The 72,089-nt window shown below is 38.9% G+C and overlaps 1 pseudogene; it reads left to right on the forward strand.

Annotated features, from left to right (window-relative positions):
• The first annotated feature begins 25,956 nt into the window (after positions 1-25,956).
• Positions 25,957-30,907, forward strand: LOC127218584 (F-box only protein 33-like; annotated as a pseudogene).
• Positions 30,908-72,089: the final 41,182 nt, after the last annotated feature.

Consider the following 72,089-nt stretch of genomic DNA (forward strand, 5'->3'; position numbering starts at 1 on the left):
ACCAAACACTGAGCCGAACTGGAATCTGGATGCAGATATGGAGGAAAAGACCAGGTTACAGAAACACGCAGAGATAACTGACCTGAACAGAGAGCAGCTAATTGGCTCCGAGACTGGTAGCTAGGAATCCTGCTTTGGACTGACTCAGACCCCCTGAACATGGGCCTCAGTTAGAAGGCCTGGGCAATCTAAGGGACTTCTGACTAACAACCAGGGCTTTTCCCTGGTGCACAAAAGACTTTGGGGGCACATCCCCCATGGAGGGATACTCCATTAACCTAGATGCAGGAGGGAAGGTCTAGTCCCTATTCCTAATTACTTGACAGATTGAGATGACGCTTCCTGGAAGGAATAGCCCTACTTGTGGAAGGGGATGGATGGGAAGGGAGAGAGGTCAGGGCACATGGGAGGGTAGTAGAGAGGGAAAAGGGATGGAGGAATGGAGGGAGGGAGGAAGGGAGAGGGAACTGAGATCGATATGTAAACTAAAAATTTTAAAAATGAATTAACAATGGCTGTGTTTGCCCTGTCGCCCATCTCTTCTCAAAGTCAATGAGTTTTAAGGGCTACTAGGGCTGGTAGGGAAATCTGAGGGAAGAGACCGCAGGTTGCCAGTGCCTCTTCTTTCTCGGTGACTCTACACCCCTGTATGAGAGCTGAGGCTACTGTAGTGGTTTGTGACTGGCCTAGCATACCAGAGCAACTGGGCCCATGTGGAATGGTGGAGCAGGTTGTGTACCAGGAGTTGTTTGGAAACTTGCTGCTACCTGGCGGTGGCCAGAGGGTTCAGGAAGGCAGGTACGGCTTGGGCAGCGCGCAGAAGATGAACAATTCAGAGAAGGAGGAGAGATTTTTGCTAAGAAGGGCTGGCTGGTGCAGCCATGACAGGGATCCGGGCCTGGAGGAGTAGGGTGCTCACTCGGCCAGCCAGCCTAGGCTGCATTTGGGTCCCTTGCCAGGCTCTGGTGCATCTGCTCCACCTGCCTCTAGACCACTGAGTTTGGGGAAAAGGGGGGGGGGGTTTAGAAAGGTTCAAGTGGCCCAGTGAGTTTCCACCTGTCCGCTGGGGACCATCAGTATCTGAGAAGCCAAGTTCACTGAGGCATCCAACACCTGCCTGCAGTGGTCTCTGACAGCAGTGACTGTGTTTTTAAAGAAAATGCTGAAGAGTCCCTGTTGAAACTTTGGAAAAGGGGATTTATATCCTGTCATAGCTGTTCTCCAAATTGGTCCCAATCTCCAAGACTGGGATATGCTTGAAGGTTTATCTGCTAGTCTCGAAGTTGGAGCGAAAACACGGTATGAATAAATTGTGAGATGTTCAAATGGAATGTATTCATATATATGTGTGTATATATACACTTATATTCACATACATATATGGATATACACACGTACGTGAGTGAGTGAAAAATGATCAAGTTGAGAGATTAGGTGATTTCTCACTGGATTTGAGATAAGCATTTTATTTTTAAGGCCACAATGTGGGCAAGGAGTTGAGCGTAGATAATGTAGTAAAAATAACATATGGTGAGCCCTCACAAAGTGACCGCTCTTAGAAAAAGTCAGGCAGGCAGAGACAAGAAGCCCTGACTAAAGTGATGAAGTATCATTCATCAGCCAAATTTTGTTAATGAGTTTATACAACAGGGGTCCATTGTGCGATTCTCAGCAGAAGTATGTCTCAATTCACAATCTCAAGTTTTAAATTGGTTTGGGCACCCGAAATTGGGCGAATTATATAAAAATTTTTCCAACATTATTTTATATGTTAAACTTCTGCTGTAAGAGAATTCAAACTACTTCTCTGATTTTTTTCTCTGTAGTTGGGTGTTTTTATATGAAAAGTGCATGATTTTCTTCTGGGGGGGGCTTGTAGTATGAAAAGACTATGTGTTGTAGTTGGTTCCTGTTGGTACTGTGATCCAAAATCTCAACCTTCATAGAGATTGGACACAGGCTCAGCTGTGTTTTCTAAGTCTTTTCTGATGCCTCTGAGGAATCATTAATAGAAATGTGTGCAATTTTGAAATTTACCTGCAACATTTGACTTGGAGAGAAGAATGAAAAAACTGCCACAAAATTATTGTAAATATATTGTTACTTCTAGCAATTTTTGATGGAATCTAGTTTTAATAGATTTTCAACGACACCGAGTAAGGAATAATTTTATTCCTGCTTTCCTTAATATGGAATTTGTGCTATTTTAGAAAAATTTACATGCAAGTTTGATCACTGTCAAAATTTATGTCATCTTGATAAGACTATATTTAGCATCAGCCAAGGAATGCATTCTCTAAGTTTTGTACAGTACTTTTGCCCTGGAATTTCATTTGAAGCACTTCGGTCAGGGCTTCATTCGTGAACAACATAGAAACTATGAATGTACATTTGGGAGAGGTTAAATGGAGTTTTAGTTCCCTCAGAACTAAGGGCCTGAGGTGACAGAGTCCATTTGTGTAGAGAAAGCTCTGTTATCCTTTAACCCTCCCCAAAAAAGAAGCCCATAAATGCCATAAGAGTTATGGATGCCTACCAGAATGAAGGTAGCATGACTGGAAAACAAGGAACACGTGGCATACATTTACCTGTGTTCATGTAAGTCTCTGGGTGTCTTTTAATTATGTAGCCATACACAAATCATCATGGTTCCCTTTGCAATTCATAGGAGAATGACTTGCAACCCACCAACAAGTGCATGTTTCCATTCTTATTTGACCACTCTGGTTCTTATCACTTGTGTAGTTTCTTTCATGGCCTTTCTACTGGTTTCATTATTTACACATTGCATACATTTGAAATTGCTACTTTTTAACTTTGAATGTTCACTGTGTGGTGTTGCTTATTTTATGGTGGTGTACTTCTGTTTCCATGTATGCATGTGCACTGTGTGCATGCAGTGCCCAGTAAGGCCAGGAGAGGGCACAGAAACTCCTGGAACTGATCATTTGCAAGAGCCATCCTAGCTCTGACTGGTAGTGTACACTCTAGTAATGACCACGCCTTGCACATGCCTGGACTGTACCTGGGGCAGTGTGCTTTCCACACTCCACAACAGGTGGATTTAAAGTAAAAAAATTACGTTAATAATACATCATTTTTTTTGGATCAAGAACTAGTAGCTACACACACACACACACAAACGCACACACACACACACACACACACACACAGGGCATGGTGTTGTACACCTTCAGTCAGAGCACTCAAGAGGCAGAAGCAAGTGGATCTCTTTATTTGATGCCAGCCTGCTCTATATGTTTAAGTTCTAGGATAAAGAGACATTGTCTCAATAATAATAATAATAATAATAATAATAATAATAATAATAATAAAATCCTTCTTATGTGATGTTAGGGAATGGAGAGAGGGAGAGGGAGTTAACTCTGGTGGGCTGACTGCCAGTTTGTCTCCCAGAGCAGAGGATGACCATGAATTGATGACTAAACCAAATCAAATGATTCTGACGAGAATTTAGAATGCATGAGGAGAGGTTTCATTAAGCAAGTCCTTCCTAGGACCTCCAGGACTTGTTCCATTTATTTTGAGGAAGGTTTTTTTCTTCTTGTTTTTCTTTTGGTTTGGATTGGTTTTTTTGTGGCCTCTAGAGTTTACTCATTGTCTCACCTTTGATAACTCGACACAGCCTGGAGTCAGTCATCTGAGAGGAAAGCCTAGATTAGATTGGCCTGTGGATAATTATCTTGACTATTGATGCAAGAAGGCACATCCATTAGGCAGCACCATCCATAGACATGTTGTCCTGGCCTTAAAGAAGCTAGTGGAGCATAAACCCTCTGTTGCCCCTATTCTGAGTTCCTCAGTGAAGTTTTGTGACATGGACAGGTAGGCATGTCAACCCTTTCTTTGCCAAGTTGTTTTCATCAGAATATTACTCATAGTAACAGAATGAAAAAGAATAACCTAGGTGTTTCCCCTGCTGCCCCACTGACTTGTCAGCGAGAATTCCAGATCCTCCCACCCAAACTGTGGTCTTCAGTGAGACTGGATTCCATTTTAGATGGAAGCCCAGACCTCTCCATTGTCTCTACTACCCCTGGGATCCCTGAAGGTGACCTCCTGTTCCAATGTCTGATTGTGATGTTCTGTTGAGTGTAGGCCTACCCCACTTTCTGTTCTGTTATATCAGGGGGCAGTTATCTCAAGACACCTTGGCAGGATTACTCATGTCTTGTGTAGGCTGATTGTGGATCCCATAGTTGTGTTGTTACCTCTGTCCACTTGTCCACTTGCTCAAGTATGACTTGAGTTTGTCCTGTGTCCTGCATAGGGTAGAAAGCACTAAGAGCATGGAGGAGCAGGATATGTTTCCTTGCTAGGGCTCCAGTGTGGTAAATACATTTTGAAATGTATGACAACCACATAAAGGCAGAATGTTATAGATAGTTACTACAGAAGAATGCCAACATAGGCTGCAAATCAGTTTTGGGATTTTTTTTGGAAATAGCAGAATTTGCAATATGCCCTCAGTCACATTAGCTGTAAGCTTGACAGCCTGGAGTGTCCTGGGAAGAGTTTCTGTATAATTTTCATCAATTGTGCTGTGGCTATGTCTGTGTGAGAATCTTTTCATAAACATAGGACAACCCAGGTTGTCCTGGGCTGTATAAAGAAGCTACTATGAGCAAATGATAGAGCCAGAGATGAGGGGCAGCTGTATTGTTCCAAGGTTTCTACCTCCTGTCCTGCTTGAGTCTCTGCTCTAATTCTCATTGGGGTTAGTGTCTTCCATTGCAAGATAAGTAAAGACTTTTCCAGCCTGCATTGTTTTTGGTCAGTGCTTTATCACAGCAACAGAAGGACGCCAGAATTGTAAGATCTGATTTCCCTCTTTTGAGCTGTTTTTAAGTAAATGTAGGTTTTATAATCCATTTTCAACTTACTTATTCTTTTAACAAGGTAGGGTCTTAGCTATATAGTCCTCTCTAGCCTCAAACTTGTGACTCTTGGCTCAGGCTTCTGAATGTTGAGCAAAGCATTCACAGTCCCACTGGTTTGTAATTTTCACTAATTGAATATGATACGGTTATATTTCAGTTCCTCTTTCTCTTTTTATTTATTTTGTGGTAGGGTCTTGCTGTTTAGCCAAGGCTAGCTTAGATCTCATAGCAGTCATGTGTCTCGAATTGCAAGCGCTGAAATGATAGACTTGCACTATGCATAGCTAGCTATGAGGGTTTTTTTTTTTTTTTTTTTTTTTTTTTTGTACAAGTACAAAATGATAAATGTTTAGGATTAAATTTTGTAAAATTAAAACCATTTTGTTATTTCTTTCAGAGTTAGTTTTAAACATTTATTTGTACATAGTTAAGGTTTTCATTTAAAACTTCCTTAAAAAGTTGAGACAAACCCAGGCATGGGGATGGTGAAGGAGGAATTCACTTAGAGACTAGGCACTAAGGAATCGATCTATATGTATATAAAAATATCATTAGGAATCTTTTCTCAATATTGCTTTTTTACTTTTAGACCAGTGTTATTTAGTTTTTCAATAGGATTCTATGCTTTTGATTGGAGGAGCAGAAGAGTGTGATCCAAATATGTGTAAGAAAAAGAAGTGTAGTCTCCCTGCACCCTCTTCTGGTCTGTCCTGGGGAAATGAGGATGTGCATAAGAGGTGTAGAGGGCCACCTTGTGGCACAAGAATTTAGTGCAGTGTCTTCCACCATTGTCTTGGTCTTTATGTTTTCTCCTTCAAAAAGAAAACCAACTTTCGTCATAAGGGAAAGGCATACTTGTTCCCCATTGAGATTATTGCTCAACCCTCTAGTTGAAAAGTCTGAATTTCTTTCAGAGCAATGATAATGCTAGGGAACACAGGTCACTGGAAATCTTTGGACAACTTAGACTATCTAGTTCAAAGGGACATTGTTCTATAAATACCCAGCAAAAAATTACTACTTAATGAACTATGGCAGACATCATGGTAGAAGTTTAGTCATTATCCTGAATCCCACAAATGATTGGTATATTTCATGATGAGCTAATAAGAATGTGATTGTTTGTGGTTGTACGACACCAAGAACAAGCAGCCTGCCATGGTGATGCCCACAAGTAGTTGCAGAACTCAAGGAGGAGGAGCACAGAGGCAGGCAGATATCACAAAGTAGAACACACTGGCTAAATACAAACGAAGCAAACCTGTTCCAAAATAGGATTTTTAGGAACTGGCAACCAAGATGAAAATACCATTGCAAATATTATACAGCACCTCCCTTCTGAATGCAGAGAGTAAGACCAAACTTTGTCATTGTAAGAGAACATTCATGACAAACTCAGGAACCTGAGGAACCAGCCTTATATGAACAGAAATGAGAAAAATATTATAATAAAAATGTAACCACCTGGAGAGGTGGCTCAGTGCTAAAGAAAAAACTGGCTGCACTTCTGGAGGACCTGGGTCCAATTCCACCACCCACATGGCTTGTCACAACTGTCTTTAATTCCAGTCCAAGGGGGTCTTACACCTTCATAGTAAGACATTTAAAATAAATTTAACTTATTTTTTAATGTAACCAGGTGATGTTGGTACATTATTTTAAACTTCAACAGGCAGATCTCTGAATTCCCCCCAAACTAGTCTACAGAGGGAAGCCAAGGACATGCACACAAACACTGTCTCAGAAAAACCAAAAGGATTGGTGGCTTGCTAAAAAAATAGGTTATAAACATGATATTTTGGAAACGAAATTGGCTGATCTTTTCCTATTATTAAAAGTAATAGCTTGTTTGAGATAGAACATGCCTTTAATCCCAGCTCTCAGAGAGGCAAAGCGATGTGAACCTCTGTGAGTTTGAGGCCAGCCTTGTTTACTAAATGAGTTCAGCCAAAGCTACTCAGGGAAGCCATGCCTTGAAAAACAATAACAAACAAACAAACAAACAAACCAATAAATAAATAAATATTTCCCAGCTACCACAGATCTGGTGCCATCCTCTCATCTTTAGGGACAGAAGCAATTAGAAAACTACACATGAAAATAAAATTGTCAAAAATACAACTGATAACTTAAAATAACTTCTTATTTACAACAGGATAACACCTGTATAACTTTATAAGACCAACTTTGGTAATCCGATCCTTCAAATGAAGCACAGATATATACCTGCATATATCACTGCCATTTAAACCCTGGAAAAATGATACAAAAAGAACAAGATTGTTTTGAATGTGCTGTTCTCTGAATATCCATGTGGAAAGAGTTCTCTTTTCATAGCAGTAAGCAACTTTGCCTCGTATTTTCCATCAAAAAATTATTTCCATGAAAATACCATCATTTCTATGGTACCTGGTTGCAGATAATTCTGATTGGCTGCATGATTCTTCATGAGGTCTTTCATCCACTTGGACTTGAGTTTTGTGCAGGGTGACATGTATGTATCTATTTGCATTCTTCTACATGACAACATCCAGTTACACTAGGAATATGTGTTGAAAGTGCTTTCTTTTCCAGGATTGTATAATTTTCCTTTCTTTGTCAAAAATCAGGTGTTCGTATGTGTGGATTAATGAATGTCTGGGTTTTGATTGCATTTCATTGATCCAAGTGTTTGTTTATATGCAAATACCAAGCTGTTTTTGGGACTATAGCTCTATAGTAGAGCTTGCAATCAGGGATGGTGATGCCTCTGGAAGTTCCTGTATTGTACAGTGTTGTTTTAGCTGTCCTTGTTTTACTGTTTTTCCATAAGAAGATGACTATTGTTTTTTTGTAGGTCTGTGAAGACTTGTATTGGGATTTTGATGGGGATTGCACTGAATCTGTAGATTGCTTTTCAAGAGATTACCATTGATACAAGGGTGATCCAACTTACCCATGAACAAGGCAAAATTTTCCACTTTCCTATATCTTCTACAGTTTCTTTCTCTAGGGACTTTTTTTATACCAAAAGTTAACGTGGTTCTTAATTACAGAATGGAGTTAGACAGACAAATGAACATAAAAAAAATCTTAGATTCAATTTAAAGATACCATTCATTCTACTGTATTACAGTAATAGTTTTAGTTTTTTTTAATTTAATTCATTATTTTACATGTCCATCCCAGTTCCCCCTCCCTCTCTCCTTCCCTCCCTCCCTTTTACACTCTCTGCCCTCTCACATGCACAAAACCACCCTCCCCTCCCATCCCCCAACCCCAATTCCATATGTAGGGGAATGCCATCCAGTTGGGGTCATGTACATCTGACAGGTCATGTGAAGTATGGACTAGGGCTTCTCTCCTGTCTCTAGGTTAAGGCACTTATCCCTTCATGGGTGATGTGTTCGCAAGGTCCTTTTGTGCACCAAGGATACATCCTGGCTCCACTGTCTGAGGTCCCTTAGACTGCTCAGTCCTTCTGGCTGAGACCCATATTCAGGGGGGCTGAGTCAGTCCCATGCTGGCTTCCCAGCTATCAGTCTGAGGGCTCATTAGCTCCTACTTGTTCAGGTAAGCTGTCTCTATGTGTTTCTGCAGCCTGGTCTTGTCCTCTCCATCTGCATCTGGGTTCTAGTTCGACTCAGTGTTTATGTATGGGTGTTTGCTCCTGTTTCCAACAGGTATTAGATGAGGACTCCATGGATAAGTTAGTTGTTGATCTCACTAACCCGGAAGGTCATTAATGGTAGCCTTTCCACGGAAGCTCAAATTGTTAGTTGGCAGCAGTCTTGTAGTTCTCTAGACCTTTCTTTGTGTTCAATTTTCTCTTCAAACCTATATTGGCTCCCTCTTTTATGTTCTCTCTCTCTCTCTCTCTCTCTCTCTCTCTCTCTCTCATCTTCTATTCCTAATAGGGCTCAATCTTCCTAGTGGTATGTGTTTTCCTTTCCTCCCCCTCTCTTTCTCCTACTTCTCTCTCCATTAGCTGGACTCCCAACTTCCCCTGTGCTCTGGGGGACTTGTCGGTTCTCAATTCTGTGAGGGACTTTATATTGAATCACTTAGAATATGCCTTGTACCCTAGTTCCTCTGGTGGTGTGAATTATAGGCTGGTGATCCTTTGATCTAGGTCTAAAATCCATATTTGAGCAAGTACATATCATGTACCTCTTTTTTGGTACCTCTTTCAGGATGGTTTCTTCAAGTGCCATCCACTTGCCTTTTTGTATTTTTTCAGGTGCAATTTGTAATCCCCAGCGAGGTAAAACTTAACTGGAACATCAGATAGAAAGACTAGATGACAGAATCTCTTCCATGTCTGAGGATAATGGCAAGCTAGCAGATAGAACATTGTTTCTGGAAGGCAGTTTACACGCCATTCAGATAATATCTAAGGATGATAAGATTAAAAACATGGAATCATTTGTAGATGGAGAAAGTAAGAAACTGACTGATGCAATGAAGTCTCTAGAAAGTTATTTGATTCAAGAAGTTCAGACACTCAAAGAAGCAATGGTGAATAGATTTCATTCTTTAGAACACCTTCAGTCTGATACATCAGAAGAAGAACTACAAGTAACAGGGCATGAAAAAGATTTAAAATTTTCCACACCATTTAGGGTCAGGGGAGCTTTCCCTGTATCTATTCATGAAAAGCCAGCAACGAAGATACATCCAAAAGGTGTCGTTGCATATCAGTGGGAACCAATAGGTATGAAAGATTTAAAAGGTATAAAGGAAGCAGTAGTCTCTTATGGCATGCACTCACCTTATGTGAAGCAATTAGAATCATGGGCATGGAATAACAAGGTAACCCCTAAGGATTGGGATCAATTAATATCAGCTGTCCTTGAAAGCGCCTCTCAAATAGAATGGAGGGCTTTATGGAGAGAGGAAGCAAAAGCTCTTGAACTTCAGGGCTTAAAGAAAGGTTATAAAGCTCCCCAAGATAAAATTCTTGGTGAGGGTCTCTATGCTGACCCAGAAACCCAAGCTGCCTATGATGAACACATCTTGTCTCTATGCAGTACAGCAGCTTTGAATGCTTGGGATAAGGTTCATGAATTAGGAGAGAGGATAGAACCCTATACCAAGATAAAGCAAGGACCTAGAGAACGTTTTAGTATCTTTCTAGAAAGATTATCTAGGGCAGTACAATTAGAGATAGCAGACATAGATGCTAGGCGAATACTCATAGAATCTTTAGCTTATACGAATGCGAATCCTCAATGCAAACAGGTGCTTTGGCCTTTAAAAATGCGGTCAGCACCCTTGGATGAATGGGTCCTATATACAGGCAACATTGAGTATAATGACAATAAGACTGAAGCATGGATAGGAGAAGCCATATCTAAAGGTCAGAGAAGATATCAAGATAACAGAGTTCCTTACTATGGTGACTTAGAAGCTTGGGTAGGAAAAGCCATCCCCAAAGGTTTGAAAAGATATAATGTCAGATGTTATAACTGTGGTAAGATAGGACATCTAAAAAGAAATTGTAGGCAAAGCTTCCCTAGAAATAACACCCCCAGGAATGAATCAAACAGAAGGCCTCAGCCTCCTGGGTTATGTAGAAGGTGTGGCAAAGGCAGACACTGGACAAATGAGTGTAGATCGACCAGAGACAAGCAAGGAAACCCTTTTCTATCGGGAAACTCCTTGGGGGGCCTCTCGAAGGCCCCCACGTCACAGGTGGTTCGAACATTCCCAGGCACAGTGGAAGACAATCTCCCACAGGACAATTAGAAAATTCTGTGCCTATTACAAAAACTCATACTGCTCTGGATGACGAACTAGTGACGGAAGTTGAATCAAACATGACAGAAGGAAATGAAAAACGTATATTTTGGCAAACTGCTATAAATAGTCATAGGCCTAGATTGATAGTTAAGATGAATAATAGACTGTTTGAGGGTTTGCTGGACACAGGAGCTGATGTAACTATCATATCTAATAAATCTTGTCCTCAAATGGCCCCTGCATGAGGTAAATGTTCAATTCTTAGGGATTGGAACCCTGGCTCAGGTAAAATAAAGCACGAGATGGATTGACTGTATAGGACCAGAAGGACAGAGAGGGAGGTTGAGACCATATGTGGCTGATGTAGTGATAAATTTATGGGGTCGTGATCTATTACAGCAATGGAATACACCGATTAACATTCCTCCTGTATTAGATAGGAACCATATACGACCTCATGATTGTGGAAAGAATACTGTTAAGTACTATACAAGACAGAGACCAAATATCCAGGCAGTACAAAAACAAAATACAAATGCTGAACAAACAGAGGAACCAAAAGCCCTACCTTTAAAATGGCTAACAGAGGAACCTGTCTGGGTAGGACAATGGCCTATGACCTCTCAGAAGTTAGAAGCTTTAGAAAGCCTGGTTCAGGAACAGCTAAATGATGGACATATTGAGGAATCAACCAGCCCTTGGAATTCTCCTGTATTTGTGATCAAAAAGAAATCTGGTAAATGGAGAATGCTTACAGACCTGAGAGCCATCAATAAAGTTATCCAGCCAATGGGCTCTCTACAGCCTGGAATGCCCTTGCCTTCTTTGATACCCAAAGAATGGCCTATTATAGTTATTGATTTAAAGGATTGCTTCTTCACTATACTTTTACAAGAACAAGACAAAGAGAAATTTGCCTTCACGGTACCTAATTATAACAATTCTCAACCGGTGAAGAGATATCAATGGAAGGTTTTGCCACAGGGAATGCTAAATAGCCCCACCCTGTGCCAATATTTCTTACAAAAACCGTTAGAAATAATTCGTAAACAGTTTCCACAATCCATAATCTATCATTACATGGATGATATATTGTTAGCTGACTCTAAAGGAGAAATATTAGAAAAAATGTTTAAGAAAGTAAAGGAAGTTTTACCTCGCTGGGGATTACAAATTGCACCTGAAAAAATACAAAAAGGAGAGTCTATCAACTACTTAGGATATAAAATAGGTCTACAGAAAATTAGACCACAAAAAGTACAGATCAGAAGTGATCGCTACCAGACTCTTAATGATCTTCAAAAATTACTAGGAGAGATTTCTCAACTGCAAACCATAATTGGAGTAGAAGGGCATGATTTGAAAAACTTGAAAATGGCCCTTAAAGGAGATAAGGACTTGAATAGTCCATGAATACTATCAGCTGAAGCTGAGAAGGAATTAGAATGGGTAGAAAGAGGATAATAGAAGCACATGTGGACCGCGTGGATCCAAACCTAGACTGTATTCTGGTTATATTACCATCTAGAGAATATCCTTCAGGGATTTTGATGCAGAGAGAATATATCATATTAGAATGGATATTCCTACCACATAAACAGAATAAAAAACTAAAAACATATATAGAAAAGATCTCTGACTTGATTATAAAAGGTAAATTAAGACTTCGTCACCTAATAGGAAGGGACCCAGCAGAAATTATAGTACCTTTAACTAATGAGGAAATTTCTTCCTTATGGAAAGATAATGAATATTGGCAGAGAGCTTGCAGTAACTTTTTGGGAACAATTAGCAACAACTATCCCAAAACTGAGAGAATCAAATTCATAAAGAAAACGATTTGGATTCTTCCACGCATTGTAAGAAAAATACCTATTTCTGGAGTTCATACATTCTACACTGATGCAAATAAATCAGGTAAGGCAGGATATAAATCAGGAAATATTACCAAAGTGGTTCAAAGCCCTTACAATTCTGTACAAAAGGCAGAATTGTATGCCATTCTCATGGTACTTATGGATTTTAAAGAACGCCTCACTATAGTTACTGACTCTCAATACGCAGAGAGAGTCGTTTTACACATTGAGACTGCAGAATTTATTCCTGACAATACAGAATTAACTTCATTGTTTATACAGTTACAAGATACTATCAGAAAGAGGACTCATCCTATATATATAACACACATCAGATCCCATACGGGTCTGCCAGGTCCTCTAGCACAAGGCAATGATGAAATTGATCGTTTATTGATAGGAAGTGTGCTAGAAGCCTCAGAGTTTCATAAGAAACACCACGTGAACAGTAAAGGTTTAAAAAAGGATTCTTCTATCACTTGGGAACAAGCCAAGGAAATAGTAAGGAAATGTCCTACTTGCTCATTCTATAACCAAACTCCTTTACCACCAGGCAGTAACCGTAAAGGTATAAATAGGAATGAAATATGGCAAATGGATGTGTTTCATTTTGCAGAATTTGGAAAATTAAAATATGTAATCACACTATAGATACATTTTCAGGGTTTCAGTGAGCTACTGCTCTGAGCTCTGAAAAGGCTGATTCTGTTATAACGCACATTTTAGAGGTAATGGCCATTATGGGCATAACTGCACAAATAAAAACTTTCTTAATACTGATGAAAAAGGAAAAACAGCTGCAGAAAGACACTGGACAATAGAAAAAACTTCTGAACTAAATCAGCCAGTGTATTTCAAGGATGTACTGACCTCAGAATGGAAAGCAGGATATGTGTTACGTTGGGGTAGGGGTTTTGCATTTGTATCTACAGGAGAAGAAAAACTATGGATACCATCTAAGTTAATCAAGATCCGAGTTGAACAAGAGAAACATCTTAATGAAGAGAAATGACAAGTCATCCAACAAAGTAGGTCCTATGAGGTGTGCGGAGGCCTCTCAAAGGTAGGGGAAGTGTTCTGTTCTTGTTTTTACAGGAAAACAGAGAAAACCTATCATCAAACAGCCAAAAGACACTGAACATGTAGGTGCCTACAGAAGAGAAGACAGCTCTTCAGAAACAATCACTTAAGGAAGCAGAATCTGATATATGGTAAATATATATATATATATATATATATATATATATATTTAATTGTAGTAAACTATTTCTACATATAAATCTATTTCTCTCTACTATCTAGTATTCCTGAAGTCCCAAATTTTGTAAACCAATGCTGGCTTTGGAGTTGGATTTGGCTTTCCTTCTCTAAATTCAAGCATGTTGTTAAGATTAAATTCATGGTTTCTGCCTTAAATCAAGAAGCCAATTGGTGTAAGGCAGAAGAAAACAAAATCTGGGGACTCATATCTTATGCAATTTTCTCTCTGAAATCCTAATTTTCTCACATACTTTTAATGCTTATTGTTGTCTTTCCCTAATGCATACCTTAAAACTTGAAAATTTTACTTTAATATTGATGTGTAACTTTTCCACAAGGAATAATAATGATTCCTAACAGCAGTCTTTGAACTTTCCGGAAAGAAGATGGGGCCCCACAACATCATTTCCACTTGACTCAACCTGATGCATCGAAACTACAAACATCACTCTAAAACCGGTTTGAGACTGTTTTGCTCAAGACAACTCATGACTAGCTAGCTGTAATGGTGCACCTTTTTATTACACCCTGGCCAGAGTTTCAAATAGAACTACAGTCAAGAATTTTCTGCCACACAGTGACTAACTACATATGTCAGAGCCAGTTCTGTTGAGAAATTTGGTTGCTAAAAATTTTCTTCCTACAGGATCCATTGGAGCAATCATCGTCCCATTTCAGCAGGAAGTAATCTTAATATGACTACGCCCCCTTTCCCTACCCTTGGAATTTTGGGATAATAGTCATCGTCTTTGGGTTGGTTTTAGTTATTTGGGATTGGGTGATGCTTACACTCGGGTTTATCTTTTAGACAGGAATAGGGAATGGTGGGTAAAGGTATGGTTTAGATGGGATATAAGTAGATTAGCCTATTTCCTTGAGAATTTGAGTATGAATGAGATAGTATTTTACAGCTTACATTGTTATGTATTCCTATGTGGTAAGCTATGTAAAATTAAGTTTATATTTTGTTATATTGTGTTAAATGTTTCCACTTATAATATTTATGCACATTATTTTTACCATATTCTATGTATGTATACTTTTCCTGTATTCAAGACATTTTGTATATTGATACAATTTGGGATATTTATCTTGCTGCCCTTTATAGTTCTACCTCTTGTCTTGACACTTATACTCTACCTCTATTTTAGGGATTTACATGTAGGTATATGTAAATAGTTATATTGTTTAAGTATTTGTTCCTGCTTTACTCAGGAAAGTTTTAATCAGTCTTTTAGCTAAGTTCCCGAGTATTACAGATTATCTTCACTCACATTTCCTGTACCTATGAGATTAGTCAGATATAGATGCTTAATCTTCAATCACTTCATAGACATGCAGAACATGGCATTTAAATGTTTTAATATTAGTACTCCATTGACATGAGACACTGTTGCTCCTGACAGCACCGTGTACTTTCCCGAAAATATGTTGGACACTGATGTTGCTCCTGCTGGAGGTCAATCTCGCCTCAGCTAATGGCCTGTTGGGCATAGAATTGCCCCCACCTTGACCACTGATTTGGACATGCAGTCCTATGTGCTTGCAGGAGACAAATATAGAAGACTGCTTGACCTTGCCAAGTCAGGGTAAGACAGCCATTCTATTTCCCTGCTGTTGTTGTGGTCTGTCAAGTTCTCTTGGCCTTAGCCAAATCTGGGTGTACCAACGTCGCTGTGAGACCTAGGGTGACTGTTCAGGTGGATTGCTGTTTCTGTCCTTGCTGCACCTTTTGGAAGTTGTCCATCCGCATTTCCTGTCTACTCTAGTATTGTTATTTTCCTTCTCAGGTCTTGATGAGGTTGAAGATTAAACTATCACAACTATTATTCTCTTTTCCTAGTTAGATATGTTAGGTACTAGACTTACGTTTTCCAGCTTAGGACAACTCTATTGTAAACTCCATTATGCCCTCACCCTAGGACTAGATATGTAGGTCATTTTGTTCTCGATTTTCCTTTTCTTAGAGCACACTTGTTATTCACTGTTTTGTATATAGTTTTGTATTAAGCCTAAATCTTTTCTTTAGACTAAAAGGGGAATTGTAGTGAGGTAGTCCTTCAGTAGCACTGACCACGCCCATTGTGGGGTGGAGCGATGGGCGGAGGTGACCTGAGGAAGGAGGTCGGAGGGGGCCAGGAAGGCGCTCTCTCTTACTGGCCTGACTCGGACAGGAGAGGATCGAGTTGAATTTCCTGGTGTTCATCTGTCTAGGTTGTAAGTTATTTCTCCCTGATTAAATATCTATTCAGCCTATTTGTTTATCCTGATCCTTATTTACCGCAATATCTTATTATCTAACAAACTGGATTACAAATTGAAATTAATTAAAGATATGAAGAAGGTCATTTCCTATTCATCACAGGAGAAATCCATTAAGATGTCTCAGTTCTAGACATTTTTACCCTAAGTACCAGGGCACCCACAATCATAAAAGGAGCATTACTAAAACTCAAATCATACATCACACCCCATACACCTATGGTGGGAGACTTCAACAGCCCATTCCTACCTCTGGACAGGGATAACCGACAGAAACTTAGCGAAGAAACAAAGGAACTAACAGAAGCTTTGACACAATAAGGCTTACTAGACATCTGTAGAACATTCCATCAAACAAAAAGAATATAACTTCTCAGCACCACATGGGATGTTCTTTAAAATCAACCACATACATGGTAATAAAGCAAACCTTAGCAGACACAAAATATTGGAATAACCCCGGTATCTTACCAGAACACATGCCTTAAAATTCTAACTCAGCAGCAACTCAAGTTGCAGAAACCATGAAAACTAATGGAAATTGAACAATGCTCAACTGTACCACTCCTCGATAAAGGAAGAAATACAGAAAGAATTAAAATACTTCCTAGAATTCAAGGAAAATGAAGGCACAACATATACAAACCTATGGGATACTCTAAAGCAGTGCTAAGAGGAATGTTCATAGTACTAAGTGCTGATATGAGGAAACTAGAGAATAGCCACTAGAGAATTACCAGGACTCCTGAAAGATCTAGAATAAAAAGAATAAAACTCACCCAGGATTAGTAGATGACAGGAAATAATCAAACTGAGTACTGAAATCAATAAAGTAGAAACAAAGGAAACAAAGAGTTGGTACTATGAGAAAATCAACAAGATGTACAAACCTATAGCCATCCTAATCAAAAGGCAGAGAGAGAACATGCAAACTAACAATATCAGAAATGAAAAAGGGGTTATAGCAACAGACATTGAGGAAATTCAGGGAATCATCAAGTCATAATTTAAAACCTCTACTCTGCAGCATTGGAAAAATTAAAGGAAATGGACAGTTTTATGGATACCAAAATTAAATCAATAACAAAAGAGCCAATTAAATAGAACTAGATCCACTAATGTAATAGAGTCATTCACCAAGATTACCCAACAAAAACAAGCCCAAGGCCGTTTCAGTGCAGAATTCTAATAGAAATTCAAAGAATAGCAAATACTAATACTTCTCAAATTGTACACAGTAGAAGCAGAAGGGTCATTACCAAACTCTTCTTATGGGGCAACAATTATCTTGATACCCAATCCACACAGAACTAAGAGAGAGAATTACACAACAGTCTGCCTCATGAACATTGATGCAAAAATACTCAATAAAATACTGTCAAATCAAATCCAAGAACACATGAGAGAAGTGATCAAGCATGATCAGGTAAGCATCTTCCCAGAGATGCAAGGATGGATGAACCTATGAAAATCCAACAATAAAATCAACCACATGAACTGAAAAGGAAATCCACATGATCATCCCACTTGATGCTAAAAATGCCTTCAACAAAATCCAACACCGAATTCATGAGGAAGGTCTTAGAGAAACCAGGGATAACAGGAACATTCCAAAAAAATAATAAAGGCAATATACAGTAAACTAAATTGAGAGAAACTCAATGGGATTTCTCTAAAATCCGGAACAAGACAAGGTTGTCAACTCTCTCCATATCTCTTCAATATTGTAATTGAAATTCTTGCTATGGCAATAAGACAAGAAGAGGAGATGAAGCAGATACAAATTGGGAAGGAAGGAGTAAACTTATGCAATTTTAAATGATTTGATAATTTCCATAAGTGATCCAAAGACTTCTATCAGGGAACTCCTTCCATCTGATAAACATTTTCAGCAAAGTGGCTGTATAGAAGACTAACTTTAAAAAAAATTAGGAGCCCTACTATAAATAGACAACAAAGTGGATGAAAAGAAATTAGAGAAACAACACCCTTTACAAAAGACACAAAGACCAAGAAATATCTTGGGGCGTATCTAACCAAACAGGTGAAACACACATATGACAAGAATTTTGAGTCATTGAAGAAAGAAATTAGAGAAGATACCAGAAAATGGAAAGATCTCTCATGCTCTTGGATAAGTAGGAACAACCTATTAAAAATGGCAATCTTGCCAAAAGCACTCTACAGATTCAATGCAATCACAATCAAAATACCAGCACAAACCTTGAAAGGACAATACTCAACTTTATAGGGAAAACCAAAATCAAAAATAACCAAACAAACAAAACACAGGATACCCAAAACAGCCCTTTAAAATAAAGGAACTTCTGAAGGAATCACCATTTCTGACAGTTTCCTGTTTCCTGTCAGGTTTTTAAAGGCAAAATTAACAGGAATACATCACTAGGTATGGATTGGTTTCTGACTGATTGACATTTGGGAAACAATCAGGGGAATTTTCAAAGTCATATTATTGAAATGAAATACCTTTGTAGCATTTACTATCATTAGTTAATGCTGAGAGGGAATATTCTCTGGTTTCTATACCTTTGTGTTGTTACTTGCAGGTGACCTATTGTTCATAGATACAAATAGTGTTTCCAAATGTATCCTGGATACCACATGGGAGGTTTTGGTCTACACCAGATTTTCTTTTATGGCCAGTTTCCAGAACCAAGTATTTAGGAGGCTAAAGGTGATGTCTGGAGTTTCTTTGTGTCCAGGTTTGGCTGTAGGCTCTGGGAGGCCAGGAGATAAAAAGATTCTTTGTTACATGTGCTCCATATCTTTTCTGCAGCCTGTCAAGGCTGATAATGCAGGGGTCCAAGTGAAGGTCTGGTCCCTTTTTTAGTTTAACCCTTTCAGAATTAGTATTCAGTGGTATTTGAATCAGGAAATGATGAGTATTTAAATTTAGGGGTTTAAAGAGAATTATGTGTTATTTCCTGTAATTTTCTTGTAGTATTTTCCTGGTTGAATCTTCTTTTTCCTTTGTCTTAAAGTTTTGCTGGCTTACTGACTAAACTGTTTGATTCTTCATCATCATATACTCTGTTACAATTTTTTGTCTTTTGTTTGTTTTTGTTTTGATTTTTGAGGCAGGGTTTCTCTGTGTGGCTGTCAGAAGTCCTGGAAATAACTCTGTAGATTAGGCTGGCCTCAGAGTCAGGAGTATTTGCTTGCTTCTTTCTCTCAAATGTGGGGATTAAAAGTGTGTGCCACCAATGCCAGGCTTTACAATCATTTATTCTTTCTTTTTTAATTTTTTAAAATTTATTTTATATAACAAAGCCAATTTAAATAAAAACAAACATTTATAGACAATATTTGGGAATTTGGACGTTATTCTTTCCAAACTACTTCCTGCTGGTAAGTGGCGCTGTCACCAGGGATTGGAAGAAGATTCAGAAATCCTGGCTTAAGTCTGTAAGGCTGCTTTGTCCAGCTGTATTGAACGTAGGATCACCTTGTACTCTGTTTCAGGCGGTCTGGATTGAGCAAATCACACTATTCTGGAAGGAATCCACGTCTTTTCATTTTCTGTGGAAACAAAAATAGAAGTCCTACTCCCCAGTAACTTGTCCTTGAACTTAAATTTTGGAGTCAAAGCTTTTTTTTTATTTAATTTATTATTTTAAATGTCGATTCCAGTTCCCTCTCCCTCCTTCCCTCCCTCCCTCCCTACATCCATCCATCCATCCCTTCCTCCCTCCTTCCCTCCCTTTTACCCTCTCTGCCCTCTCACATGCACTCTAACCACCCTCCCCTCCCATCCCCCCCACCCCAATTTCATATGTAGGGGAATGCCATCCAGTTGGGGTCATGTGGATCTGACAGGTTATGTGAAGCAGGGACTACGGATTTTCTCCTTTCTCTAGATTAAGGCAGTTATCCCTCCATGGGGAATGTGTTTGCAAAGTCCTTATGTGCACCAGGGATACATCCTGGATCCACTGTCTGAGGTCCCTTAGACTGCTCAGTCCTTCTAGCTGAGGCCCATAATCAGGGGGGCCTGAGACAGTCCCATGCTGGCTACCCAGCTATCAGTCTAGTGGCCGTTATCTCCTCCTTGTTTAGGTAATCTGTCTGTATGTGTTTCAGCCGCTTGGTCTTCTCCTCACCATCTGCATCTGGGTTCTAGTTCTACTCAGTGTTTATGTATGGATGTTTGATAATGTTTCCAACAGACATTAGTTGAGGGCTCCATGAAGAAGTTAGTTGTTGATCTCACTCTCTGGGTAGGGCATTTATGATAGCCTTTCCATGGAAGCTAAAATTTTTAGTTGGGAGCAGACTTGTAGTTCTCTAGACCATTCTGTGTGTTCAATTTTATCTTCAAACCAATATTGGCTCCCTCTTTTATGTTCTCTCTCTCTCTCTCTCTGTCTTTCACTCTCTTTCTTGTCATCTATTCCTAACCAGGGGCCTGGGACTCTAGCAGAGGACTGGAGGTGGGGTTAGGGACCAATCAGGTGGAAATTACGGGGGGTCCCTCGTGGATAATCAGGTCTCCGTTGTTCAGAGTTGCTCCGAGAAGTCTCCTAAGCAGGGTGGACTATTGGCTCCACCCTCTGTTCCTGTGCTCAAACAGAGTGTCAGGACCATGGGTAGTGTAGGGGGGTAGGCTTGAGGTGGGGATGGGTGGGGGTGTATCAGAGCTCCAAGGTTGTTCTCGATGGGGACAGGAGACAGGAGCAGCAGGATCAGGGGCCAACCCATGGAGTTCAGGCAGGGGGGCAGAGGTTGTAGGGGACATGCAGCCCTGATTGGGCCCAGACTCACCTCTGGCCAATAGCTGGCAGAAGAGGACAAGGGCTGAGCTGGAACTTGGGAAAGTTTTGCAGGATAGTTGGATCTAACTGGAAACTGGAACTCTCCAGCTGAGGCCTCTTTCTTTAGCAGAGGTCCGGATTTGGGGGTCAAGGATCTTGCCTACAGGAACTCAGAGTGGACCCACAGAAATAGGTGGATCTCTGGGAGAGGCCTGGGAATCCAGCAGATTACTGGAGGCGTGTCCAGAGATCAAGCAGGTGGAAATTATGGGTGCTCATGTGTGGATAGTCAGGTCTCCTTTGTTCAGTGTTGACATTCATTTATTCTTATGACGTTTATTCTTGTCTTTTATTATCATGACAACCTTTCTCATCTGTACATAGTATTCTTTTTTAGTATTTTTTTGTGTGGTACTGACTTAAGAGATCAGTAATTGCTTAGTTTGTGATTCTCCTGGAGTCTGTTTAGACCATCCATTTAAGGGATAAGTAACATTACTAGATATAGAAAACTTGGCTTGCAGTTATTTACTCTTGAGACCAGAAGCATATGATCCTGTACTTTCTTGACCTTTACTTTTCTCCTGAGTTCTGATGTGATGCTGATTGGTTTGCTGCTGTAAGTAACATGGGTTTTCTCTTGCAGCTTTGTGTATTCTTTCTTTGGTCTCATTCAGTGAAAGATTTTCTTTTTTAGTCATACTGGGAGTTCTAGATATTTCCCGAACTTAGATGTCTATAACTTCCCCAAATATGGGGATGGGGCTTTCTGCTGCAATTTCATTGAATGTGTTTTGTGGCTTTCTATGCTATTTCCTGATATGTGTACTCCTGCTTGATCTAGTGTGCTATCCCCTGGATCCTTAGGGTATGCCATGCACTGGGTCAAATTTGTTGTAGGCAGAAGTCTGGGTCCCTCAAGCTTCTCCCAATGCAAACAGAGGATTAATATTAATTATGAATATCTGACCACAGCTCAGATTTGTTATTAACTTTTATATTTTAATTAACCCATATTTTTCTCTTTAACTAGATTTTGCCTTGTGGATTGGTACCTTTTCTAATTAATGTATATCCATCTTGGTTCTCTCTGCATCTGCTCAATACTCCTTTGACTTTGCCCTTCCTCTTTCTAGCAAACTATGTTTGGCTCCCAACATAACCTTTTCCTATCCAGCTATTGGACTATCATATTATTTATCAAACCAATCACATTGACATATTTACACAGTGTAAAGGAGTATTTCACAGGTGGCTGCTTACAAGTTTAGTAGAAAGAGGAGAACTTTATGGCTTGTGAATATAAAAATGCAGTGACTACTGCTCTCATTGAAGGGGAAATTTGACTACAATGTCTCTCCTATGACGACTCACCACCACAGTACCATGAATAAGCTAGTGCAGCCATCCTTTACCCACCATCTGGGTGGGTACCAGATTTCCCATTTTAAGCTATGTAGGCAGTGATGGGATATGTCATTCTGTATATGTTTCTCATACTGGTTAATGAATAAAGCACTGTTGGCCAATAGGAAAGTAAGATAGGAGGGACTAGGAGACAATGAGGAAATAGGAAGTAGTAAGAAAGAGCCAAGATGGAGAGTCTGGGGAAAGCAGTATGCTGGCCAGCTCCCCGGTAAGAGAAATACATAGATCAGCAGAAATGGGTTAATACTTAAGACAGTGCTAGCCGATAAGAAACTAGTACCAGGCCAAGAGCATAATGTCAATTACAGAGTCTCTGTGTGTTATTTGGGGCTGTAGTGGCAGCGGGACAAGACTAGGTGGTGGGAGGACAAACCGTACACCTTACAAGGCAGGTTTTCTTTTAGATATCTCTTTGATATGTGCATGTGTTGCTTACATGTATGTCTGTGTACCTTGTGTCTTCAGTGCCTGCAGAAGCCAGAAGAGGGCATTGTATCCCATGGAATTGGAGGTAAATGCAATTGTGAATCTCCACATAGGTGCTGGGGTCCAAAGCCATTGAGAAATGTTTCTAAATCGAAAGCTTTATCCTCAAATCCATGGGGATTTGGAGATGGAACCATAGGCAGACCATTAGAATTATATCATAAGTGTAAGGCTATGTTAGCCTTAATAACTTTTGAAAGCAAGAGAGACAGGAACTGGTGAGCTTGACTGGTCATGCTATGATTCCCAATCCCTTTCTTCCCCATGGTGAAATGCACAAACAATGTGCCCATCAGATGCTACTTCCCTGCCCAGCTTCCAGAAGTATGTGCTAGCGAAATTTGTATCTTTTGTAAATTACCTGATCTAGACTATTAAGTTATACGAACAGAAAATGCACTAAGACAGATGATTAACTCTGCAATTGTTATGTTGCTGTCAGTTTTATATCTTAGTTCAAATTATGAAAATCAGTTTATCTTAGATTCACTCAAAGAAATTGACTAAGTTTCACATTCATTCTTGTTCCACAATGTAAATAGAAATAAATGGCCTTCAGCTCAAAGTGCACTTTTGGATTTACAATTATTTTCATTTTCAGAGAACATGAATCTCAGAAACTGAGAAGGTACTTATAAATAAGCAGAAAATACTTGAGACAAAAACAAAACAAGCAAAAATGTTTATTTAATTTTATCTGTATGTGTGTCTGCCTGAGTGTATATTTGTATAACACATATGTTCTTGAGCCTGCAGGGTTAGATCTCCAGAGCTAAAGACAAAGGCAATTGCAAACTTCTGTATGGGTGCTGAGAATTGAACGCAGGTCATGAGTAATCCAGTAAACACACCTAACGGCTGTGCCATCTCTTTGGGCCCTTACTCTTAATTTTTTCTTTTCTTTTCTGTTTAGTTTTTCTTGACAGGGTTTCTCTTTATTGCTTTGTAGCCTATCCTGCAACTAGCTCTGAAGATGAGGCTGGCCTCGAACACATAGGGATCCACTTGCTTCTTCCTCCTGAGTGCTGCAATTAAAGTCATGGGCCCACATAGCCGCGCTACTTAATCATTTTCTTATGGATTTATTTATTTATCATGTATAGTGTGGTATCTACATTTTCCTGTACCAGAAGAGGGCACCAGCTCTCATCTTTGATGGCTGTGAGCCACCATGTGGTTGCTGGGAATTGAACTCAGGACCACTGAAAATACTATTAATGCTCTTAGTCTTTACACCATTTCTCTAACCTCCTCTTACTCACATTTTAAGAGTTTAGCTCAGTTTATAGACTAATTCAGCTGTATAACCACCAGATTCAAGATTTAGAACATTTTTTTTTAATCAACCAAATGCTACTGTGTCGTCTATCTTTTTCCCCCTATCATTTACCGTAATGAAATAATGATCTAACCCTGGAATTTGATTGTTCTAGATTTTCATACAGATAGAATAAAATGAAAACAATTGTATTGTATGCCATAATACGATGGATGCAATTTATATCCATATCATACTATGTATTAGCACTTGGTTCTATTTTGGTAAATATAAATTTAATCAAGTTTATTATAGTACAATTTATATAGATAGCATTCATAGTTGATATATGCATTTAACACTGACATATCTTTCTTTATTTTATAAAAGTGTCACTTTAGTCACTACCATAATAATGAACTTTTTCTAATAACTTTTTAATGATTTTGTATTGAAATTGGAAACAATCTTGTTTTACATGTCAATCCTAGTTTCCTCTACCTCCCCTCCACCCGTGCCCCACACTGCCCTCCTGTCCCATCCATGTTCTGCTCTGCAGGGAGGGTGAGACCTTCTTTGGGAGAGCTTCAAAATTGTACATCTTTTGAACAGGGCCTAATCCCTCCCCCATGTGTCTAGGCTGAGAGAGTAACTCTCTAGGTGGAATGGGAACCCAACGTACATCTTTACACTAGGGATAAATATTGATCCACTACCAGATGCCTCATAGACTACACAGTCCACCTAATTGATACCCAGTTTCCGGGGGGTCTGGGTCAGCCCTATGCTGGTTTTCCAGATATCAGACTGGACTCCATGAGCTCCATTTGTTCAGATCAGCTGTTACTCTGGGTTTCTCCAGCCTGGTCCTGACCCATTTGCTCATCAATCCTCCCTCTCTGGAATTGGATTCCAGGATTTTGGCTCAGTTTTTAGCTGTGGGTATGTGCTTATGCTTCCACCATGAACTGGATGAAAACTCAAGGATGGCATATAAAATAGTCATCAATATCATTATAGGGGAAGAGTACTGAATCTTCCTGGCCCTCATGTCCTCATCTCCCTTTCTCTTCCCTTTCATTCCCTCTTCTACTCCCATGCTGCCAATTTGCTCAAGAAATCTTCTTCCTTCCCTCTTCTCTGGGGGAGCATGTATGTCTCACTTAGGGTCCTCCTTGCTTCCCAGCTTCTCTGGTGGTAGGGATTGTAATCCTTTGCTCCAAGTCTAATACCCATATACTAGTGAGAACATAGCATAGCTTACCTCATTCAATATGGATTTTTCTATTTCCATCCAATTTGCTGTGGATTTCAAGATTCCGTTGTTCTTTTCACTGAGTAGTACTGCATTTTGTAAATGTACCAAATTTTCTCAATTCATTCTTCATTTGAGGATCATTTAGGTTACTTTCAGGATCTGGCCATTCCAAAATCGAATGCTTCTAAGAACATTGTTGAACAGATTCCACCAGCAGTGGAAGAATGTCCCCCTTTCTCCACATCCTCTCCAGCATAAACTGTCTTTGGTACTTTTGATTGTAGTCATTCTGACAGGAGCAAGATGTTATCACAGAGTTATTGAATTTGCATTTCCATGATGGCTAAAGATATTGAACACTTTCTTAAGTATCTTTCAGCCATTTTAGAATCCTCTATTTAGAATTCTCTATTTAGTTCAGTACCTTACTTTTTAATAGGGTAATTTGATACTTAGCTTCTTGAGATAATGGTTTGCTGGCATGTGGAATACTGTAATACTCACTAGTGAAGTTTGGACTGAAGAGAAAACACTGATATTGTATGAATGCTCTAAATATCAGTAGTAATTGAAAATGATGCACTTTTTATTTATAGAATCCCATCATCTACACATTTTCTTTTAGAAATATTTCTTTTTTTCTCCTGAGAAATTAACGTTTTTTCTGAATTCCAGATGTGACAAGTTAGAATGTAGAGATGACAAAGTGGAAAATGCTTCGGGATGTTGAAGGAGATAGTGTATTGTAGAAAAAATGGAGAAAGTAGGTAGACACGGGGACATCTGGGAGAGTCAGGCTGAGCTGGACCATGTGGGAGGAGGTGAAGGTGAAGGCGGAAGGGTGAGAGGGAAACAGGTGCAACAGCTAGGAGGCGGGAGGTACTAAAAGGTCAGGTAACCCAAATGTCTGAATTATAAAAGGGAAGGTATGCCAGCCAGATACTGTAATGGGGAACTGAGAGATACTGGGAGAACCTGGCAGCTAGTTCCAAGTTGACATGCTCATAGACACTTAGCATTCGTCCCAGGTTTGAAAGTGAACACTACCATACAGGAGTTTGTATCATAACTATTCATTTGTTTTCTTGCATTTTATTTACGAGTTTTCTATTAGAGAGGTATTTTGTCACTGAAATTATCTAAAACTTTATAGAATTTTACAAAGTTTTCCTTTGATTTGGTTTGGTTTTTTGGGACAAGGTTTCTCTGTGTCACAACTCTGGCTGTCCTTGGACTCACTTTATACACCATGATGTCCTTGAACTGTTCACAGAGATCTATGTACTTATGGCTGCAGTGCTGGGAGGTATGCACCATTACCTCCTGTCTGACTTGAGAAGTTCTTGTGATTGACAAGTCTTATAATTTAAAGTGCTCCTATTCCCTGTGTAACCGAATTACTTGTACCTGTGGGACCTGTGAGCTCAGCATTAGGCTTTGGTTACAGTGTTGTCCACAGTCATTAAATTTGAATAAAAGCTTGTACTTAGTCCATGCCCTTTACCATGTTTGCTGTTTCTCTGTACTTGCCATCACTTTGAATATGCACAACAGTCTGAATGTGATTTAGCTATGAATTTGATGGTAGAAGCTACTCTAGAATATCTTTTAGACATATTTTAGCATGTGCATATATTAAACATTTAGAAAATCATTTTGACCATTTTCTCCTATAGGAAACTCCAGAAGTTTAGTCTGTTTGGAGATAGAAGAAAAGAAGTCTATCCAGCACATACCTCAAGAAGGAAGAACTTGACTTCAAGAAGATTAATCAGTTAAGTCACACAGTAAGCTTTACAGGGGCAAGTGTTAATAACAAGCTGAGCGTTTGACTGAAAAGTAATAAGACACAATCAAGAACAGTGATCTTTAAAAATTATGGAGGTAATGTACAGGCAAGAAGGTCTGAATCCACATTTCCTAATCTCATGTAAATGCTGTAGAAGCATGATGGACTACCTACAATTATAGCTTTGACAGGCCCAAGGTCAGGTGTCCCAGAGCAAGCAGGCCCACAGAGGCTAGCCCTGTCAGCAGACTCTGGTTTGAGGTTTGATTGAGAGTGCCTGCCTTTCTCTCTCTCTCTCTCTCTCTCTCTCTCTCTCTCTCTCTCTCTCTCTCTCTCTCTCTCTCCTTCTCCCTCTCCCTCTCTCTCTATCTCTCCCTCTCTCAGACACACAGTGTTGGGCTAGAATATATGTCCTAGAAATATCTTAACTGCATTTTAGTTGTGATTATGTGACAATTGATGGCATAAATCTTTTGGGATAAATCATATAGCTTGCTGGGTAATTATTGCTATGTGAATTGTTAATATTTTATTTTATGTATTTTAAGTGTTTGCCTGCATGGGTTTATATATACCGCATATATGTCTGTTTGCTACAAGTCAGAAGAGGGTTTAGGTTCTCTTGTAAATGTAGTGAATGTGGGTAGTGTGCTGGTCGGTGGGTGCTGGAAAATGAACCTGGATTCTTCTGCAGAGAAAGCTCTCTTACACAAATCCCCTTCCTGCTACTTAAAGGTGTTATTTTTTAACTTGCTTTTATTATCTATTCTGCATGTTTAATGTATATTTCTGATTACATTGTAATGTGAGACTAATTGCATTTGTAGATTGGATAGAAATAAAGTAATGAGAAAAAATATATCTCAACATTGAATTCTGTGTATTGCCCATTTCTAAAAGATTAGTGTCAAGTGCTAATGATTTCATTGTGTCCTGTTTCCTTGTATAACTTAGCAGCTGTTTGAAAAACACTGAGTAGGAGTAGGCGACTAAAATAGCTGTCTTGTGTGTTTCTGCTGGAAATAATGACCCCCAAAATCCCTGTTGTCTCTAACTCAATTGCCAACACTACGGGACACCTGATTTTACTGGACAATGATATTTCTGGCAACAGCACACTTATTACTGCAGTTGAACTAGAGTGGTGTGTAAATCTGAGTTCACTTACCCTGGATTTCTGTGACTTTACAGCTGAGATGGCAAGAGTCTTAACTGATAGCAACCATGTGCCTTCACAGGGATCTCCTGGTCCGCAATGTTTCAGTGATGCACAAATGATTACACAACATGCCAAATGATGAGAACTTCAAAGCCCTAGCAGGAAAGATCTCCGGCCTTCAGTTCTATCTAATGGCTTTTGATGTGAAAGGAGAAGGCATGCCATTGATTATGAAACCCAGTATACCACTTGAGAGGGTTCAGTTTGTCAGCTATGCCACTTGTGTCTCAGGGGCTATTGTTGATCTTATATCCAGGCAGTACAGCAACTTTCTCACCCAATTTTTATTGATAATTGATGTAAGTGACACGTCTGGTTATCCAGATCTTTGTGACAAGTGCAATAAAGATCAATTGGTTTTATCAGCATGCAGGTGCACAAAGCTCATGGTGTGTGGTTTTGTTCACTATAACTTGATACTGGCATCATACCTTAAAGTCTTTCATCTGGTAAATATATCACAAGTTTGAAAGTCCTGTCTCAACCCTGAGTGCTCTGTCCCTGGGTCCCTCTAATGATTTTACCTGTCATGAGGAAATGATACTAACGTAGCTAAGGAAACAGATATGTAACTACCTACATTGGGTATATTCACTCCAATCAGTAGATCCTGAAATGATTAGGAGGAGGGACACAGAAAGAAGGGAAGTGTGACTGTTATACTTACAACCTCATCTTTTAGATTCTAGTGTAGATGTATTTACTATATTGTTTAAATTATCTATTAGTTATACATATGCTTACTTCTTAGCCATTCATCTTAGTATGTGTACTATTCTCTTTTGAATAGAGTTGCTATTCAAATATACTAAGAGAACATTTTACTTCAAAACATTAATACGAACAATATATGAAAATGTCTTACCTAGGCATGGCGTCACAAGTATATTATCTCAGCTCTTGAGAGGCTGAAGTAGGAAGATTGCCAAGAGTTTGAAAGGGCAGTCTGGTCTACATAAGTATTCTAGGCCAGCCTGAGATACAGTGTGAGACCATGTTCATAAATTAATAATAAGCAGAGTATAGTGGCACACATCTTAAATCCAAGCACTTCAAAGGCAGAGGAATACAGATCTCTATGAGGTCAAAGCCAACATGGTCTACAAAGCTAATTCTAGGACCACCAGAGATGCTACACAGAATAATCCTAACTCAAAAAACAAAAAGAACCAATAAATAGGTAACAAAACAAACAAAGAATGTTTTAAGCACCTCTATAGTAACTCTTTCATTGTTTTTGAAACTATTTTTCTAAGCCTGAATTTGTTTGTTTTTTTTTTAAGTTTTACTTTATAATTGGCCATAGCATTACAGGTAATAGGCAGAAAAAGTTCCATATTAAAATTAGCAAGTGGTTGTTGGGGAAGATGGCTCACGTAATGAAGTGCTTAATGTGCAGGTACAGGACTAGAGTTCATATATCTGGAACCCATCTAACAGCCAGGCAGCTTGGTGGCCACCTCAAGTCCTCTACTCAGGAACAGAGAATAGAATCTCTCCCTGGGTCATGCTGGCTAGCTATTCAAGTTCTGGTTCAATGTCAAGATCCTCTCTCAACTAATAAATCAGAGAGCAAACAGGGAAGGCATCCAGTGTCACCTTTAGACCTCTACAAGTTGGCATACACTTGCATGCATGCACATTGTGTAAAATAAAAACAGGGATCGCCAAACAATCCTTTTTTATAACTTTTTCTTCTTTCAGGGTGTTAGATAGAAATAAAGCTTCATCATCTTCCCCACTTATCCTTTCCCAGAGGTGACCTCTGTTCTGAGGCTGACACATAGTCTTATGTTTCCTATGATTTCTGATAATCAACCATTGCTCGAAAATTTCCAGATGTCATGACTGAGGACTGTGAGAAACAATAGGAAATATTTTTGCAATGAAGAAAAATTCCTGTTTTGTATATTGGGTTTTTGTTTGTTTGTTTTGGTCCTCAAGACAGGGTTTCTGTGTGTACCCTGTCTATTCTGGAACTCACTCTGTAGATCAGGATGAACTCAAACTCAGATATCTGCCTGCCTCTGACTCCTAAGCACTGGTTCTAAAGGCATGTGCTATCACAGCCCATATATATATGAGACTGAGACTTGGGTGGGAAATAAAATGTGTTCCTTATGATAAATCATTATCCAAATGTCTTTTTTTTTTCTGAGTGAAATACCACTTGACAGCTCACAACTCTGTGACATTCTTAAGACAGTATGAAACACCTAGGTAGTCATGACTTTTTTTATTCTCAATTTGTTTTAAAGGGAAAGGACTGACATGGTGAAATACAAATATGTAGCTTCTTATGAAGCACTTACCGAGGAACAGAGTAAACTTACCAAAGACAGAATAAAACAGAAGAGAAAGACAGATGCCTTCTTCTTATATTTAAGATGATACCATCCAACCTCATTGCTATTGCTGGTATTTGTGGCTCTCATCTCAAATGCTTGCAGTCACTGAAGAAAGCATTAATTTTTACCAAGGTGAACTAACCGAGGATGATGTAGCTCCCGTGCATAACCTTATTGAGCAGAGCAAGTATTGCTGGGCCTTGGTCAACCTTGGCAAGCAGTCCTGGACATATAATCACTCAGTGTCTTCACTAAACCAAATTGTCATTTTTACAGAGAGATACTAAACTTCAATGAAGACATTATGTTTTGTAAAATGTATAATTTCTGTGGCCAGATATGCAAGTAGGGTCTTAGTATTTTTTTTTCAGTATTGTAAACTAAACATATTGTGCTGTGTTAAATCAGCTTTATAGGATTATATATGTATATTCTATATCTTGATCAAAGAAAATATTTAGGTATTGGTTTTACAAGTAGAATGTTACATTGTACAGGGCTTTCTTGGTTGATTACATTGTTACCAAACCTTAAGGGCAAATAGCCAATAATTATCTGAGTTTGCTGCCTAACTTTTTCATTGAGGTACTCTGCTTTTTGGACATTTTTATTCTTTATTTTTCAAAACGCCGAGCTCAGAAGCCAAATACACACACACACACACACACACACACACACACACACACACACACATTCATAGCATAGCCAAGTGGATTGAACGCAATGCACTGCATCTATGTATTCTGGTAGCATCTCATTGATTTTGGTTTAAAATAGAAGGGAAGGTAGTGTCTCAAACGAGATATCTTTAACAGAAACCTGAGTTTAACTTTTATTAACTATATAATGATTGATACTGCCAATTACCATTCTGAATTTCATATAGTATAAGTTAGATATTGTTTCATCCTTTTTAAATGCATTTATATAAACTGAACACTCAAATTGCTGGATATTTTAGGCTATATCCGACTTAAGTTTTTTCACCTCTTACATTCAAGTTAGCTTCTTCAGCCCAGATATCAAAACAGTGGAGGAAGAAAGGAACTGTATTCCAGGGAATACTTCAAGGCTAAGTGAAAGAACAGAACTATAGGCACACAAGCTTGCAAAACAATATTAGTCATAAAATCCTTAACAAGTCACAGGATTCTCTCTGTCAGCATGCATGTCAGCTGGCAAAGAATAGATCTGCATGAAAAAGTGCCCACATGCTGGCAGGGTCTGGCTGCTTTGGCCAGCTGGATGCTGCTAGATTGTACTATTTAATGTCGAAAAGGAAACACAAATGCTTGTTCCATGACAGGTGTGAGTTGCTATGGTACATACATTAACGTTAAGGATAGCCTCCAATAATAAAGTAAGTAGCTGACATGGGTGGCTAGCAGTGCTGAGACATGGCTGCTCCATTGGAAGTTTGGAAACACAATTCATTTATGGAACATCTATATATATCTTAAAATGGTTTTACCATCTTATATTAAATGAACTTTTGACAGGCGTGCACTGTTTTGTCCAGTGAGGACATACTATGTTGATTTTATATGTGCATCTGTAGTGTGAATCCACTGGCACAGTGTGTCTAAATTCCAGATGAGGTGAGAGTTTCTCTTATACAGGTCATCAGATAAAGCAACTCTTGACAGAATCTGTAAGGAAACCAGCAAAATGTTTGACCCAATGATGGATTTTGTATGGTTTATGTTAAATACATATTCTTTTAATCACTGAAGAAAGCATTAAAAAGTGACCATTGTAATATATTTTACTGTATATGAAACACAAACTGTCGATGTCTAAATAAAACTCTTTGGCCGCAGAGTTTAGAAAGCTTAAGATTTTTTTTTTTCAGTTTGAGTAAATCCAAGCTTACAAACAAAGTCAAGCATGCTCACACACTCCTATAATCCTAGTTCTTAGAGACAACAGGAAGATTGTAAATTGAAGGTCACTGTCTCAGTTACTTCTCTGTTGCAGTGAAAAGCACCATGACCAAGGCATCTCATAAAAGAATGTGGTTAATTGGGCTCACAGTTTCAATGGTGGAAGAAAAGCAGGACAGCAGCAGCAAAATCTGAGAACTCTCTTCTTCATCCACAAGTAGAAGGCAGGAAGAACTGAATATGGCCCAGGTCTTTTGAAACCTCACAGTCCTATATCATAGTTACTGTTCTATTGCTGTGTGAAATGACACCATGAAAAAGGTAGCTCCTGTAAGTGGAGACATTTAACTGGGCGCTTGCTTACAGTCTTGGTGGCTTAGAGAATTATCAACATGTGAAGAGAATGGCAGCATGCTGGCAGGGATGGTTCTGAAGAAGTAGCAGAGTTTTTTATTTTTTTATTTTCATTTATTTATTTTATATAACCAAATCCATTTAAATGAAAAAAAACATTTATAGACAATATTTTGGAATTTGGGCATCATTCTTTCCAAAATACTTCCTGCTGGTAAGGGGCGCTGTCACAGGGGATTCGAAGAAGATGCAGAAATCCTGGCTGTAGTCTGTAAGGATGCTTGGTCCAGCTGTTTTGAATGTAGGATCACCTGGTACTCTGTTTCAGGTGGTCTGGCTTGATCAAACCACATTAGTCTGGAAGGAATCCACATCTTTTCATTTTCTGTGGAAACAAAAATAGAAATCTTTTTTCCTAGTAACTTGTCCTTGAACTTAAATTTTGGAGTCAAAGCATTTTTTTAATTTATTATTTTAATGTCGATCCCAGTTCCCTCTCCCTCCTTCCCTCCCTCTCTCTTTCCCTGCCTCCCTCCTTCCCTCCTTTTACCCTCTCTGCCCTCTCACATGTACACTAACCACACTCTCCTCCCATCCCCCAACCTAATTCCATATGTAGGGGAATGCCATCCAGTTGGGGTCATGTAGATATGACAGGTCATGTGATGTAGGGACTAGGGCTTCTCTCCTGTCTCTTAAGGCAGTTCTCCCTCCATGGGGGATGTGTTCGCAAAGTACTTTTGTGCACCAAGTATACATCCTGGCTCCACAGTCTGAGGTCCCTTAGATGCTCAGTCCTTCTGGCTGAGACCCATATTCAGGGGGCCCTGAGTCAGTCCCATGCTAGCTTTCCAGCTTTCAGTCTGGTGGCCCTTTAGCTCCTCCCTGTTCACATCAGCTGTCTCTATGTGTTTCTGCAACCTGGTCTTGTCCTCTCCATCTGCATCTGGTTTCTACTTCGACTCAGTGTTTATGTATGGGTGTTTACTCCTATTTCCATCAGGCATTAGTTGAGGGCTCCATGGATAAGTTAGTTGTTGATCTCACTCTCCGGGAAGGACAGTTATGTTAGCCTTTCAACAGAAACTCAAATTGTTAGTTGGCAGCAGTCTTGTAGTTCTCTAGACCTTTCTTTGTGTTTAATTTTATCTTCAAACCATTATTGGCTCCCTCTTTTATGTTCTCTCTCTCTCTCTCTCTCTCTCTCTCTACCTCTTTCCTGTCTTCTTTTCCTAAACCGGTTCAATCTTCCTGGTTGCACTCGTTTTCTCCTACTTCTCTCTCCATTTGCTTCCCCCCCCCCACCGTCCATTTCCCCTTTGCTCTGGGGGACTTGTCCCTTCCTGGTTCTCTGAGTAACTTTATGTGAATCTCTTAGAATACACCGTGTATCCTAGTTCCTCTGGTGGTATGAATTATAGGCTGGTGATCCTTTCATCTAGGTCTAAAATCCATATATGAGTGAGTACATACTGTGTTCCTCTTTTTGTGACTGGGTTACCTCATTCAGGATGGTTTCTTCAAGTAGCAGAGTTTTACAACTTGATACTCAGGAAATGGGGTGGGGCCAGGCGATGGGGATAGACTTGACCTGCCATGGGTTTTTGAACTTCAAAGGCCATCCCCAGGGCAAATAAGCTCCAACAAAGACACACCTACTAATTTTCACAGTCTACCAATTGGTGACTATGCATTCAAATATATGAGCTACAGGGACCATTCTCATTCAAAACATCACACCCAAACTCAGTTACAGGCCACACATCCTAATACTTCCTAAAGAGTTCCAACAACTGTCCATCAAATATTGAAACATAAGCCAATGGGCCACTCTTATTCAAACCATTGCAGACAACTACTGGTGCAAGTTTGAAGCCATCTTTGGCTGTTTTAGACCATACTTCAAAAAACAAACAAACAAACAAAAAAGGCTCTAGACTGGTTAACAAAATCCCTCTGTACTATACATTTAGTATACATTATTAGTAATTTATATGGGCTTCTTTTTACATTTATAGATGCAGAGATTGTTACCACTATTAGATACATGCTAAGCCCTATTATTATTTTCTTAATATGATCTCCTTTTTTGGTCCTTGATATTAACAGCTATCATTAAAAGGGAAAGAACATAGCTTCTTTCTTTTTTGTACCTTTCCTGACTTTATTGTTCTAGACTCTGACTTCACAGGCACTGTTTCTCCTTGAACTTGACTAGTGTCATTTGATTCTTTTATTCATAGTCAAATCTGATAACTTTGACTCAGCATCTGTGTATGTGAAAAAGTAAAATATACCCATGTGTTTGCAAAAGAAAGAGTAAAGAGGATTGGCATGCAGGTGAAGAATGAAATACTGAACTAAAATGCTCATCTTCTGATTCGTTATCCACCGGCCGAATTCCAGGCTTTTTTGTCAGTTTCCTTATGTCTTACATAAGAACTGGACTTGGAGCCCAGTAGTGGGTCCTATCAATCCCAGCAAGCGGATCTCCTGGAGGCCAAATTGACTACACAGTAGGTTCCAGGACGGAAGAAAGAGTTATGGAATGAAGTCTGGGGTGTTCCTGAATGGAGGCCTAGTACAGAGACCATTGTGAAAAAAATATGAATGTAAAGCCTGGATAGCCTTAGAGAACCAATTATTAGAGATGCCAGGAATACCTGCTAAAGAGAACTACTCTCAGGAAGTGCAACCAGCCCAAGATAGCAAAGTGCCTTACACTTAAAAAACCTGAACATAGTTAGAAAACTGAAGAGTGTTTTGAGATCACATAGGGAGATGTATGATTGAAGTTGGCCAGCTGGTTTTCAGTCTTGCTTTGGTAGAGTATTTCTTCACTATGCTCCCTTACTTATTTTTGGAATGGTAATGCATATTTTGTGCCATTATGTATTAACAGCATGTGATCTGCATTTCGATATTGATTTTTATAAGAGATTAGAGGTATGAGATTGCATGAGTCTTAGAAGCAAATTTGGACTTTAAAACATTTTTGAGACTCTGTGACAGACTATGGGGACTTTCAGATTTGAACAAAACACGTTTTGCATTATGTTATTGTCACAAAATTCTGAAGGTTAGTGAGTGGAAAGTGGGTGTTAGAATATAACTGCCCCCCCTGATTTCACAGGTAGTGGCACTGTTAGGAGATGTGTCTTCTCTGGTGTTGGAGTGTGTTTGGACTTGCTGGAGGCAGTGTGACACTGTGGGGACAAGCTTTGAGATATCCTAAACAAGGATAGCACCCAGATTTTCAGTACTTCCTATGGACTGCAAAGTGTAGGATTCTTAGCTCTTCCTTGAGCTCCTCTTCTACCTGTGTGCCACCATGCTCCCCCTGCTATAATGAGAATGGACTGAACCTCTGAATGTGTAAGTGAGCCATTCCAATTAAATGTTTCCTTTATAAAAGATGTTGTGGTCATGATTTCTCTTCACTGCAATAAAACCACTAAGACACCATCCTACCTCCAGACACTTGCCCAGTTATGTTGTAGCATCTTCATTAGTAAGAGTCCGAAACTAGAGACAATCCAAGGAAACAATAAATGAATATGGTACATTTACAACATGGAGTGTCATTCGGTGCTTAGACAATGAAAAATATCATGAAATTGCAGGTAAACAGAATTAGATAATAATCTTCTGGAATGAGGTAACAGAGAACCAGAAAAACAAACATATTAAGAAAGGATAACCATGCTTCATTCACAGAACCAGAGAGTCTAAGTAACATGGAATGGGGGAGACAATATTCAGGAATCTCCCTAGGAATGGGAAATAGAGTCTATTTAGTGAGTGGACTGAAAGCAAATGGGCATGGAAGCACTTAAGCATAGGTTAGGGTGGAGGGTAGAGGAAGAGAGTACTAGGAGAGATGAGTAGATTATGGTGCACATGTCAGGGATGACCTAGAAACCTAGGACAATAGAAACTCCCAGGAATCTACAAGGGTGACCCCAGCTAAGACTAGTAATAGGGGATCCAGAATCTCAACCTGCCATATTCTAGAAGGATGTGACTTGTCCAGTGGAGGGACTGAGAGACCAACTCAGCAACAAAATCATCAACTTGCATGTAGTCGAGCCTACAAAATGAGATGGGGTAAAGTTGTCTCAAAATCTGAGAGGCCAACTGTGGTGGTTGGAAAGAAAATGGCTACTAAAGGGTGTGGTACTATAGGAGGTATGGCCTTGTTTGTGGCAGTGTGTCACTGTGTGGAAGAACTGAGGAAAAACTGGGGTTTCTTTCCTTTTTTTTTAATTTTATATAACCAAGTCCATTTAAGTGAAAACAAAGATTTATAGACAATATTTGGGAATTTGGGCGTCATTCTTTCCAAAATACTTCCTGCTGGTAAGTGGCGCTGTCACAGTGGATTCGAAGAAGATGCAGAAATCCTGGCTGTAGTCTGTAAGGATGCTTGGTCTAGCTGTTTTGAATGTAGGATCACCTGGTACTCTGTTTCAGGTGGTCTGGCTTGATCAAACCACATGTCTGGAAGGAATCCACATCTTTTCATTTTCTGTGGAAAAAAAATAGAAATCCTTTTCCCCAGTAACTTGTCCTTGAACTTAAATTTTGGAGTCAAAGCATTTTTTTAATTTAATTTATTATTTTAATCTCGTTCACAGTTCCCTCTCCCTCCCTCCCTCCTTCCCTGTCTTCCACCCTCTCTCTCTTCCTCCCTCCCTCCTTCCCTTCCTTTTTTCTCTCTGCCCTCTCACATGCACTCTAAACATCCTCCCCTCCCATCACCCCACCCAAATTCCATATGTAGGGGAATGCCATCCAGTTGGGGTCATGTAGGTCTGACAGGTCATGTGAAGTAGGGACTAGGGCTTCTCTCCTGCCTCTAGATTAAGGCAGTTATCCCTCCTTGGGGGATGTGTTCAAAAAGTCCAGAAACTGGTGTTTCTATGTGAAATAAAAACTTTTACTTTAAAAATATATTCATGAATCTATATAAGTATCTCATATGATATCAATGCATGAATCTATATTTAAAAAGACAGTGGAAGGGCAAAAGCCACATGGCAACATACTCTGAAGTGTTGTAAACATCACTTACTAACAGACGTTTTCCATTGATTCAACCATTGTCTACTTTACTAAGTATTGTATACTGCTTTTCAGTTTTGTTTATGAAAGAAGATGAAGCAGCGATGTTTACTCTTATATCCTATAATTACACACTCACATTGCACAAAAGTAATGCCCAATTCAATTTCATGAGCTTTCACCTGTCCCTTTATCACTTCAATTAGTCTAAGTATAAGGGAAACTAAATGTGTAATCATGTCAGGCTCTTGTTTCAGACTATGAACAAACTATGACAGCAATAAACTGGGTCCCTAGGATTCACCGAACAGGAGAACGACATTTAGTATGTGATTACTACAGGCCAGAATTAGCACTTAAATAATGAATTTGATTTCTTGTGTTGCAAATTTTAGGCCAGATATGGAACAATTTTGCAGGTTTTTATGCCCAATTAAATTAATAGTATTTTGGGAATCGAAATTGCTAACACAAAGTAAAATACTGCTCCAGGAAGAGAAAGAAGAAAGTGGGTTTAAACAGAGATTTAAAGATGTCAAGATTACAAAAGTTTCAATATAAACTTGATTGTAGATAAATACCAGTCATAAGTTCTTTTAAATTTGCTGAATCAAGAAATAAAATGGGAATGAGGAAGTAGATGTACATGTTGTATAATTCTAATTAATGGAATAGGAGGAAACAGTGCATTCAGTACAAATCTTTGCTTTCTGTCTGGAGCAGAAACACCTCCTGGTCACTGAATGTCCCCATTGCCACTAGGGAACCATTCCAGTCACAATCACACTGCTGTGCTAGAGAATGAGTTCTTATGCTGTTCCTTTATAATGAAGCAAAATATAACTGAACACGTGAAAACCACTGGTTGAGTACACCGACGGAAAATTCATTAATTAGGTCTCACTCTCTATTCCTGTCAGTATGCAAGACCAAGAACATGAACATGAGTCTGAACATACTTGAGCTCCCTACCTCAGAAAGTGGTATCTCAAAGTAGTTACATCATGGCAGCTCTCTCAATGCAGCCCATGGAAAACAGTCAATATCTTATATGTTAAGAATAAAATGCCAGGCATGGTGGTTCACACCCTTAATTCCAGCACTCTATGGGCAAAATCAGGAATATCTCCAAAGTCAAGGTCAGCCTGGTCTTCACAGCAAGTACAAGAGCTATACACACAGACCCTACCTCTAAGAAGCAAGCAAACAAAATTAATCAATGTATAAATAGTTAAACTGAGAAAAGGGGAATATATAAAAAGCCAATCAGTCCAACAGGAAAGGAATAGGGCTGTATGCCTACTGTGTGAGCTGAGAACCTCAGCTGTCACCAGAATGTACTGTGGAAAGGTTATCTTCCAGCTGTCAATTAATCACCATACATTGAGCATAAGAATAGGAATGCCTGTACCTACTTGTGCTCTCTCTCTCTTTCTCTCTCTCTTTGTCTCTCTCTGTCTCTCCCATCTCTTTCACCCATCACACACAGCATACACAAGCACACTTGTTTTTGAAGTGTTAAAACTAGTCAGTGAACTAAGTTAAAAAAAACTCTGCAGTTCATCATTAGGCAATATTCTGGCTTTTTTAAACCATATGTAAGTTTTTAAAGTCTCTTATTCTCCATATTTGGTCATTCATATCTAACTGCAAAAAGTAGGGTACATATTTTGTAAGATAACCAAATCACAAAAACTAAAAGTGCTTTACATCTTTTTATATAATTTATGTCTGCAGATAGATGCATTATTGTTCACTACTCCCATGTCTGATTAATACATGCATGCCTGGTGTACTTGGAAGCAGAAGTGGCCACTGGAGTGGCACACCTTAGATCTGGAGTGCTTTAAACCCCAATATGGATACTGAACTCTGGTTTGACCTAGCAGGCAGTCTTAGCTACTGAGCCACCAACTCTCCAGCCATAGATATTTCCCCCTTGAACCACTGAATTATTGGTACAGGAAAAAAGACTACATTATGGAATCATGTTTATGGAAACCTGGCTGGGTTTTTGGTTATTTATTTTGTTTTGTTTTGTTTTGTTATTTTGTATAATCAATGCCAAACAAGATTATTTAATCAATTGAAATTTATTTGTTTAAATATACATTACCTCTACATTTGTCTAAAACCATGGTGAACACATTCCAGGTAAAGATACATAGCATTTCCAATTTAAGATAGACCAATAATAAAATTACATTTATAAAACTACCATAATTATGGATAGGTAGTCCACCTGAAAAATACTATACAGAATTAAATAAAATGGAAAAAAAATTACTAATAAGATTCAGAGTTAAATCATCCTTATTTACAAACTGCTATTCTGATACCATTTAATTTGAGGAACAATATCATCACATAGGAACAGCAGTTACCTGAACTTCATCTAAAAAGAAAATGGATGCCGAGGAATCGGTCAGGTCTCCTCTGTCTTCAGATGTTCCAGAGCAGGCTGGATGTTCTGGTGCAGGTTGACTGGAAGTAGGATTCAAGTCAGGAGAGAACTCATTTCTACTTTGAGATGTGAGAGTGGTGGAAGAACTTGAATCTTGGGGGGAAGATAAGATGGAAAGCACCTTCATTTGCACACATTTCTCCCTGTTCCAAGAGACAGGAAAAAGACAGTGCGAGTTGAAACCCTGTATTGCACCCTTGTTAAATCACGAGTTCCAGCCCTTATTCTGGTATCCAAACTTTCATACCACAATATTTGATCTGCCAAATAAATCTTGACGTTACAAAAAGGACATTTTAGCTACAAAGGACTAATAATAACATCACAAAAAAATTTCAAGGGTGTTTGTCAATGGCAGCTATGCAAGATCTCAATAGAGTGCAGATTTACTGGAAATAAGATTTTCAATACATTAAAACTTTGAAAATTAACATTCAGGTCAGTGACCTCGACCTGATAACCTATTTGAAGCATTTCCTGTCATGCCAAGGACAACCTTAAATCCCTCCACCACCAAAAATGCATCATGGCATGCTCATAGAAACTTAAGACTAAAGGTGAGGGCACAGAGCAGACACCTAGGAAAACTAAGCTAGTTCTTGTCTAGTATTGAAAATATGATATTCCGTGTGGAAACATGTGATTCCAAAGGGGGAAATTATGCTGTAAAATCAATAAAATACTTTTATTTTAAAATGTAAGTGTAGGAAAGAATTTTAAAACATTCAATAAATGACTAAATATGATCTTAGATTTTAATTAGGATCATGTGGGAACCTCTACTTAGGAGACATACTTAATACTTTAAAACAATTTAGCCAGTAATCATAAGACAAACATCTAAGTAATTGTTTTAAATAATTTTTATTTTAAATATTTTAAATATACACTTATATTACATGAAGTACACATATACTTAACATTAAAACTGCTTGCAACTGAACATTGGTGGCACAGGCCATTAATCCCAGTATTTGGAAAGCACAGACCAGGCTAGCCTTCCAGTTAAGGCTCCAAATCAATAGGGAAACCCAGCCTTGGGAAGAAAAGCAAAGCAAAACAAAAACCTGCATATACATTCAATGATCTTTTGACCTATCATATTACGGTTAAAATTCAAATTCAAATTTGCCTAATATTGATCAAGGTGAAGCTTTTACTTCCTTTGATGCTGGACTTTAACCTTTATGCCATATAAACCCTCTCCCTCCCAATTTGGTTCTGGTAGTGTTTCTCCCAGTAAAAGGATCCAAACTTGATGGAAAGCAGAGATAAGCACTGACACAAACACTTACCTTTAAAAAAGCCTACATGGCATTGGAGGAAAGTGCAGGCCTTCAAAATCCCTTATTTGGGGCATACTGTTGAGGATCTGCACAGGTGTTTCCTGGTGGAGGAGTTGGTGGGATCTGTTCTCTAGGATCACCTGGTGAGGCAGGGCCTCCAGGGCCTCTAACCTTGGGAACAAGTGGAGGAATTAAGCCATGGCCAACTGGTTGGCATTCAGCAGGGACATAGTTGGGCACACTTTCCTTCTGTAACAGAGAAACAATCAGCAGTAAGTAAAGACATTGGATTAACAGTTCCTTTCCTGGGTGTGTGAGGCATAGAAGAAAGCAGTCCATTACATTCTAGTAAGGCTGGAGATAGGCTCAGTATCCCACAAAGTTGCAGGAGCTGCTTATTTGTTATTCTAAGTAGTTTTACTGACTTCACTCTCTCCACACCTCTTCCATATTGTAGTTGAATTGTAGCTAGGGCATTAAGACAACAAAAGGCGATCCACGGAATACAAATTGAAAGCAACAAATCAAAATTTCACTATTTGCAGATGATATGACAGGTTACATCAGGGACTACCTACCACTGATAGACACATTTACCAAAGTGGCAGGATACAAAATTAACTATTAACCCTACTATATACATATGATAAAGGGGCTGAGAAAGGAATCAGAGAAACATCTCCTTTTTTTGCATTATCCAAGACAACATAAAATAGCTTGGGGTAATGTTAACCAAACAAGTCAATACATATTTAATAAGAATTTTAAGTCTTTAAAGAAAAAAAAATTAAAGAAGATACCAGAAAATGGGAAGATCTCTCATGCTTTTGGATAGGAAGGATCAACATAGTAAAAATAATAGTCTTTCCAAAAGTAATCTACAGATTCAATGCAATCCCTATCATAAACCCCAGCACAATTCTTCACAACATTGAAAGAAGAATACTCAGCTTCATATGGAAAAGCAGTAGACCCAGGGTAGGCTAGACAATGTTGTATAATAAAGGAACTTCTTTCTGGAGGTATAACTATCCCTTTCTTCAAGCTCTACTGTAGAGCTATAGTCCTGAAAACACCTTGGAACTGTCACAAAAATAGACAGGAAGACAAATGGAATCAAATTTAAAACACTTATATTAAATCATACATCTACCAATACCTGACTTTGACAAAGAAGTTAAATTATACAATGTAATATATAAAAGCATTTTCAACAAATTGTGCTGGCATAACTGGAGGCTGACCTGTAGAAGATTCCAGATCACCATGCATAATACTTAAATATAAATATATCAAAGAAAGACCTCACCATAAATCCAGCCAACCTGAACCTCCCAGAAGAGAAAGTGAAAGGTATCCATGAACAAATTGGTACAGGAGACTGCTTCCTGAACATAAATCCAGTACCACAGACTCTGAGATCAACAATTAATAAATGAAATCTCTTGAAATTGAAAAGCTTCTTTAAGACAAAGGACACAGTCAACAAGACAAAATGGCAGCCCACACAATGGGAAAAGATCTTCAACAATCCCACATCTGACAGAGGGCTGATTTCCACAATGACAAAGAACTCAAGAAGCTAGGTACCAAAACAACAAATATTCCAATTAAAAAGTACGGTACAGAAATAAATAGAGACACCTAAGAATGTGTTCAAAATCCTCAGCCACCAGGGAAATGCAAATCAAATAACTCTGAGATATCATCTTACTCCTGTCAGAATAGCTAAAATCAAAAACACCAATGACAGTTTATGCTGGAGAGGATATGGAGACTGTAGTACATTCTTCCACTGCTGGTGGGAGTGCAAACTCGTACAGACACTTTGGAAATCAGTATTGTGTTTCCTCAGACAAATGGGATTCAGGGTACCTTGAGTTTCAGTAATTCCACTCTTAGGCATATACCAAAATATGCACACTCATACAACAAGGACATCTGTTCAACTATGTTCCCTGAAGCATTATTTGCTCAACTGAAAAATGGATAGAGAAAATGTGGTACATTTTAAGGAAGAAATACTATTCAGAGGGAATAAATAACGTAATCTGGAAATTTGCTGGCAAATGGAAGGAACTAGATGAAACCATCCTGAATGAGGTAACCCGGTCACAAAATGACAAACATGGTATGTACTCACTCATATATGGCTTTTAGACAGAGCAAAGGATGACCAGCCAACAATCCACAATGCCAGAGAAGCTAGGAAACAAGGCGGACCCTCAGAGAGACATATATTGTACCGTGGAGAAGGAGAAATGGGCAAGATCTCCCTAGTAAATTGGGAGAATTGTGGATGGTGGGAGTTAGGGAGAAAATGATGAGAGAGGTAGGCATGATGGAACAGGACGACTGAGTTAGGGAAATAATAGGGGAGAGCAAGAAAGGAGACATTATAATAGAGGGAGCCATAACAGGTTTTAAGAGAAATCTGGCACTAGGGTTATGCCAAGAGATCTATAAGAATGACCCCAACTCATAATGTGAGCTACCATAAATACCTAACCTTGATAATGAGATTAATAACTAACTTATATGTCATCATAGAACTCTCATCTAGTAGCTGATGGAAACAGAACCAGCACCCACGGCTAAACACTGAGCCAAACTCCTAGAATGCAGTTGCAGAGAGGGAGGGATGTTGAGAAAAGGGATGAAGGTCAGGCTACAGAAACTCACAGAGGCAGCCTACCTGAATAAGGGGAATCTCATGTACCCAGAACTGATAACTGGGTAATCAGCATTGGACCGACTTAGACCTCCAGAATGTGGGTCTCAGGAAGAAGGCCTGGTAAGTCTAAGGGGCCTCTGACAGTGGAACCAGGATGTATCCCTGGTGCACAAAAGGACTTTGGGTACACATTCTCCATGGAAGGATTTCACTTAGCCTAGAGCCAGGAGGGAGGTCCTAGTCCCTACTTCAAATAATTTGACAGATTTAGATGATCCCACCTGGAAGGCATCATCCTCCCAGTGGAGGTTTACAGGAATAGGATGGGAATGGTCCCAAGGGGGCAAGGGAGAAAGAGGGAACACGGATCAGTATCTAAAACAAGAAAAAATAATAAATATAACTAAAAAACGATTCATATTAAGATTTCAAGGGAGAAAATCTAAAATCGTGTATAGCACCTCAACAAGCTTTGAATTTCATGTAAACATTGTACTTCTTTTAGGGCGACATATTTGGCTTCTTTCTCTGTTTTTTATCTTAATATTTTTTTTTCCTTAACAGGAATGGGTGTTTTCCTGCATGTACATCTTCATACTATATACATTCAGTTTTCTGGAAGGATACAACAAGCCTTCAGATCCCTTGAAACAGGAGGTAAGAAGGTGTTGGGAATTAAACCCAAGTTCTTTAGGATAGCAGCCAGGGCTTTTAACCTGTAAGCCATTTAGCAAGCCTATGTGGATTTTTGAGACAAGATCTGCTCATAAGGCCCACACTGACTTTTAATTTACCATCTTTCTGATGTATCCTGCCAAAATGCATGGATTACATGGACCATTAAAACCTGTCTTGTGATCTGTACTATTTCGCAGAAGGTTACAATCCAACAATGAGAATGTTAACTCTAAGTACAGGTATATTATGTTAATATCATAATATCACAAAGTAGAAGAGCTCTCACCATGTTCTAATAAAACAGCGAAACTAGTTGTGGATTCTTGGGTAGAATTCAGTTTACAATACTTACCCAGGGTCTGTTTTGGTGGCATTCTTCTTGTATTCCAACATGGAGGATGCTGGCCCATCTAGACAGGAAAATTAAAGCAGGAGAACTTCATGAGTTCTCACTTTATCCCACGACTGTTTCCAGATCCAAGTAACCCTGACATGCTTCACTCCCCCTGGCCAGTACAGAGAACAACTGGACACAAATACAATAGTATTCCTCATTAGGGTCCCCAAAGCACCATGGGAACCTTGGAAATTTCAATAGGAAAAAATACATTCTTTTTCAGTGTGCTGGTGACATTTCCAACAGTCTCTTAGGTAATCTTACTGAGGTAATCCTCTGTCTATGTGTGCCATCCCTTCCCTTGGTATATAACATATATTTTTGGTAAATAAGTACCCTTATAGATAACAAAAACACAATGAAAATTTAAATTCTTTCATTTTATACTTAATGTGATTTTCTGTCATAACTACAGTAGATACACATCTTTCCCAACTTCAGTGGGCAGTGAGTGATAACGGAAGAGGTCCAGGGGAGTCACTCAAAATTTCAAGAACTTCAAAAATAATTATGTTGGAGATGATGTGAAGGAAAGTCAATGCTCATCCAGTGCTGGTGGGAGTGCACACTTGTACAGCCATTTTGGAGATGAGTAGGTTGGTTCCTCAGGAAAATGGGAATCAGTCTACCACAGGTCCGGCAATGCCACTCTTAGGCATATACCCAAATGATTTACATCCATACAACAAAGACATGTACTCAACTATGTTCATAGCAGCATTATTTGCAATAGCAAGAATCTGGAAGCAATATAGATGCCCTCAACTGAAGAGTGGATAGAGGAGATGTGGCACATTTACACAATGGAATACTAGTTTACAGAAAAAAAACAAACAAACAAACAAACAAAAATAATGGAATCTTAAAATTCACAGGCAAGTGAATGGAACTTGAAGAAACCATCCTGAATGAGGTAACCCAGTCACAAAAAGAAGAACATGATACAAACTCACTCATAAATGGAATTTATACATACAATAAAGGATCACCAGCCTATAATACACACCTCCAGAGAAACTAGGATACAAGGAGGATTCTAAGAGATTCACTTAAGGTCCATCAGAGAAGGGGAAAGGGGCAATGTCTCTGAGCATTTTGATAGTGGGGGGACAACAGTGAATGTAGAGGGAGCTAGGAGAAAGAGAAGGGGAGGAGAGGAAAGCACTTGGGACTTGGAAGATTGAGTCAGAGGAGCAATAGAGGAGAGGAGAGAGACAGAAAGAAAGAGAGAACCATAAAAGAGGGAGCCATTAAAGGTTTGAAGAAAAAACTGACTCTAGAGAAATATCCAGTGACCTACAAGACTGACCTCAACTAACAATTTGAGCAACAATGGAAAGGCTACCATAAATGCCATTTCATGATAAGGAGATCAACGACTAACTTATCCTCCATCATGGAGCCCTCATCTAGTAGCTGATGGAAACAGAAGCAGACACCCACAATTAAACACTAAGCTGAACTGGAATCTAATGCAGAGAGGAAGGACAAGACCAGACTTCAGAAACACACAGAGACAGCTGACCTAAACAAGGAGGAGCTAATGGGTCCCAGACTGATAGCTGGGAATCCATCATGGGACTGAATCAGACTGACTGAACATGGGTCTCAGTTGGAAGGCCTTGGCAGTCTGAAGGATCTTGGACAGAGGAACCAGGATGTATACCCGGTGCACAAATGGACTTTGGGAGCACATTCTTTTAACCTAGTGGCAGAAGAGGAAGCCTATTATTCCCTACTCGAAATGACTTGACAGATTTTGGTGACCCCTCCTGGAATGCATCACCTTACATGTGGAGTGGGGTGTTGGGAGTGGAGGGTGGTCTGAGGGCATGGGAGAATGTGAGAGAGGGAAAGAGCAAGTGAGGGAGAGGGAACTGGGATTGATATGTAAAATAAATTAAGAAAGAAACAAATAAAAATTGTATATCTCCCTCTTTAATAAAATACAATATAATCATGTGGGAACTGCTATTCAAGAATAATACTTGAAACCAATATTAAATAACTTTTCGAAAACATATAACTAATTATTTAAATAATGGCCCCAATGCATTCCTATGAAATGAAACACTCATAATTAAAATCTAAAAACTACTTGCAGCTGGGCATTGTTGATACAGGCATTTAATCCCAACACTTGGGAAGCAGAGAGATGTGGATTTCTGTGAGTTCACGGCTAGTCTGTTCTACTGAGTGAGTTCCAGGGCAAGCTTCCAACATATACAAAAACTTTGCCTTGGGGAGAATAAAACAATCACACAAAATACCCCACAAATAGCCTGTACATTTACTGATCTTCTGGCCTATCACAGCACAGTTCAAATTCAATGTTCCCTGAGGTGGATCAAGGTGATTCCTTGACTTACTTTGTTGATGGAATGTATCTTTGAACCATGAAAAAGGTTTCCCCCTCAAGTTGGTTCTGGCCAGTATTACTCCCAGTAACAGAAACCAAACTTGAGTAAAAGAAAAGGCAAACATTGACACATGCAGGGACCTTTAAAAATGCCTACCTGGCACTGGAGAGAAAGGTGGGCCTGCAAAGTCCCTGGGTGTGACATACTGTCCGGAATCTCCACAGATGTTTCCAGGAGGAGGTGGAGGCAGGATTGGGCCTCTTGGATTCCCTGGAAAGGCAGGGACTCTAGGGCTTCTGACCAAAGGATCCAGTGGAGGAATCACATCATGACCAACTGCATTACATTCAGGAGGGCAAGAGTTGGGCAAAGGTGCCTTCTGTAACAGAGTCACAATCAACATTCAGTGAAGCTTCTTGATTCATAGCTCCTTTCCTGTGAGTGTAGGAATTCCAGAATGCCTGGGAACAGGCAGAGTTTTCCACATGTGTGTGATTCACTGTCAGAAATAGTTTTACTACCTCAACAGAAACCTTTATGGATGGAACTAATCCTCTACCTAGCTCCACCTCAAACACAAGTACAGTAAAAGCAGATCAAAACAGACACTTTTAAAAACAGATACACACCAGGATATGGTGGCACAAGCCATAAATCTCAGAACTTGTCTATTAGAGAAAGGTGGATATCTGTCAAAATGAGGGTGCCTGGTCAATAGTGTGAGTTCCAGGACTGACTCAGGGTTGGGGTGAGAGAACTGACACCATGTAACTGTCCTAAGGCACCTCTTTCTGAGGTAGGGCGTTGAAGTGTCTTTAGAGTGGTGTTCATGTTCTTGGTCTTGCATACTGATAGAAATGGAGGTTGAGACCTAACTAATGAATTTCCCATCAGTGGGTTTAATCAGTGATTTTTCTCTATGCAGTTGGATTTGCTTAGGTGTCAAGGGACAGCATAAGAACTCATTCTCTTGCTCAGAGCTGTGATAGTGACTGTGATGGTTCCCTAGTGTCATTGGGAAAAGTCAGTGGTCAGGACGTGTTTCTGCTCCGGACAGAAATCAAAGCTTTGTGTTGAACACACAGTTTCCCCCTGTTCTGTTTCTTCATTTTTATAACATGTATTTCTACCTTATCATTCCCATTTTATTCTTGATTGAGTAGATTTAAAAGAACATTCGACTGGTGTTTATTTACAATAAAGTTTTATTTTGAAACTTTTGTAATCTTGACATCATTAAATCTCTGTTACAACCCGTTTTGCTTCTTTCTCTTCCTGGACCACTATTTTACAGTCTGTTAGTTATTTCTATTCCCAAAATGCTATTAATTTTACCGTGCATAGAAGCATGCATAATTTTTCTATATCTTACCTAAAATTTGCAATTCAAGAAATCGAACTCATGAGTTAAGGGTTAATTCAGGCCTGAAGCAATCACATACCAAATTTCAGTCCCTTTCTCTGTGAATCCTAGAGACCAAGTTTTATGGTATGTCATGATATGCTCTTAGCATGAAGACAAGAGCCTGAAAACATATTTAGTTTCCCCTACACTTTGGGTAATTGAAGTAATAATGAGAAGGGTGAAATCTCAAGAAATTGAATTGTGCATTTTATTTGACCAATACAAATGTATAATCATAGGTTACATGAGTACCATTCTCTGCTTCATCTGCCTTTAAAAACAAAACATAAAAGCAATATGTAATACTTAGAAAGGTAGACAATGGTAGATACAATGGACAGCATCTGTTCAGAAGCGATGTTAACAGCTCTTCAGAGGATGCTGCCATGTGGCTTTTGTCCTTCAACTGCCTTTTAAAATATAGATTCTTGTACTGACAGCATATTGTATATTTATATAGATCCATGAACATATTTTTAAAATATTTTTTTTTCATTTCACGTAGAAACAACATATTCTTCTCACTCTCCTTCTGCACAATGACGCACTTCCACCAATAAGGCCATTCATCCTAATAGCGCCACTCCCTTTGGGAGCCATTTTTTTCCCAAACCACCACAGTTGGCCTCTCACACAGATTGTGAGACATTTCCTCTGCCTCTTTTTGTAGGCAGGACTACTTGTAAGGTTAAGGTTATGTTGCTGAGTTGGTCTCTCAGTCCCTCCATTTGAAGCCTCACCTGATTATAGAAAATGGCCAGTACAGGATCGGGATCCCTTAACTGTGGTCAGCCTTGTAGTTTCCTGGGAGTTTCTATTGCACTAGACTTTTTGTTCATCCCTGACATTTCCCCACACAATCTACAAATTGCTTAGGGTCCAGCTGGAAAGGTCAGCAGCACATGACAAATAAATATCTGTTCTGTCTCCATCTGCTTAGAGAATCCTAATGAGGAACACTATTGTATTTGTGTCAATTTTTTCTCTTCCCTGGCAAGGGGAGTAGAACATGTCAGTGTCATTTGGATCTGAAAATGGTCTAGGAATAAAATAAAATTCATCAAGTTTTCCTGGTTTAATTTTCCTGTGTAGATAGGCCAGTATCCTCTACTTTGGAATCCGAGAAGAATGCCAGCAAACATAACCCTGTGGTAAGTATTGGACACTGAAATCTACCCATGGATCCACAAGGAGTTTCTTGGTTTGATTAGAACAAGACAGAGCTCTTCTACTGTATGATATCTCCATATTTATGAAATATACCTGAACTTAGCATTAACCCTTTCATTGTTGGCTTATAACCTGGGGAATTGTACAGATCACAGGCCAGGTATTAATGGTCCATATAATCCTAGCATTTTGGCAGGAGGATGGTAATTTGAAAGCCAGTTTGTGTTGTATAAGCAGATCTTGTCTCAAAAACTACTTAGGCTGGAGAAATGGCTTACAGATTAAGAGCCCTGCCAACTCTCCTAAAGGACCTGGGTTTGTTTCCAAGCACCTGAGTGATGGCTCCCAATATTTAACTCCTGTTTCAAGAGATCTGAAGCCCGAGTCTATCCTTCCCGAACACTGGATGTGTGTAGTATGCAGACATACATGATGGCAATATACCAATTCATGTGAAATTTAAAAGAAAAATAAAATAAGGTACCTAATATTTAAAAAAGTTCAAGGTTTAGATGAATTTCAAAATTTTTTTACATGCTATACACTTTTTCAGATATTTCTTCCTTGATATCTTATTTGAATCTTAAAGTTTATTTTAGTTTTCAAATATAGCATTAATTTTGGCCATTTTGAAAAATCAACATCGTTAACATTTTCCTTTTATTGGTGTGTTTTGTAAAAGTTTCTTTTATATTTATGTGCCCCCCCCCCTGGAGATAGGGTTTTCCAGAAGCTATGGAGCATGTCCTCGAACTCAGAACTCACACTTTTCACCAGACTGGCCTCAAACTGGCAGGCATCCAGCTACCTTTGCTTTCTGACTTCTGTTTTTTAAAACATGTGCTACCACCCCATGATACATTTCTATTTTTAGAGTGTCTTTTTGAAGTGTACTTGTATTTTAGGATGAGCTAAATAGAGTGTTACTACCTATCATGCTTAAAGATTTCTCTTGAGTTATTTAAAATACTTAGGATAACAAATCAGGGGCTCCTACACTTCTGTGGAAAACTGCTTGTTCTCATGCTTTCTGGAGTTCCATGTACTGCATTCTTTTATTCCTTTAACATCCAGTAAAGGAGCTGTGAATCAAACAATGTCACTGACTGTTGATTGCCATTCTGTTACAGAAATCAATTTTGCCCATTTCTGGCTATGCTGAATACAAAGCTTCTAGACAAGACTTGAATGTTCCACTGGTTCCTGAGATCAGACGTGCCAGAGTCCCTGCCTTACCAGGGGATCCAGGTTGCCATTTTCTGCCACCAGGAAACATCTATGGAGATGCTCCACAGTGTGATACACCAAGGGACTTCCCAGGCCCACCCAGGCCCACCTTCTATGCCAGGTAGACTTTTATAAAGGACCATGTATGTGCATCAGTGTTTATCAGGGCTTCCTTTCAAGTTCGCTTCCTGTTAGTATAAGAAACACGGGCCAGAGCTAACCTGAGGAGGAAAGGGTTTATATGGCTCACAGCAAGAAAGGAAGTCAAGACCTTACCATAATCCACCCAAGGTAAATACAATTTAATATGTCCAGTGTTAGATCAGATAATCAATAAATTCACAAGCACATTTTCCTTGTTTTATTCCTCCAGGCAGGGTTTCTCTATAGCTTTGGAGACTTTCCCGAAAATTAATGTGCAGACTAGACTAGCCTTGAAATCACAAGTATCCACATGTCTCTGCTTCCCAAATGCTGGGTTTACAGTCTTGAGGCACAAATGTCCTGCTACAAGCAGGTTCACATTAAAATATTTATGTTCTAGTTGACAGAAATGTTTTGAGGCCATTATAGTAATTAATTATAGTTGCTTTTCTTAATATATCTGACTAAAATATTTCAAATTATTTCTCGTGAGTAGTAGTTCCTACAGAATCATATTTAAAATCTAAGATCATATTTATTAGTTGAATTCATTTAAATATTTTCCTACGATTACACTTTAAAAGAAATATAATATACTTCTTTTACATCATTCTTTCTCCTTTGGAATCATGACTTTCTACACAGTTAATGATGTTTCTAAGTAATAGATAAGAACCAGTTTAGTTGTCCTAGGTATCTCTCTAGCTCTCTCACTCTCTCTCTCTCTCTCTCTCTCTCTCTCTCTCTCTCTCTCTCTCTCTCTCTCTCTCTCTCTCTCTCTCTGTCCTTACCTCTGCTCTTAAACTTCTATTGGCATAGCCTGACATTTCTTTGGGCAGTTTTAAGTTAGTCCTTGCCATTAGAGGAAATGTTTCTATTAGGATATCAGGTCAGGATCACTGATATGCATGTTAAGTTTGAAAATTTTACTCCTTGGAAAAGCTGTTTTACAATAAGTGTGGATTGTATTGAGATCTTTTTATCTGCCAAGTTAGAACAAACCCGAACGTGTTGTTGATGTTCTTATTATTCCTAAGTAGATAAGAAGTCCAATTTTGAATGTCAAGTTTTATATGTGAGAACGAATATTGTGATGTGAGTGTTTGGATAACAGAGTAGGGGCTGGAGTTAGTGTTTTAATAAGTGTGCAGTACAGGATTTCTTCTACCACTGTCTTTTACCCATCTCTTTGAGCAGGGAGAAATGTGTATGAACCAAGATGCTTTCCACCTTGTCTTCACCCAAGAGTTGGGTTCTTTCCCCCACTCCCATATCCTCCAGAAAACATCTGTGGTGATCAATGTGGATATTTTCCTACAAGAGTCTTCCCTGGTCCACCATTTCCCCCAATGTCAGGTAAGCTTTTTTAATGGTTCTTGTGTATGTCAATGTTTATCTGTGTTTTCCTTCAAGTTTGCTTCTAGTTACTGTGTTAAAACTAATCCTTAACCAACTTGAGGTTGTAAGGGTTTATATGGTTCACAGGTTATATCCCAGCCACAAGGGAAGTCAAGGCTTCACCTTGAATCACCTTAAGGAATTTTGAATTTTGATTGTTTTTTGATAGGTCAGAAAAATCAGCAGTTTTACCAGAGGGTTTTTTTTTTGTTTGTTTGTTTTGTTTTCCTCAATTCAAGGATTTGCTATCACTTTGAAGCCTGTGTTGGAACTCTATCTGCATACTAGTTTAGTCTGCTTACCTTCCAAATTAGTACAAACACATCTGAAACTGATGGTGAAGTTATTATTTTTCCTACCTAGTTGAGAAGTATTTATTTGAGAATTGAAATATGTTGGTGTTAGTGTGTGGATATCATGATAGGGGCTTGACTTAGTGGTTGAACAAGTGTGTAGTATGTGGTTTCAACTTACATTGTCCTTTACCCATCTCTTCCAACAGGTAGAAATGTATACGAACCATGGGGATTTATACCTTACCTTCCTACAAGGTGGGGGGTTCTTCCCCCCCCCCACCGTATCCTCCAAAAATTCTCTATGGAGATCCAAGACATTGCATGCCACCATGGGATTTTTCTAACCCACCTTTTCATCCATTTCCAGGTAGGCTATATGAAAGTCCACGTATGACTCAATATTTATCAGCTTTTGTTCAAGTTTTGTTACTATTACTGTGAGAAACACAGGCCAGAACAATCTTCGAGAGAATAGTGTTTATATAGCTCACATGTTACAGTCCAGCAAAAAAGAGTTCAAGGCTTCACCTTGATCCAACTTAGGGAATTTTGAATTTTACTCTAGTATGACAGATCTGAAAATCAGTAATTTCTCCACCAGATTTAACTTTTAGATTTTTTTTCCAATGCAGATTTTCTCTATAACTTTGGTGCCTTTCCTTGAACTCTCTCTGTATGCTAGGCTTATATTAAACTCATAGCGATCCACATGTTTCTGCATGTAAGTTACAGGGATTAAAGTCCTGTGCTACCAGTGCCCTGCTTCAAGTAGTATTTAGGTTCAAGTTATGTGTATTTCATTTTATACAAATGTATAAGTGTAAGGAGTAAAGTTTTTCTTCCTGCTGCTGATCTGTGCTGCCACTGCGCCAGCCCAAATTAGCACACCGAGACTCTGTATTTGATATAATGCTATTGGCCCGGTTCTAGTTTCTTATCAGTTAGCTCTGTCTTAAATAGTAACCCATTTATGCTGATCTATATATTTTCACGTGGTATAACCGAGAGCGGAGGAATGGCGGTTATGTTCTCTCTCCACTCTCCATCTTGAATCCTCCTTTCTACTTCATCTTTCCTCCTTGTCTCCTAGTCCCTCCTATCTTCCTTTCCTATTGGCCAACAGTGCTTTATTCATTAACCAGTATGAGAAAAATATTTACAGAATCTCAACTCCCATCATATAAAGGCCATTGCTTAAAGTAATTACTTATATTTTTGTCTTAAGATTACTGACAAAGGTGTTTTAAAGTATTTTCCTAAGTACTAGTTCCAACATGATCATATTTAATATTTAAGATCCTATTATTTGTTGAATACCTGAAATTCCTTCCTACACTTATATTTTAAATTAAAAGCAGTTTGTTTATTTTACAGTATAATATCCCTTAAGGCAACACACATTTCTAAACAGTAAATCATATTTTCAAGTAGCAAACAAGATGCAGCTCAGTTGTCCTAGGTGTCTGCCCTCTACAATGTCTTCTAGTTTTAAGCTTCTAGGAGAATGAAATGAGTTTTGTTTGGGAAGTATTAAGTTCATCCTGGTCATTACAAGAAATGTTTCTTGTTGGCTATTTCATCGTGTTTACTAATGTAAATGTTAAGTTTCAAAGTTTTACTACATTGAAACAGTGTTGTACAAGATCTCTCAAGTTTATTGAGATCTGGCATAGCTGTTAGGACAAATACACCTGACATTGTTGATGGCCGTTCTTATTAATCCTTTGTAGTTTAAGAAGTCCATTTTTTAATGTGAGGATTTTTTTTGTGAGATCAATATTGTGATGTGAATGTTGGGATATCAGAAACAGGCTTGGAGATATTGGTTTTGTAAGTGTGCCCTGCAGGGTCTCAATTTCCACTGAACATTACCCATCTCTTGGAATTTGAGAAATGTGTAGGTAATGATGGGCTTTCCATCTTATCTTTCCCCAAGAGCCGAGATTTCCCTGACTCCACACCATGAAAGTAGAAATGAGCTCCAGCAATACTCAATTTCCCCTTCCCAACAACATGTAGCTGAGCCTGCAGCCTGCAGCGGTACTTCCAGAAACACAAGGAGTCCTGGGACTTTCCAAGGCAATCATTTCTTCTCATTTGCAGTTTAGTCAACTGCTGTTCCTTATGTGATTCTGCTGTTGGTCAGTTGGAAGCTTAACACAATTAGAATTTCAGAATAGTATTTTGTAAGGAAGGATTCCATTCTGGATAGCATCTTTTACTTTGAATATTACCTCTTATATAACCATGGTGGTTGTGAATGTGTCTGTATCTTTAGACCAGGAATGTGTAGAAACATCTGGTTGCAGACAAATGTAAAGGTAACTGTAGCTATAATCATTCAAATTTAAGTTGAAGTCTTATTTGGCATTGTTATTAAAACCAGCCAGTGTCCCATAATCATGGTTGCATGAATGAGAACTTTTGCTGGAGGGTCTTTTGCTGGAGAAAAGTGGATCAGTGTTTAAGACTGGCTCCTACATCAGAACACAGTACTTGAGCTTTGTCCCCAGCATCCACAAAGAGCTTCACTGCAAGGCACTTCTCCTTCCAGGGCTGATTTCATTCCCTTTTAGCAGCTCTTCTTGGCAGATTCACATTGACTCTGGCATTTCTGAAATCTTATTTATTTCTGTGTATCTCATGCATGCTTGATGCCTGATAAGGCCAGAGCAGGGCACCTGACCCTCTGGTAACAGAGTTCAAGAATTTTGTGAAAGGCAGTGTGCTTGCTGGGATATATGCACAGTCCTATGGAAGAGCAACTGGGACCCTTATTCCTGAAGCCATCTTCCCGCCCTTTATTGTTATGTCATATTTCAGGCATGTAATCTAATATATGATTTTAAGGTTAGTTTTGACCCTTATTAAGGGTTTCCTGTGTCTTTACATAATAGAAATTTTATTGTGTTTCATACCAATCATCTCATTGTTTTTAGTCTATTTACATTTATCATATTTACCAGTAAGTAAATTAGGCATGTAAATGTCAATGGATATGTAAAAGAATACCAGAAATATAATTTGGGAAATTGTTCTTAATGCATGATCTTATTTAATCATTTAGTATTTAGTAGATTGAATCTGTAAGGACCTATTCAACTATCTCTCACTACCCAATGAAGGTGAGAAAGGTGTGTATCTATTGTAGGTACTAAACTAGCTAACATTAAGAAAGAATAAAATTCAGAAATTTAAATTTTCATTGTGTATTTGTTGAGTCATTTATTAGGGAAATTTCTACATAATAGTATATTCTATATGCTGAGGACAAGGTTGGCACAGATAGAAGGATGGAACCGGGTGGTGCATCCTAAGTTGTTTCCTTAGGCTGACAGGGCTGAATAGGTCAACATCACCCTGCAAAAGGATATCTGTGCTGTTTAAATTTCTCCTAGTCTGAGGCTGCTTTTGGCACCCTAATGAAGAATATTATTGTATTTAGGTCGCATTGTTCTCTGTCCCAGCAAGGGGAGTGGAATATATCAGGGTCATTTGCATCTGTTAATGGTCTGGTAATATAATTAGTACTCATGTAGTTTTGTTTTGGGGGGTTGTAATTTTTGTCTAGATGGGGCAGTACCTTCCACTTTGGAATCCGGAAAGTGTGCCACCAAACATGATACAGGGGTAAGTATTGGAAATTGAATTCTACCTGTGGATCTACAACTAGTTTCTTGGTTTTATTAGAACAAGGCTTGAGCTCGTCTACTTTGTTATATTAATAAAATGCACTTGCACTTAGCATTTACACATTCATTATTGGTTTGTAACCTTCTGTGAAATAGTATGGAATACAAGGCAGGTGTTGATGGCCCATGTAATCCTATCATTTTGGCAGGCTGAGGCCAAGCATGGTAATTTGAAAGCCAATGTGGACTATATGACTACATGATCTAGCATTTGCCTCAAAAAAAAATATAAGTTTTAGAAATGACATACACTTTAAGAACATTGGTGGCTCTCCTACATTACCTGGATTTGATTCCTAGCACCTGAGTGTGGGCTCACCACCCTTCTTAACTCCATTTTAAGAGATCTGAAATCGTATTCTATCCTTCCAGAATATTGAATGTATAGAGAATGCATATATGCATGCAGAAAAAAAAACCACATTCCAATGAAATGAAAAAGTATTAAAATAAACAAACAAAGAGACCTGATATCTCCCACTTTACGAAGTACAACTTTTAGATGAACTTCCAAGCTTTTTTATGTACTATACACTATTTCATACTTCCTTCCTTAAAATCTTAATAACTATGTACTTTCTTTACAAATACAGCATTGATTTTGATCATTTTGATAATATTGATTTATCAACCTGTTTCTTATCTTTTTGTGTTTGATAAAGGATTCTCTTTTTTTTTTCCTGAAGTTAGGGTTTCCCATTAGATATGTTGCAAGTCTGGGAACTCGTTGTATTTAAAAAAGGCTAGATGAGTAATGGTACTGACAGAGATACAACCCCCCACTACTGAATTTCTTGTATTAAAGGCATGTGCCCTCTCTTCCTGATGTATTTATATCTTAAAAAGTGTCATTTTTTTTTGATGTAGCTGAACTATGTTTTTGTTTTAGGGTGAGCTAGGTAGATTGTTACTAATATGTTTAAAAATTTCTGTTTAATAAAGTAAAAATAATTAGGATATCAAATAAGCTGATCCTACGCACATGTGGGAAACTCAAACTGTTCCTAGACTTCCTGGAATGTCATGGACTTCCTTTTCTTTGCCTGACACTCCCAGTAAAGGAGCTGTGTCAAGCCACTTCACTGACTGTTGATGTGGATTATCATTCTGTTACAGAAGGAAACATTGCCCACCACTAGACCTCCTGCAAACAATGCAGCTGGTTACAGCTTGACTCCTCCACCTGTTCCCAGGCTTAGAGGCCTTAGAGGCTCTAGAGGTCCCAGAGCCCCTGCCTCTCAATATGATCGAAGAGGCCGGATACCACCACCTACTCCTACAGGAAACATCTGTAGAGGTCCTGGACAGTATGTCCCTCAAAAGAAATTTGCAGGCCCACAGTTTCCTCCAAGGTCAGGTAGGCTTATCTAAAAGTCTCTGTATGTGTCCATTTTTAGCTATTCTTTCCTTCAAGTTTGATTCCTGTTACTGTGAGAAACACAGGCCAGAAACAACTTAAGGAGGAAAAAAAATTGCATGGGATCACGGGTTACATTTCAGCAGCAAAGGATTTCAAGGCTTCAACTTGATCCATCTTATGGAATGTTGAATTTCAACTGTGTTATGATAAGCCAGAAGATCAGTAAAATTACAACCTGTTTTTTTTTTTTTTTTTTTAATTTGCTTGTTTTTGTTGTTGTTGTTTTCCTCCACATTGCAGGATTTCTCTAGCTTTGGAGCCTGTCCTGGAACATTCTCTGTAGATGAGGCTTCCCTTGAGTAATGGAGATCCACCTTTCTCTGCTTCCCCTGCACTGGGATTAAATTCAAGTTTCAAACATACCCAGAAGCAAATAGTATTAGGATTAAATCTATGTGTGTTTCATTTGATAGTAATGAATTGAGGCCATTATTTCAAATAATTATTAAATATTTACTTATGATTATGGACTAAAGTGTTTCACAGTATTACTTCTAAGCAATAGTTTTTACATGATCGTGTTTAAAATCCAAAATCAGTTTATTATTTGGTGAATTCATGAAATTCCTTCATACACTCACATTTTAAAATAAATGTAATTAGTTGCTTTTACAGCATAATTACCCCTTTCACATCATGTTTTTGTACACAATAAATCATGTTTTCAAATATTAGAAAAGAACAAGCTCAGTTGTGCTTGGTGTCTTATCTCTGCCATGGCCTCTAGTCTTAAGCTCCTTGGAGAACGATATGTGTTTTTTGAGTGAATTTATTCCACTGGCATTATAGGAAATTTCTCTTGTCGAATGTCAGGTCAATATTATCATGGGACTGTTAAGTGTGAATGTTTTACTGTATTGAAATCTATTTTAAAATAGGCCTCCACCATATTGAGATCTAGCATAGCTGCAAGATCGGACAAATGCAACTGAAATCATGGGCGATGTTCTTACTTATTAATCATATGTAGAAAAGAAGTCCATTTTTCAATGTAAAGATTTGTATGTAAGATCAAGTATTATTTAAGTGTTGACATATTACCACAGGAGCTGGAGCTATTGGTTTAATATGTGTAAGGTATAGGGTTTTACTTTCCGATGACCTAGACCCATCTCCTGATATTGAGAAAAGTGCATGAACCTATGGGCTTTCAAAGTTTCCTCAACAAAAGTGCTGCATTTTCCCAAACCCCCACATCCTGAGTGTAGAAATGATCTCCCTCCAGAATCGATTCCACTTTCCCAACATGCACATGAAACTCCATCCTACACCAGGACCTCCTGAAACACAAGGAGACCTGGCAATTTCCAGGGCAATAATTTATTGTCATTTTCACTCTGACAACTGATGTTCCTTCTGTGACTCTGTTGTGGTTCAGAAGGAAGCTTAATACAATTAAATTTCAGAATAGTATTTTTGAAAGAAGGATGATTTATATACTATCTTATGAGTAAGTTATTTCCATTTATTTCACTATGGATAGTAACATTTACATTGATTATTACCTCTTATATGATGAAGGGAGTTAGGCATACAGTCTTAGTAATTAGGATACTTTAAACTCTAACCTCTGTGTCCTTACACCAGGAATGCATAGAACACCTGGTTGTAGACAATTGTAAAATTAACTGTAGCTACAATCAATCAAATTTTAATTGAAGTAAATTCTTATTTCACAGTGTTAATATTAAAACCAGCTTGTGTCCCATAAACATGGTTCCATAAATGAGTACTTTTTACTCTGTAGTTCGCGAGGGAAGGATCTGAGCTGGATAAATGGTGGATCACTGGATAATACTGGATCCTTCAGCAGAACTGAGGACTTGGGCTTTGTTCCCAGCATCCACATATAGCTACAGTGCAAGGCAATTCTCTCTGTTGGGCTGGTAGTACTCCCTGTTAGCAGCATATCTTGGCAGATATACCATGACTGTGGCATCCCCACTATCTTCTTTCTGTGTATCACATTTATGTGTAATGTATGAGAAGGCCAGAAGTGGACATCAGAACCCCTGGAAGTGCTGTTACAGATGGTTGTGAGCTGTTGTGTTGTTGCTGGGAATTAAACACAGGTCCTAAGGAAAAGCAGCCTGTATCCTTAAACACTGAACCCATTTATCCACAACTTATATGTTGATAATATTTTAGGAGTGCCATCTAATGTGTGTGTGGAACAGAAATTGTGGTGGCATAGTAATGTTTTCCTATATATGGCCATAGTACAAACTGTCCTTTGCTCCCTACGTATCATCTCATTCCTCTCTATTTGCAGATGATATGATAGTTTACATAAGTGACACAATAAAATCTACCACGGAAGTCCTACAGCTGATAAGCACTTTCATCAAACAAGCAGGATACAAAATAAACTCAAAAAAGTCAGTAGCCCTACAATTTTCAGACAACAAAGAGATAGAGAAAGAAATCAGAGAAACATCACCCTTTACAATAGCCACGAGCAACATAAAGTATCTTGGTGTAACATTTACCAAACAAGTGAAAGACCTATATAATAACTTGGTCGCTCAAAACAAAGTAAAGATACCAGAAAATGGAAAGATCTCCCATGCTCTTAGATAGGTAGGATAAACATAGTAAATATGGCACCTACAGATTCAATGTGATCCCCATTAAAATCCCACCACAATTCTTCACTGCCCTTGAAAGGATAATAATCAACTAGAATAGAAAAGACCCAGGATAGCCAAAACAACCATATACAATAAAAGAACTTCAGGAAGCATCACCATTCCTCACTTTAAGGTCTATTACAGAATTATAGTTCTGAAAACAGCCTGGTATTGGCAAAAAAAATAGACAGGTAGACTAGTGGAATCTAATGGAAAATCCTCATATTAACCCACATACCTATGAACACATGATTTTTGACAAAACAGCAAAAATTATACAATGGGGAAAGGACAGCATCTTCAACAAATGGTGCTGGCACAATTGGATGAGGGTGTGTAGAAGACTGAAGATAGACCCATGTCTGTTGCCATGAACAAAACTAAAGTCCAAATGGATCAAAGTCCACAACATCAATCCAGTCACATTGAACCTCTTAGAAGAGAAAGTAGGAGGTACCCTTGAACAAATTGGTATAGGAGACCACTTCCTGAACATAACTCCAGGGGCACAGACACTGAGAAAAACAATAAATGGGACCTCTTCAAACTTTCTGTAAAGCAAAGGACACACTGGACAAGACCAATTGGCAGCCCACAGAATGAGAAAGATGTTCACCAATCCTGTATCCAACAAAGGGCTAATCTCCAAAATATACTAACAACTCAAGAAACTAGTCAACAAAACACCAAATAAGCCTATTAAAAAGTGGGGTACATAACTGAAGAAAGAATTCTCAATAGGGGAAATCAAAAAGGCTGAAATACACTTAAGAAAGTACTCCACATCCTTAGCTCTCAGGGAAATGCAAAGCAAAACAACTTTGAGATACCATCTTACTCCTGCCAGAATGGCTAAAATTAGAAACATAAATGATGACTCATGTTGGAGAGGTTGTGGAGAAATGGGAACACTCCTTCACTGCTGGTGGGAACACAAACTCATACAGCCATTTTGGAGATCAGTATGGTGGTTCCTCAGGAAAATGGGAATTAATTTACCACAGGCCCCGGCAATCCACCTCTTAGGCATATACCCAAATGATCCACATCCATGCAAAAAAGACATCTGTTCAACTATGTTCACGGCAGCACTATTTGTAATAGCAAAAACCTGGAAGCAACCTAGATGCCCCTCAATTGAAGAATGAATAATGAAGATGTGGCACATCTACACAATGGAATACTACTCCGCAGAAAAAAAATAATTGTATCTTGAATTCGTAGTCAAGTGGATGGCACTTGAAAAAACCATCCGGAATGAGGTAACCCTGTCACAAAAAGAGGAACATGGTACGTACTCACTCATATATGGATGTTAGACCTAGATCAAAGGATCACCAGCCTATAATTCATACCAACAGAGGGACTAGTATACAATGTATAATAGTTACCTTGTTATTCCATGCCCATGATTCTACTAATTGCTTCACATAAGGTGAGTGCATGCCATAAGAGACTACTGCTTCCTTTATACCTTTTAAATCTTTCATACTTACTGGTTCCCACTGATATGCAACGACACCTTTTGGATGTTTTTTCGTTGCTGGCTTTTCATGAATAGATATAGGGAAAGCTCCCCTGACCCTAAATGGTGTGGAAAATTTTAAATGTTTTTCATGCCCTGTTACCTGTAGTTCTTCTTCTGATGTATCAGACTGAAGGTCTTCTAAAGCCTGAAATCTATTCACCATTGCTTCTTTGAGTGTCTGAACTTCTTGAATCAAATAACTTTCTAGAGACTTCATTGCATCAGTCAGTTTCTTACTTTCTCCAACTACAAATGATTCCATGTTTTTAATCTTATCATCCTTAGATATTATCTGAATGGCGTGTAAATTGCCTTCCAGAAACAATGTTCTATCTGCTAGCTTGCCATTATCCTCAGACATTGAAGAGATTCTGTCATCTAGTCTTTCTATCTGATGTTCCAGTTTTTTAAACTTATTAGTAGCTTCCTCCGACCAGAGTGGGCTGTTTCTGCTAGTTTGTTAATGCATTGCATTGTTTCTGTTCTGGTTATTGAGGTATCTGACATGAAACAAATTATACCTTTCAGCTCGCCAACGCCATCTTCAATATTCTGAACCTTTCTTTCTATATTTTCTATGCTTTGAATTCTATCATTTTCAATGTTTTGAATCTTTGTCTCTATGCTTTGAATTCTATCATTTTCAATGTTTCGAATCTTTGTTACTAAGTCTCCTATGGTTTGTACAAGTTCCTTATTGTTTGCTGTAATCTCAAACCATTTCTTTAAGAATATCATGTTAATGATGAAACCCATTGCTATTACAAAATAAAAGTATATATTGGTCCAGTCATAAGTTTCTTCTGCTAAAATCCCTTCTACATATGAAGTAAAATGATTCCTGAAGTTCTGCATAGTAAAATTATCTGCCATAGTTATGGAACAATTTATCTCAGATTTTATATCAGCTTAAATTGCAAAGGATGTTTCAATTACCTTAGGTGTAATTCTGCTGTCCTGGAACATTGATGCTTTTAGTCGTATATCTCAGCTTGTGGTAGCTACGCCTGGAGTTGTGTCACCAAATAGCGCCTAGCCGCCAAGGCTCATCTGATCCCGGTTCCTGTAAAAAGTTCTTAACAAACTATGACAAGCAGAATTTTGTTAAAAGGGGACTTTTGGAGTTACTTGTAACACAAGACGAAACGCGTGCAAGCCGGGAGGGTGCTGTCGGGCGGGTGCCACTGAGCGGCTCTGCACAAATGCAAAGTCCCATGCAGAAATGGGCAAAAAATGTTAAGCGGTAAGTGCCTTCTCAGGTCTGCTTTAGAAGCAAAGATCTCCTTTGCAGTAAGGAAGAGGCAAATGTCCCAAAGCTGTGGTGAGTCCACCTGGTTAAACCCTGCCTGTTGGGGAAGGTAGGGGAGGGGGGCGGCTTCTGCCGCCTGGGTGCAAAACCCAGGTAAATCCCGCTTCTGACACCAGATATTGCGGTAAATAAGGATCAGGATAAACAAATAGGCCGAATAGATGTTTATTCAGGGAGAAATAACTTACAACCTAGGAAGTTCAGGAAATTCAACCCGATCCTCTCCTGTCCGAGTCACGCCAGAAAGAGAGATCCTTTCCTGGCCCCCTCCGACCTCCTTCCACAGGTCACTTCCGCCCATGGCTCCACCCCCCAACGGGCGTGGTCAGTGCTACAGAAGGACTATCTCACTACATTTGGAACCTGAGAAATGTGTAAGTGCTGAGTCGCATTCCATTTTACCTTCCACAAAGAGGCACAGTGGCACCACTCACAGATCATGAAAGTATATATATATATATATATATATATATATATATATATATATATAGGAGCCCCCACCAGACCTGATTCCCCCTTCACAACAACCAGCTCCGGAAAGTGCAAACTGCACCTCAGGCACCTCCTGAAACACAAGGAGACCTGGTACTTTCCATGGCAGTCAGTTCTTCTCATTGGCTGTTTAGGCGACTGCTGTTCCTTCTGTACTGCTGCTGTTGCTCGGTTGGAAGCCTAATGCAATTAGAATTTCAGATTAGTTTTTGGAAAGGAAGTGTGATATGATTACTAACCATATGAGTATGTTATTTCCCTTTCATTTCAATATGGATAGTATCTTTTAATTGGATTATTATGTCTAATATAATCCTGGTTGTTATGCGTGCAGTCTCAGTATTGGGGATATCTCCACCATTACTATCTATTTTTTTACCACTTTTAGATGACATTCCAATGTTCAATGATGTTTGATGGCATTCTTCCCAGAATACAATGTGCAGGATAAATACATATATAATAGGTAAAATACCTACATAATAGGATTGAAAAAGGATTTCAAGAAAGAAAATCTGAAAGAGGGTACTGAAAGTAAACAAACTTGGAATTCATCTAAAAGTGTACTACTTGAAATGAGAGATATCTGGTTTATTTCTCTGTTTCTTTATTTTAGGATATTTCAGAGACATGGGAATTTGCCTGCATGTATTTCAACATATTGTATCCATTCAATATTCTGGAAATATATGATAGGGCATCATATCCCATGAACAGGAATTAAGAAGCATGGTCATCAACCACACAGGAGCAGGGAGTTAAACCCATGTCCTGTAGGAGAGCCAGCCAGTGGTCTTAAAAGTGTAAGCCATTTCTCTACTCTAGGTGAATTTTTTGAGTTCTCACATTATTCCCAGACCATTTCCAGATCCAAATGACAGTGACTTGTAATACTCCCCTTGCTGGGACACAGAACAGGTCGACACGAAGCGGCTCCAGACTTAGACAAAATTCAAAATTACGGACATACTTTGGTAGTATGTGGCTGATGCATAAAAATGACACTTGGCAAACTTGACCTGTCACCCTAAAGGAACAAATTCGGATACAGCATGCACTTCCTGTTTTCAAGGTGTGCCAACCTTTCCCTTAGTACATATCATATACTTTCAGTTTATAAGTACCCTTATAGATAATGCAACAATTACACAATGAAAATTGAAATTTCTGAATTTTATTATTTCTTAATATTAGTTACTTTAATATCTATAGTAGATAAACATCTTTCCCTATATTAGTGAATAGTTAGTTATAGCTGAAGACATCCTGAAGGAATCAATCGACTGTATATAAAAATATTAAATTAGATAATTAATTAAGAACAAGAACACAAATTGTTTTACGGGTAGTCTTTTACAAATCCATTGATATTTGCCTGCCTAATGTCCTTGTGTAGTAAACAGGATCTATGTAAATGTCTTAAGAAGAATGATGGAAGCTATGGAAGAGTAAGTTTGTATTACGACCAAATACAGGAAACCCTTCCTCTCCCATCAAATCCAATCTTCAACACATACATTGGATTACAAGCCAAAAATATTAGACAAAATAAAGGTCTAGATAAATGGCTTAAGTGGTGAAGGGTATAGGAAATCATTACTATGGCATCAAAACTAACCTTACACACATACACACATTAGATACATGCCTATATCTGGCACAGCATGATGGTGTGGTCAAATGGCTCCAGTGCTCAAGTGGACAATCTATTCGTCCTTAGGACCCATGCTTGGTTCACAGAAACTACACAGCAGCTGACAGCCATCTGTAACTGCAATTCAAGGGTCTCTGATTGCTCCTTCAGTCCTTCTCACTTCTCACACATGATTGAGATACACAGAAAGAAGATGGCACATTCATGGGATAACTGCCAAGGAGGGCTGCTAACAGGGCATACTACCAGGCCAAGAGAGAATAGTGCCTTGCACCAAGGCTCTATGTAGATGCTGGGAGCAAAGCCCAAGTCCTAAGTTTCTGCCGGAGGAGCTAGCATTAAACAGTCGCCTACCATTTTTCCAGCCACAGACCCTTCCCTCTGGAAGCCCAGAGTAAAACATACTCATTATGGAACCATATTGATGGGACACTGCCTGGGTATAATATTAACACTGCCAATAAGACTTTATTTCAATTAAAATTTGGGTGACAATAGCTGCAGGTACCTATAAGTTTGTCTGGAACCAGATGTTTCTACTGTGCCTCTTTGGGGAAGGTAAAAGTTGCCTTTTATCAGACAAACACAAATAGGAAAACTGTTGAGTTGAAGACAGTTTCAAAATCCTTACCTCCAGTTCAAGGGATCTGAAGCCCTATCCAATCATTCTTTCACAATGAGTTTAAAGGGATGGAGGATGGCTCAGCCATTAAAGGCAAGGCTCACAACCAAAAATTTAACAATGAATTTGTCGAGTATGCAGATATACATGCAAGCAAGACACCCATTTCTTTGGCATTAAAAATATACAAAAAAAAAAAAAAAAAAAACCAGCAAGAGAAAGAAAATTGATATCTCCTACTTAAAGAAGTACAACTTTTAGAAGAACTTCAAAGCTTGTATATGAGCTGTCTACTATTTCAGATTTTCTTCCTTGAATCTTATTTGAATCTAAACATGTATTTCATTTTTCAAATATAATATTAATTTGGATCATTTTGATATCAACAACATGTTAAACATTTTCCTTGTGCATCTATGTTTGATAAAAGTTCTATGTTTTGGGGGGTTTTGTTGCTGTTGTTGTTATTGTTGTTGTTGTTTCTTGTTTTTTCCTAGAGATAGGATTTCCCAGTAGAACTTGAGTCACTCCTGGAACTCACTCTATTCACCAGGCATCCTCATTCTGACAGATATCTACCTTTCTCTAATAGACAAGTTCTGAGATTTATGGCCTGTGACACCATATCCTGGGGTATATCTGTTTTTAAAAGTGTCTGTTTTGATCTGCTTTTACTGTACTTGTATTTGAGGTGGAGCTAGGTAGAGGATTGGTTTCATCCATAAAGATTTCTGTTGAGATAGTAAAACTACTTCTGACTGTGAATAAGTGGCTCTCACACACATGTTGAAAACTCAGCCTGTTCCCAGATTTTCTGGAATTCCTACACTCACAGGAAAGCAGCTATGAATCCAGAAGCTTCACTAAATGTTGATTGTGACTCTGTTACAGAAGGCACCTTTGCCCAACTCTAGCCCTCCTGAATGCAATGCAGTTGGTCATGACGTGATTCCTCCACTGGATCCTTTGGTCAGATGCCCTAGAGGCCCTGCCTTTCAGGGAATCCAAGAGGCACAATCCTGCCTCCACCTCCTCCTGGAAACATCTGTGGAGATTCCGGGCAGTATGTCACACCAAGGGACTTTGCAGGCCCACCTTTCTCTCCAGTGCCAGGTAGGCATTTTTAAAGGTCCCTGCATGTGTCAGTGTTTGCCTGTTCTTTTACTCAAGTTTGGTTTCTGTTACTGGGAGAAATACTGGCCAGAACCAACTTGAGGGGGAAACCTTTTTCATGGTTCAAAGATACATTCCATCAACAAAGTAAGTCAAGGAATCACCTTGATCCACCTCAGGGAACATTGAATTTGAACTGTGCTGTGATAGGCCAGAAGATCAGTAAATGTACAGGCTATTTGTGGGGTATTTTGTGTGATTGTTTTATTCTCCCCAAGGCAAAGTTTTTGTATATGTTGGAAGCCTGCCCTGGAACTCACTCAGTAGAACAGACTAGCCGTGAACTCACAGAAATCCAATCTCTTTGCTTCCCAAGTGTTGGGATTAAATGCCTGTATCAACAATGCCCAGCTGCAAGTAGTTTTTAGATTTTAATTATGAGTGTTTCGTTTCATAGGAATGCATTGGGGCCATTATTTGAATAATTAGTTATATGTTTTCTAAAAGTTATTTAAAAGTGGTTTCAAGTATGACTCCTGAATAGCAGTTCCCACATGATTATATTTTATTTTTTTAAAGAGGGTGATATACAATTTTTATTTCTTTCTTTATTTATTTATTTTACATATCAATCCCAGTTCCCTCTCCCTCACTTGCTCTTTCCCTCTCTCACATTCTCCCATGCCCTCAGAACACCCTCCATTCCCACCACCCCACTCCACATGTAGGGTGATGCATTCCAGGAGGGGCCACCTAAATCTGTCAAGTCATTTCGAGTAGGGAATAATAGGCTTCCCCTTCTGCCTCCAGGTTAAGAGAATGTGCTCCCAAAGTCCATTTGTTCACCGGGTATACATCCTGGTTCCTCTGTCCAAGGTCCTATAGACTGCCCAGGCCTTCTAACAGAGACCCATGTTCAGGCGGTCTGATTCAGTCTCATGATGGATTCCCAGCTATCAGTCTGGTGCCCATTAGCTCCTCCTTGTTCAGGTCAGCTGTCTCTGTGTGTTTCTGAAGTCTGGTCTTGTCCTCCCTCTCTGCATTAGATTCCAGTTCAGCTTAGTGTTTAATTGTGGGTGTCTGCTTCTGTTTCCATCAGCTACTAGATGAGGGCTCCATGATGGAGGATAAATTAGTTGTTGATCTCCTTATCATGAAATGGCATTTATGGTAGCCTTTCCATTGTTGCTCAGATTGTTAGTTTAGGTCAGTCTTGTAGGTCACTGGATATTTCTCTAGAGACAGTTTTCTCTTCAAACCTTTAATGGCTCCCTCTTTTATGGTTCTCTCTTTCTGTCTCTCTCCTCTCCTCTATTGCTCCTCTGACTTAATCTTCCAAGTCCCAAGTGCTTTCCTCTCCTCCCCTTTTCTTTCTCCTAGCTCCCTCTACATTCACTGTTGTCCCCCCACTATCAAAATGCTCAGAGACATTGTCCCTTTCCCCTTCTCTGACGGACCTTAAGTGAATCTCTTAGAATCCTCCTTGTATCCTAGTTTCTCAGGAGGTGTGTATTATAGGCTGGTGATCCTTTACTGTATGTATAAATTCCATTTATGAGTGAGTTCATATCATGTTCTTCTTTTTGTGACTGGGTTACCTCATTCAGGATGGTTTCTTCAAGTTCCATTCACTTGCCTGTGAATTTCAAGATTCCATTGTTTTTTTTTTTTCCTGTAAAGTAATATTCCATTGTGTAAATGTGACACATCTTCTCTATCCATTCTTCAGTTGAGGGGCACCTAGATTGCTTCCAGGTTCTTGCTATTACAAATAATGCTGCTATGAACATAGTTGAGCACATGTCTTTGTTGCATGGATGTAAATCATTTGGGTATATGCCTAAGAGTGGCATTGCCAGACCTGTGGTAGACTGACTCCCGTTTTCCTAAGGAACCACCATACTGATCTCCAAAATGGCTGTACAAGTGTGCACTCCCACCAGCAGTGGATGAGCGTTCCCCTTCCTCCACATCCTCTCCAAGATAAGTATTTTTGAAGTCCTTGAAATTATTTATACACTTACATTTTTAAATAAAAATAATTTTTGGTTTTACATCGTAATGTTCCCTTGGTTACTCAAGTTTCTACACAGTAAATCATGACTTCAAGTAATAGACAAGTACCATTTCAGTTGTCATAGGTTTATATTCTTTTCCCTGACACCATCCACATTGCAGTTCACTATATGTCACTTCTCTCCTTTGGCCTGGTTGCATTCCACGTTAGCACATTTCCTTGGTAGGTATCCCATTAATCTGTCATCTCTACCATCTGATTTCTGTGTATGATATATGTGTATGATTCCACAGAATGCTATAACAGGACATCAGTGCCCCAGGAAGTGGAGTTACAGATGGTTGTGTGCTGCTATGTAGTGGCTTGCTATTAAGCATAAGTCCTAAAGGAGGAGCAGCCCATACCATTACCCTGTGAACCCATTTCTATAGCCCTTTCTTGTTGTGTCATATTTCATGTATGTCATCTAATGTCTGTGTTAAGGTTAGTTTTGTTGCCATTTGAAGGGTTTCCTTCAATGGTTGTAATTCAAACTTTACTCTTTAAAATATCAAACTTCTTAACTTTTTTTTATGTCTCAACTTTTTAAACCATTTATTTATATCCAGTGTAGTAGTGAAATATTTTAGCCAGGAAAATGTCAGTTGATATGTGTAAGACAACCATAAAATTTTTTTGGTTTCATGTTCTTTATTAGTTACCTTATTTAATCATTTTTCATCTAGTTGAGTGAATCTCCCAGGATCTCTTCAGTTATCACTCACTACCCTCTGAAGGTGGGAAAGATGTGTATCTACTGTAGGTATGACGCAAAATCACATTAAGTATAAAATGAAATGAAAACATTTAAATTTTCATTGTTTATTTGTTATCTATAAGGGTACTTTTTACCAAAAATATATGTTATATACTGAGGGAAGGGATGGCACACATAGACAGAGGAAGCAGATGCTTCATCCTGAGTTCTTCGCTTAGGCTACCATAGTAAGATTACCTAAGAGCCTGTTGGAAAGTTCACCAGCACACTGCAAAATAATGTGTTTTTTTCCTATTGAAAAAAGTTCTTATTGTGCTTTGGTGGCCCTAATGAGGAATACTATGGTATTTGTGGCCAGTTGTTCTCTGTACTGGCCAGGGGGAGTGGAAAAAGTCAGGGTCACGTGGATCTGGAAAAAGTCGTGGGATAAAGTGAGAACTCATGAAGTTCTCCAGGTTTAATTTTCCTGTCTAGATGGGCCAGCATCCTCCATGTTGGAATGCAAGAAGAATGCCACCAAAACAGACCCTGGGGTAAGTATTGGAAACTGAATTCTACCCAAGAATCCACAACTAGTTTCTCTGTTTTATTAGAAAAAGGTGAGAGCTCTTCTACTTTGTGATATTATGATATTAATAAAATATACCCGTACTTAGAGTTGACATTCTCATTGTTGGCTTGCAACCTTTTTCGAAATAGTACAGAACAGAAGACAGGTTTTGATGGTACATGTAATCCATGCATTTTGGCAGGCTACATCAGAAAGATGGTAAATTAAAAGTCAGTGTGGGCCTTATGAGCAGATCTTGTCTCAAAAATCCACATAGGCTTGCTAAATGGCTTACAGGTTAAGAGCCCTGGCTGCTCCCCTAAAGAACTTGGGTTTAATTCCCAGCACCTTCTTACCTCCTGTTTCAACGGATCTGAAGGCTTATTTTATCCTTCCAGAAAACTGAATGTATATATTATGAAGACGTACATGCAGGAAAACACCCATTCCTGATAATGAAAAAAAAATATATTAAGATAAAAAACAGAGAAAGAAGACCAATATGTTGCCCTAAAAGAAGTACAAGGTTTACATGAATTTCAGAGCTTGTTTATGTGCTGCACACGATTTCAGATTTTCTCCCTTGAAATCTTAATATGAATCTTTTTTTAGTTATATTTATTATTTTTTCTTGTTTTAGATACTGATCCCTGTTTCTCTCTCTCCCATGCCCCCTTTGGACACTTCCCATCCTATTCCCATAACCCTCCACTGGGAGGGTGATGCCTTCCAGGTGGGATCATCTAAATATGTCAAATTATTTGAAGTAGGGGCTAAGCCTTCCCTCCTGGCTTTAGGCTAAGTGAATATCCTTCCATGGAAAGTGTGCGCCCAAAGTCTTTTTGTGCACCAGGGATACATGCTGGTTACACTGTCAGAGGCCCCATAGACTTAACAGGCCTTCTACCTGAGACACACGTTCTGGAGGCCTGACCTTCACCCTATTC

Source organism: Phodopus roborovskii, unplaced genomic scaffold, assembly GCF_943737965.1.
Source record: "Phodopus roborovskii unplaced genomic scaffold, PHOROB, whole genome shotgun sequence".
NCBI classification, from domain to species: domain Eukaryota; kingdom Metazoa; phylum Chordata; class Mammalia; order Rodentia; family Cricetidae; genus Phodopus; species Phodopus roborovskii.